Raw genomic sequence first — 68,591 nt, 5'->3', positions numbered from 1 at the left:
GGGGGACAAAACATATACAGTGAGGGGAAAAGGGGGTAGGTGGGGGATTCAGATTTTACGGGGGCCAGTTTCGAATTGCAGCGGTCCGTTGCAAAGGTGCCCTTTGAGAGCGGTTTTGAAGGAGTCAAGGGATTCACATGTCTTAATGACAGTTGGTAGGGTGTTCCACATTTTTGTGTCAGGAGCGAAATTAATTTAGTCCCTTGTTTCTGGATTGCATGGTTTGTTGAACTCCCTCTGGTGTTGTGGGTGTGGACTTCGTTAACATTAAGGAAGTATTTAGACAGGGTATCTTGGTAGTGTAGCGAATCTTGTGGACCAGACCCATTGCAAGATGCTCTACTCTGTCGTCAACCCTAAGCCATTCCAGCCTGTCAAAGTGGGCAGGGGTGAGGTGGGTTCGGGGGGTGAGGCCCAGTAGGAGCCTTGTTTAAAGGGCGTTTGAGGTGCTGTGGTACCAAGAGGTGCATGCATAGTCTAAAAAACCTTCTACGAGGGCTCCTGTTAGGGTCTTCAAGGTGTTTTTGTTGACCAGTAAGGGAGAGAGGAGATCCAGGAATCTTGTTCTTTGGTTGACTTTTTTGATTATGTTGGTGGCCATTTTATCACCTGAAAGATTTGCCTCCAGGATGGAACCTATTTAACCTGTTTCTTTTAATGTCACCATACCTGCTTCCTGTGAATCACATATGGATTCAACACAATGAAGAAGAAGAAGAAGATATACAAGAGCATAGCTGCCTGGATGGTTAACTCTTCAGTAGAGAAGATGCTAAATGCTCTCCTCTTTTAATGTGGTGACTGGTCATTCAGTTGAATGACTCATTTTTAAGCAAGTGTGAACTCTGGGAACAAGATGACAGCAAGGCAGTGTCACACGTCATATTCTGAAGTTTACACACACAGAGTATGCCTTTGCACAAGCCAAATTATGTGACTGTACGATAGTGATTCATAGTAGAGTAGGCTAGATAGGGTAGTAAAAGGAACAGACAGATGGGGAACTGCATCCTGATAAGGGGAAAAACCCATGTGGCAACACTTAATTTGTATATACAGCTTAAGAGTCATTAAGTAGTTATAAACCTATATATGTGCAGATACTGGGATGTGGGTCAGGTCTTGTAATGCTTACATCATATTTTGGTTTGCTTCACGGGGATGAGTGGACTAATGGTGAGTTCATTATCAGTCAATCTGAACGAGCAGAGAGGTGGGGCTGCATGGCCTGGGTTTCAGAGCAATAGTCCAATCAATAAGATGCCAGGTGGGAGTGGCTCACACCGTGGGTAGAGTGGCTGGTAGAGCAGCTGAATGGAACCTCATCCCAGTTCGATCCTGGACTCACCCAGAGTTGGTGTTGAACTCCTGAACCCCTAATTGCTCCTGATATACAAGTTGGTGCCTTTCAAAATGCATCATTTTATGAGTTCCGATTCACGAATGTGTGTGTGTGTGTGTGTGTGTGTGTGTGTGTGTGTGTGTGTGTGTGTGTGTGTGTGTGTGTGTGTGTGTGTGTGTGTGTATGTGTGTGTGTAAATATTTTTCACATTTCCACATCAATGGTGGAGGAAACCATGAAAGGCATCAACCTGCTCATCGGGAGCATTTAGGGGTTAAATGTCTTGCTCAAGGACACACAGTCAGGAGGAGCCGGAATAGCCGAACTGCCAAAATGGCCATACCTTCAAATTGGATGCTGAATTCTGTCTATCTTGTGATCACACTTGTAGTTTTCTCATCACACCAATGTGATGCTCATCTGCAGTTCCTATAGGCCTATACTCTGTTTTTAAATTAGCAGTCTACATTGGCAGTCTACAACCAATCTCTGCTGTGTTGAAGCAGAAGATGTGTGTGTGTGTGTGTGTGTGTGTGTGTGTGTGTGTGTGTGTGTGTGTGTGTGTGTGTGTGTGTGTGTGTGTGTGTGTGTGTGTGTGTGTGTGTGTGTGTGTGTGTGTGTGTGTGTGCCGGCATAGTTGTTTGTCATACTAATGCTTGAGGCACACTAATATCGCTAAGACAGCCACTCTCTCACCAGCCACATTTCCAACCACGTTTCCTGATGTCTCCTAATGTAGTGCAGTTGTCTGCTGTAGTTCAGGAAGTCGTTTGGCAGACAAATCAAAGCTGGTCACAGGGCACTGGTGGAAGAAAAAGCACACACATACATGCACGCACGCACGCACGCACACACACACACACACACACACACACACACACACACACACACACACACACACACACACACACATATGGGCTGTATTTTGCGTGTCTTAAGTACCAGGTCTTATTACCTAACTTGAGTAAACTAAAGACCTGGAGGCGTGGTCAATGCTCTTTGGCCACTCAGAATAGCCAAATGGCATTGATCACGCCTCCAGGTCTTTAGTTTACTCAAGTTAGGGAATTAGACCTGATACTTAAGACACGCAAAATACAGCACAGTGTCAAAACAAGCAGATTATGGGAGGTAATAGCTGACAGAGGTTTTATCACCCATGGTGCTGCAGACTCACTTGTCATGTCATGTGGAGACGCCTACAATACAAGAGCTGTTCCCTTCCTAGGGGACAAATACAGAACGCTTGAGTCTTAACAGACTGCGTGCAGGCGTGCGTGCGTGCGTGCGTGCATTCACGCATGCATACACGCACGCAGACACGCACACACACATTTGAAACTGTGTATGTCCAAAACCGTTCCAAGCTATTTTCATAACCTTTATGCGACTCCCTTGTACAGTATGTTGAAGTAGGACATTAATTTACAGAAAAAGGACGATATGTTCCTGCAGTTTTCTCCACAACAACCACGGCCATCCGTGTGTATCCATGGAGACCAAAGGTTGTACTCCATTGGTGGACCGGACAGCTCCCCTGGGAGCAGGTGAGGTGGATGGTTATCTGCTGATCCGCTAGGATCAACACACCGATCGGTTGGAGTACACCAAGACAGTGTAATTCATCAACACGTGGGCACTGGGGAAGCTACCATTGTGTGTGTGTGTGTGTGTGTGTGTGTGTGTGTGTGTGTGTGTGTGTGTGTGTGTGTGTGTGTGTGTGTGTGTGTGTGTGTGTGTGTGTGTGTGTGTGTGTGTGTGTGTGTGTGTGTATGTGCGTGCGTGCCTGCCTGCCTGCCTGCGTGTGTGCGTGCGTGCGTGTGACACAAACACAATCCCCCTATCAAAGTGATTGCTGTCTTTGATGCACTAACGAGTGTGGTGGGAAAAATTCATAACACTAGGGTATTGATCAATTTAATGAAGCCTACTAGTAGATGGGAATTGTAACCCACTGAGTACCACCTGTTCTCCTCTGACAAACTGTGACTCATGCACGCCTTCTCACCAAATCTAGTTACAAATAGGTTAAACTAGACTGCACCTAAAACAAGACCCATATAAGGATTTGTTGAATGACCATCTGTTACCGTTGTGGACATTGCCTGTCAATATAAGTGTGTGGGGAGGGGATTGATGAGGGGAACTGGGAGGCAGTGATGCTGTCATTCTGTTGTACTGATAAACTGATAATAAAAGAGTCTGAATCCTGAACATGGAGTCCTGCAATTTCCTGATTTGTCTGCCCTTCATCTCTCGGCATTAAATAATGCTACAACACGAGCACAGAACGTGTTTGACACCACCTGTAACGGCCAACCATCACTTTCCTTTGTGTAACACACATGATTTAGTGGATTACAGTATAACCATAACATAGAGACAAGCTACAGTTGCCTTATATGTGTGCTTTTGCCTAAGAACTAAATCTAAAGTTACTATGTTTAGTGACTGTGTCTAAAACCTAACCACTGAGTGGTGCAGAGATTTGTTAAGCTATCTAAAAATCACTAGATATCAGAGACAGAGTGACATGTGGTTCCACCAATCAGCAGTCAGTTTAGGCCTGGCTGATATGCTGTTCCAGCCACACAGCAACCTGTTGAAGCAGTGATTACCTTCTACCTGCAGTGCTGCACTAATCAAGCCCAATTGAACTGAGTCAGTTCAGCTGTTGAGGTTAGATACAGAAAAAAAGCCAGTGCACAGCACATGAGAAGAGCAGAGCACAGAACAGAGAGAGGAAAAGTGTGATAGGCTACTAGAAGAGTTTTATGAGCTACTTTGGTTTTTGATGAGTGGTATTGTTTATTTCTAGAAACCATTGTGGATTCACTGGGGCAGCCATTGCATTGTTTGTGCCCAGCCTGTTTCACACAGAATCGGTGAGACAGTTCATTTAATTTCAATGAAGGGATATTGTTGTTATTTTTGCACTTTGCAAGTGAACACTTTGAGAGTGTAATTAATACTACTAAGAAGAAGTTTGTTTGTTTACTAAAATGGATGTAATCCATTTTTTCATGATGCACTTCCTACAAGTGTACTGATGTTCATGTGAAGATGTGTGTTGTTTAAAATACGTAATGTGAAAAAGTATGTACAAAGGTTAAAAATGCACATAGTGTTGCATACAGTATTTCATTAGTTTTCATTTAAAAAAGTTCATGTAATGCATATTTCATGGTTAAAAACTAATCAACTAATCGACAGTTGATACTTTGATACTGATTAGATTTCTCTGACCCTGTCTGTTTTGTTGGATTGGATCGTTTTCCAGTTGACCTTTCCAATAGATGGCGAGCTTCCCACCAGGATCTAGAGATTGAGCGACAGCGAGTATTCCAACATAAGGTGGTGACCACTGGACAGACTACTGCACTCTACGGTGTGGTAGGCCTAATCTGCAGACTCCCCCACTCTCAGCTGCAGTAATCCCAATTCCCCCTCTCTCCCTCCGCGCACACGCATGCACATACATTCCCCTGGAATTGGAACTCTGATACTTACAGTTTTGGAAACCATATGGAACTTTGACACATACACTGATGAATACCTGGATGGTTTATCCTTGGAACTCTGAACCATAACACATATACTGATTTTGCATACTTACCTTACCTTGTTCATAATTGGGAGAACAGCTGACTGAGTGGTCAATTCCTTACGTATTGAATGGGTGGATAATTGTAAATTGTATTGTCCTATTTTGATTGTTTGAACTGGAAAGAAACAAAACTTGAGTTGAAGGTTTAAAGGAGATAACTGAGGATTCAAGTTAGAAGGGTGAGACTGTGAGAATTAAAAGTGGCCAAGCAATTGCTATTTAAGAGTTGGTACCAATTTATTTGTTTTCCATATTGTATGTTTGTTCATTTCAATATAACTGCCGGAAATCATTTAACATTTAACCTCGTGTCTGAGTCTCATTTAAGCACTCCCAATAGCTCCAGCAGTCGAACGTACACAATAACTAGTCCAGATTTTGCTATAGTGCCTTATAGGTGCTACAAGTTACTCACAGAAGTGTCACTCGCCACCGTTTGGCACAAGTTGGTATTACATTTGTCTCAGTTTTGGCACTGTCACAGGCATGGTGGGAGTGATCCTATACGCAGTACACATAAAACGGGTACAGATAGATAGATGTACAGTCTTTGAGTGTTATTTATTGAAACAGAAGTGACTGAGCAGTTGAAATTATAAACATACCAGTTTTATTGAATTTCTGTCTTTCTCGGAGTGCTGAGTGCTGGTAGGAACGGTGTGCTCCCATGACTCTGTGTCCCATCTCTATCACAGCACCTGTGTGCCCTCTAAATACACACCCAGTGCTGTCAAATCTAAAGTGTTCAAAAACAATATTGCCAACAACAAATAATACACCACTATCATAATGGCTCCTACACACCGGCCCCTAAGTGTAGCGACACAATTACCAAAATAGGAGCCAGTATTAAATTCACATTTTTACATTGTTAATTTGTTCCATTTTCTTTCCATATTTCTTTTTTGTGACAATTTCCAAAAATCAAATCAAAAAGGTAGTGTTCATTCAAAGTCTCTGTGTGGTGCATTTAATGTTCTTTAGTGTCTTTCAGCTTTTTAGTTTTTCTATGACCAGGAGTTCCAGTGCATAGCCCATGTGTGCATCTTGTCATGTGTGTGCTGAAGTACAGCGGCATCTCTGAATGCTTTCCATAGTACCTACAGGCGTTGGCCGGAATCCTGGGTTCCTCGGATGGAGGTGGTTCAGTGTGGGTCCTGGACTTAATTACACTTGGTTGAGGGAACATAGGGCTGAGGGAACATAGGGCTGAGAGAACATAGGGCTGAGGGAACATGGGTACGGTCCCGGCTGGAATGGCTCAGGTTGGAAGAGTACATCAACTTGCAATGGTCTTTACATGCATACAAAAAAGAAAATGGTGCAGCATAGCTAAAAGCCTGTTTCCCAGATTCACTTATCACAGCAGGAAACTGATATGACGTAATTGTGTGATCTCAGATTGTAGAATGATTCATGTGCAGAAGTAAGTTGGAAGCTGCCCCAGGATGGCTTTGGATACAATCACCAATGTGTCTTCTTACGGTCTGTGATGACCGAGGATGCTGAGTAAGGCTGCATTACACAGCATCCTGTGAAATCACCAACCTGGGGAGCATTTTGGAGTCATTAAATGACTCCAAAACATTCCCCATGATGCAAGTTCATAATTTCAGGGAACCTAAACAAATGTAGAATGAAGATTGACGCATGGCTTATTAAGACACGCAATGCAATTTAAACCTTAAGCAATTATTTGACCAGGACATGATTCAGGACATGATTTGACCAGCAAGCAATATGTGCATGCGTGCGCTCACACACACACACACACACACACACACACACACACACACACACACACACTAAATTGTATTTGGAAGGTGTATCAAACCATAATATTAATATCAGTTTCATACTGTATGAATGAGAGTTTTAATTCTGTTGCTCTGATTGCCTGCCCTATACAGACCCACGCCCAACTCCTCCCCCCACTTTAATGACGATAGTGTTCAAATCAATGGAACTATAAAACAGATCTTAAAAGTCCAAGTAGTCTCTGTAGTGTGTTGACCCAGCTGTGTATCTAGTCTGCACCCTGTACGCCATCGATCGCTTAACACTTCACATGAACACAGCCACCTGTCAACTATAATCCACGTCAAGCTGCTTGTGGCCTTATGCAACTTCAGGTAGGAATGTAATGGTATTTCGGTTGGCTGCCGGGTGAGGTGACTGATGCAAACTGTGTGGACCACGTTTGGGTGGAGCAGACAGACGCTGCTTATTGGCATAGGAGATTAGCCTGGAAAACATGAATTGTGCAATAGTTAATGAGGGTGGATAGAGAGGGGGGCATGTATGTAGTCACAAGTGTAACAAATCAAAATAGAAAAAGAGGGCGGGGGCCAGACAGGGAGTGGGAAATTGATTGGGGAAAAAAAGAAAGCCGGACACTGGGATCATTAAAAGAAAACCGAGAGAGAGAGAGAGATATATATATATATATATATATATATATATATATAGAGAGAGAGAGAGAGGCAGACAGGCAGACAGACAGACAGACAGTGTATGTCACTATTATAGTGCAACTTGTGCAATGCCTACAGATTCATTTAGCCACACACAGAGATCAGATTAGAGCATAAAAAACATAATTCTTCCACTCCCCGAAGGATAACAACAAACTAACATCACACAAAAAAGGGGGGTGTGGGGTCTCGGGGAGACATAAGCTACAGTAGAGGTAACTGTGCCATTATTCACCACATTGTTCTCAGCACGCCCTGGAGACTGCTGTCCACAGAACATAGTCAAGGTCCACAGCAGGATCTCTGGGGCTGGGCTGCATTAGCCCTCTCATCCATCTCACTGTGTCCGCCCCAGCCTTCACAGACCTGCCTTTGACGCTATACCTCTGACCTATTCATCATCACCTGTCGCTCCTTCAGGGGCATGCACCGCCTGTAACCAGTTGAGAAGCAGTGGTGAGGGAGATAATCGGTGGTGGAAGAACTACTCAGATGTGTTGCTTAACCACTTAAACCCATAATTATGTGTCATTAACCTAACGGGTCTAGGTTTAAACCCATATGTGTCATTAACCTAACCGGGGTCTAGGTTTAAACCCATATGTCATTAACCTAACCGGGGTCTAGGTTTAAACCCATATGTGTCATTAAAGGTATATTCAGTGATTTCACTTAATTCAAATATCACTTATTTTTTTGTTTTGTTGTAATAATCCTCCCTACTATAGAGTGTGCTGACCATATAGGAGTTACTCCCTGTCCCCAGTTAACCCCTGGGGGTCAAAAAACCTTAGGTTTCGTTTTTGACTCTCTATTCTGATTGGACGAAAGGCTGGGTCCCACAGCCAAAAACGAAACCTAAGGTTTTTTGAGTGAAATCACTGAATATACCTTTAACCTAACCGGGCTCTAGGCTATTTGGTCCATTCCTTTTTGCTATGCACAGCTTTTTTTGTGTTGGTGTGTTTGTAGCATGGAATGTGATGATTTGATTGGCTGATGTATGTGTATGATGATAAGAATGCCCCTCACTTCAGATTTGTTGAAAACAACAATCTACATCCTCACAATTAATGTAGATCGTTTGCGGCACGTTTTGTATGGTTCAAATGGTTCTTGTAGTTATGATTAGAAGTGTAAAACTACTAAACTACTAAACTACTAAACTAGTGGTGTTCCTAATATATGTTAACGACATGACTTCAGCTTGTGACTGCAACTTGTTCCTGTTCGCAGATGACTCAGCACTGCTGTTCTCGGACAGGAACAAACTTCAGGTTGAAAAGACCCTCAGCTCTGAACTCGGTAGAATCTGCACCTGGCTCGCTGATAACAAACTATCCTTACACCTGGGAAAAACTGAATCCATCCTCTTCGGATCAAATAGTAATCTCAGCAAGGCAGATGGCTCTTGGTTAGAGTGGGTGACAATATTATCACACGAAAAGATCAAATTACCTACCTAGGTTCCATCCTGGAGGCCAATCTTTCCGTTGATAAAATGGCCACCAACGTAATCAAAAAAGTCAATCAAAGAACAAGATTCCTTTACAGGATCTCCTCACTGGTCAGCAAAAACACCTTGAAGACCTTAACAGGAGCCCTCGTACAAGGTTTCTTTGACTATGCATCCACCTCTTGGTACCACAGCACCTCAAAGGCCCTTAAAACAAGGCTCCAGACCTCCCAAAACAAACTGGTCAGGCTCCTACTTGGCCTCACCCCCCGAACCCACCTCACCCCTGCCCACTTTGACAGGCTGGGATGGCTTAGGGTCGACGACAGAGTACAGCATCTTGCAATGGGTCTGGTCCACAAGATTCGATACACCACCAAGATACCCATGTACCTGTCTAAATACTTCCTTAATGTAAATGAAGTCCACACCCACAACACCAGAGGGAGTGCAACAAACCATGTACAACCCAGATTCGGCACAAACTAGGGACTAAATTATTTTCGCTCCTATGCCACCAAAATGTGGAACGCCCTACCAACAGTCATTAAGACATGTGAATCCCTTGACTCCTTCAAAACCGCTCTCAAAGGGCACCTACGGATGGCTGCAATTCGAAACTGGCCTCTGTAAAATCTGAATCCCCCCCCCCCCGCCCCATTTCCCCTCACTGTATATGTATCTTTTCCCTTTTTGCTTCCTATATGATGAATTCCTGTTCTGTTCTTTAGCTACATAGAAGTGTCTATTTGTATGTCTCTAAATGTTTTGATGAATTGAACAATGTGGACCCTGTTGTAAACAAGTGTAATGCTTAATTGGGTCGTCCACTCACAGTTAACAGTCTTTGTATTGAGTTTGTGCTTAAAATGTACTGTAAATTCTACAAACTGTTAATAAATATTTCAATCAATCAATCAATCAATATCATTCAAAATATACTTTGTGTGTGTGTGTGTGTGTGTGTGTGTGTGTGTGTGTGTGTGCGTGTGCGTGTGCGTGCGCGTGTGCGTGTGCGAGAGAGAGAGAAGAGAAGCAGCAGTACAGTGGTTGATGACTCACCGAGAGTATTTATAGATATAAAGGGGGCCAATAAAGGAGGGGCTGTTCTGATGAGAGGGCGATACAAAGTCGTCATAAACTGGCACACACAGCTACATAATACTGAGTTCAACACGCAGAGGTAAGGGTGCACATGGCACCTTCTCCTCCACATAGCCGCACCTGCGTGTGTGTACACACACACACACACACACACACACACACACACACAGTGCCAAGGTGATTGTCATCATTCACAATGCTGTTGGCCGTAGTGATTGATGTCATGTTCATTCCCTGTTGGCCGTAGCTGATACCACCACCGCTGTTAGTAAGTCAAAGTCTTTCTGACCCATATCTCCTTTCATAACATTTGAGAGCACAAACTATGTTTTGGACAAAGCTGTGTTATAAAGGTAGCCTGGCAAAGCACTCTACTTTTGCGATTCACTCTGCAATTGATTTGATTTGCTGAGGGTTTACTGTAGCTCTGGATCAATTCAGAGATTTTGGACGAAGGGGAATCTGCTGTGGCCTTCTGACATTATATGAAGGTTGGGTGCCCCTTTTTGAGCAATGCAGCATTGCCTTTTTATTTGATTTTTGGAAAATAGAAGATTTGGGGTTTGATTACTTTTGTGTGATACTTGACTCATTGGAGAAAAGCAAAGGCTCGCAACTCACTTTTGTAATGCTCCAAGTATTTATTCACAATCACAGCAGGCAGGACATACAACGTTTTGACCGGTATTGGTCTTTTTCAAGTATGACTCATTGGAGACATTGAAATGAATGTTTGCAGGACACACGAGCAGCTCCATGCCATGCTGCAGGAACCCGCAAAACTCTCAGAGCTCGCCAACCCACCCCTGCAGTTGCCACGCAATCTGGAACAACCCTGCCGCAAACCGTTCAACCCTGACCTTGCAGATGACCTCGCCGTCCTCACCAACTTCTGCAACCGTCACAAAAACTGCTCCACGCAAACCTGCGTGAAGAAGCGGCATGGCCAATGGAGGTGCAAGGCCAGGGCGCCCTGGCAACAGGTGGCGAGGTCCTCCTTCAGCGACGCGGGAGGGGCCCCTGGTGATGTCGTCTACGTCCCAGAGCGAAATTATCCGCTGATGAATAACTACCCGATTAAGACAGATGCCTTCCTGTGCTGGCGTGCCAACATCGACACCAAGCCGGTCACAAGCCGTCATGCCATGGTCCAGTACCTACTGCACCAAGCATGAGCCCCCTTCTGGGACACTCAAGGAGGTTACGGAGAAGTTGCAGAATCATGACAAGGCTAGGTCCGGTGATGCATTTGCAAGGACAAACATTTTAAAAAAAAAGTTTTCACTCTGTAAGCAAATCACCATGCAGTAGGAGACTGATTATCCAGATTGATTCACTGTGGTTCACAAAACTTAGCATGTAAACTAATTATGGTTCTCATGGTAATTCTATTCCTCTGTGTATATCCAGTAGCTTCTCCTCAGTGGTGGGAACAGAACAACATGCATTTACTCAACCTTTACTGCAGAATTTCCATTTATACTTAATGCTTCTATACTCGACTCCGTCTCAGAGGCAAATGTGTACTTTTGATTCCACTACAATTATTTTACATCTTTAGTAGTTACTTTGTAGATTTAGATGCATTATTACAAAACATACATTGACCGATTAATCCATATTTTATACTTTATACTTAATTGGATCTACAAGCTCAGCATGCGTGGTGAGCTTGTAGATCAGCTGTATTCTCAAAAAGCTGACCAATTGTGACAAATGTTACTACTTTTGCTTTGGTATATGAGTCTTTTTTTGATGCCAATACTTTTGTACTTTTATACGTTTTATTCAAGTAAAACATTGTGAATACAGGCCTTTTATTTGTAACACAGAATTTGTATTCTATATTGTGGTATTGGTACTTTTAAGTAAAGTAGGCTATAAGTACTTGTTCCACACTGCGTCTCCTCTTCCCTGACTTGTAGCACAGTGGTCTCTGCCCCCGGCAACACACATACAAATTAACTGCAGTGTTCACTTCAGCTTGGGTCTCCATAGTAACACTCATTAGGTGAAAGGGTGAAACAGGCTGCTTATTTGAAGGAAGGAATAGTCATCCGCTATCTCCACAGAACAGACGTCTAACTCCCGGACAATTGCATGTGCAAGTGCATAAATATTCAATCCTCCATGCTGTCTTTTGTCCGTTGACAGGTGTACATACTGTACTGGAGGCAAAGACCAGAGGTTCCTGTTACATGTCTGTATCAGAACAGAGCCTCTTGTTTGTCCTTCTTGTCTGCTTTATTTCCGATGTTGATGTATCTATGAATGAACACATAATCGCAGTAACATATGTTTCGTTGACACTGGTTATTAAAAAAGCTTTTGGTAGTAGACCTACTGCGTGTGCATTTCAACGAACCAGTGCTCTACATATCACAATTAAAATATCACATACGGCTGCAACTGATGATTCATCTGTCAATTATTCTTTTGATCATTAGATTAATCTGCATGTTTTATTTATAGGATTATTTTTTATATAAAAATAATGGTGAAAGTACAACGTCGTACTGCAGCTTATCACAATTATGTAGGCCTATATGAATCTTGCAATTCTTCATCTTGAAAATAATTGTGTTTATCCAGAAGTCACATAATAAAAACCTATTGTTACATTATACTACATTATGGAACAAATATAGGCATTAACATTTTGGTGAAGTTGTAAATAGCAAACATTAGAAATGTTATGATAAACCAATTATTGAATTACTCAAATGTGATTGGATTCATTTTGTGATGATGGATTAATTAGCTATATGAATGAGATCACAAGATATGACCAAATGACATGCTGGTTGCATTTTAGAAGATATGCCGATGGACATAATATGAACATGCAGCCCAACAACAGATGTAGGAAATACAGAGAAAAACAGAAACTGCGAGAAAGAAAATGAGAGAGAGAGAAGAAAGAGATGTGCATGTTTGAGGCAGGATTCAGAGACCACTATCTCACTTGGAGGAGCTTAAAAACAAACATCCTGCCTCAGACATATCCACCCACTCTGCTTCTGTCTCTTTCTGTCTCTGTCTCTGCTTGTCTCTCCTCTGTCTCCTAACTCTCTCTCTCTCTCTCTCTCTGAGATCATGATGGACTGTCCATGTTTTCTTCAGTTGCTGTTCCTTGCAGGACCTGCAGTTGTTTGTAACGCTGATCTGTCTCTCTCCCTCACACACGCACGCACACACACACACACACACACGTCACACCCATACGTGCGCACATATAAGACTGAGTTTTGAGACTTGGGTGATGTGCAGTTATGCTGTGTGTGTGTGTGTGTGTGTGTGTGTGTGTGTGTGTGTGTGTGTGTGTGTGTGTGTGTGTGTGTGTGTGTGTGTGTGTGTGTGTGTGTGTGTGTGTGTGTGTGTGTGTGTGTGTGTGTGCGCACGCGCGTGTGTGCGTTTGTGGTATTTAAATCTAGGAACGTGTACTATAGCAGTATGTGAGAGTTAACAAAGCTTTGTTTTTCCACATTTGTTTCTAGATGTGATGTATCATTTGTATATGAGAGAGAGCGTGCGAGAGAGAGAGAGGATATTATGGACTAATTATATGAACATTAAACAGCCCTGAAACTGTCCCTTGCTGTTTGTTTATTTACAGTCAATAAAGTGCAACAGCTGCATGGGGGGAAGGTTAGCTCTGATCCATAGGCCTAGCTCTATGGACCAGAGCTAGGGGAGGTGGGCTGTCGCCTATACATGCCCAAAATAGGGCTCTGTTAATTCAGGTGCAGACCAGGAGAGGACCCTTAGGGCTTCTTTTAGCAGTGGTTAGTAGGCCTATAATAGCCATGTATAGCCTATGTCTTGTTTAACTGAAACAAACTGCAAGGCTATACTACTTGGCCTCACTCCCAGAACCCACCTCACCGCTGCCCATTTTGACAGGCTGGAATGGCTTAGGGTTGATGACTACTATACCCCCTTTTACCATTATAGTATTTTTTGTCTCTCTGTTTACTTCCTTTATGATGATTTTCCAGTTTTTCTTATAAGTGTATATTTGTACTTCTCTAAATGTTCTGATGAATTGAAAATGGTGGACCCTGTTGTAAACAAGTGTAATGCTTTATCATGCAGGTGTCGTCCACATTAACAGTTTTTGTATTGAGTTGTGCTTGTTTGAAATGTAGTAAATCAATCAATGATTTCAAGTAGGCCTATATGTCCATGATTTTAAATAGGCGTGCACCCTCTAAAACTAGCACGATGATAATATAGTATAGAGAATATAATATTATGTCCGTTCTCTTCTCTCCATCCTCTTCAGTAACAACTAGGCTTGCGTTATTACAACACTGCCATCTAGCGGTTAAATTAAACATCACATCAAAAAAGAAAGAAATCACACCCGTGTGAAGTGAGGGGCGCTCTTGTCGTCGTACATCATCAAATAAAAAAATGAATATAGGCCTACTTCTTCTTGAATTAATTTGTCAACTTATGTTTTACTATTATCTTTTAACCATGATAAACGTTTTTTTTTAAACTCATCTTTCCACCATGATCATGCAAGATTGTCTAGGCCTATATATTATATATAAGCCCCGAGCTGAATTAAAGCAGTTGCACAGCACTGTGAAAGGCCGATTTGCTCGTCCACATATGACGTAAATTCTCCTTTCATTGTCAATGGCAAATGTGTTAAGGAGAGTTAAGGACAAAAAGATGTATGGCGCCCCTCAAAAGAGTAAAGACTTGTACAAAATGTATTCTCTTTTATTCTCCACACAGCAGACATTTTGTTTTAAATTAAGCCTCACAAAGTGAAAATAACAAATGAATATGTAGGCTACACGCTACAGTGTGTTACTTTCATCAAGTATAACTATGAATGCTCTTAGGCCTATTTAACAGTGCCAGTGTGTAGATCATAGTTACAACAAATACGATTTAGTTATACAGACAAAACAAAACAAGCCTTACAGATCTTTCAAGTGTGTCCCAGGTACATTTTACTCATGATCGAGCTAGTAAAATCATCACTGTTAAGTAGAATACAGGGCCCCAAATTGACCCTATTGACCCCTCTGTAACTCTGAGAGTGCAGGAAGTTTAATTTTGTTCCACTGTGGAACCAAATGTACCGTACGGGGATCATTTGGTTCCATTTATATCACTAGTTAAATTTAATAACGCAGGATTCTATTGCACAGAAGCGCTCAAGAGCAGTAGTAAAGTTCTATTTCATTGAGTCCGGTTGTAAAGTCCTCTATACCTTTCATACTCTTTGGTGAGTGCATGAGTCTGGCACCTCAATGTAAAATTGTCTATATTTTTTCTTTCTTTATTTTTTTACATGCTTAACATTAAGCATGTTAAGGTATAATATTTCAACAATTGCTACACATTTCTACAAAACCAGCCAGAGCCAGTCATTCTAAACAATAATTTGAATGGACCATTTTCCAAAGCATCAGACTACTAGCCAATTTTACATTGAGGTGCGCAGACTTCTCAAGGAAAGGGCCAACTCTTCCTGTATCCAAGCTAAGTACGAGCTCTATTTTTGGTCAAGTGGTGGCGATGGGTACCGTCTCCGGCCGAGTCGTCGCTGTTCTCCGGACTTGATGATGATCCCTTGTCGCGAGGGGGGGTGGCGGTGTCTTCGGAGCCAGGCTCCATCGTCCCACTGTCCGACTCCTCCTCGATAGCGAAGCGCACGTCCGGGCTGGAGCACAGCGAGCTGACACTGCTGGGGCTGCTCTGTTCCGCGCAGAGCGCGCAGGCCAGAGGGGACAGCGGAGACAGCGGGACCCTGACATCATAAAGTCCATGAGGCAGGGACACCTGCACGGCTCGCAGTACCGCCGGGATGACGGGCATGAACCCAGTGATGCTGTGCTTCTTCGGGAACAAGCCCCACTCTCGCCCTTCCTCCTCGTGCACCAGGGCCGTGAACACGTTCGACCTCCTCTTCTCTCGCCGCTTGGAGCGAACGTAGCCCAGCATGATGCCGAACAGAAAGACTCCATAGAAGGACAAGACTATTAGAATGTACAGGTACGCGTTGCCAGTGCTCGTCCTGTCCGTACTACTCTGCGCCACGTTTGACGTCTCGAGAAACTGAACCTCCGGTGCCGTGGAGTTGTGTGGTGGTTGTTCCATTCCCTGCAGCCTACGATGGCGGCGTCAGAAGTTGTCTGCAGACGTGGGAGAAAATACAGGCTATGCATGAGGATGCGCACTTTACGCACGGGATTACGCACACAGTTCAACAAATTTAGAAACGCAAGAAGCTTATGTGTGTAAGCAAATAAAGAATATTTTATACCAACATGAATTAATAAGAAACAATAACCAGACACATATATTGCCTTTGCATTGAATGAAAATGCCAACTCACCAATAAAAGTATAGCTCGGGTGCATATGAGCCTGTGTTGTCTCTGTTATGTGCGCCTCTGCAGTTTGGCAAGCTGGAGGATGGACGTGAGCATTTATGTTGGGACCCCGGGATGTCATTAAGTCACGTGAGAGGCGCCCAGTGGCCCAGCCAAAAGTTTGGCTCAGAGCTGAGGAGCTGCCTTGTGAACTTATACAGAGAGCAGAGTAGCATGCAGACTCACACATGAAAACATTCAATAGCTATACTGTTGTATCTCCTATTTGTTGAAGCTGTGCTTGTCTAGTATTACTGTACTGTTGTAGTGAAAATCTAAACTATATATATTATATAAATCTTAATGGTTTAATAGACAATTAACTCTCAGACTGATCTGAGCATCTCTGAAAAACAAAGGAGATTGTAATCTCTGCTATTCGTATGATTCTCAACACATATAATAGTAGCCTATATGCAGCTCAGGGTTTGTATATGAGATTTTATTTTTATCAGATTTCTTGTTTTGGGAGGGATGACTTCATGTTCAAGCTAAATAAATAAATAATGTTAATTGAGTTGCAGTGAACTTTTTTAGGGTGGTCCCATCCCATCTCCATCCCAACAGACTTACTCCAGCTCCTCCCATTTACACCAGGCATCACCAGGTCATCATGACTGTGAATCTGAGTCTAAACAATCCTAATTATTGGTGAATGTTGAATTGGATTAGACGGCAGCCAGGCGGTCATCACTGCTGATTGAATGTTACTCAAGGCTGAGTTAATTCGTTCACTCAACAGTTTGTTGGGAAGATTAACATCTTTCTCAGTGATGCTCTAGTCTATATAGTGAAGTTCTCAAACTTTTTAATTTCATAGACGCCTTAACTCTCACAGTTATAGACCTGTAAGGGTCCATTTGGAATCCTCTCAGGGAACCCTGAGGGTCCACTCACAGTTAACAGTTTTTGTTGTGCTTGAAATGTACCGTAATTCTGCAAACTGTTAATAAATACTTCAATCAATCAATCAATCAATCCCCGGACCCCACTTTGGCCCCCTTTCCACCAAAAGAACATTGGTTCTAGAACTGGTTCTGTTCTTTATTTTTTATGATGGTTTATATTACATCTGCATCTTCCAACCTGACTGACACGCCCACTTTGGTTCCCACTTCAAGGCAAGAAAAAATAATGTTTTGGTCCAGTTCCGAACCAACTTTTAGGGATCTGAAGAACCAGTGAATTTGGGTCAAAATTAGGTGGGGAAAGAATAACGGAAAATTACATAGGATATTCCCAACTACCTCCCCACTATGTGATCGATGTGGAATGGCAGAAGGTACCCTGACCCATCTCTTCTGGACATGCCCAAAACTGTATACATTTTGGTGTGATATATTTAAATGGTTTTCAGATTTTTCTGGATGTGTGTTTAAACCTGACCCAGAGACCACACTTTTTGGTTCTTCTCAAATACTGTCAAATCACAATGTTTCTGTACAAAATACAATGATGTATGGTATGGTATGGTAATTGCAAAAAAAGTGATTCTTACTTGTATACTACATATGGAGAAAATTCACTATGATATGATTGATGGATACATTTAAATAGGATCCATCTTTTATAATGAAAGCAAGGACTGTATAATTTAGAAAACATTGTAAATCTATAACTTCAATAACCCAGCCGGGAGACCAATTAAATACTGTGCTGTATTTACCTTAAAAATGAGTGAGTAGCCCTTTAAATGACAATCACTGTACCAAAAATAGAAACATACCTTAAAAAATGATTTGGAGGCAGGATGAAATAAGTTCGGAGAGAGCTTAAGGTTTAACAATTATTTTAGTAGGTATAAAGTAAATTTACATAGAGAATGTGCTACATGGTTCAGAATATATTTACATCAAAATAATTTAGAATAATCAATTGTTGATTCCAAAAAGAACCCGAAGCTGAACTCCTCTTCACAGTATTTGTTCCAGGCTAAATACTGCAGATCACGTCAGATTTGTTGATATAAGGTTCATTGGCTGGAGATGTTTCATGTCCGCCATGTCAGATGACAAGACCAGTGTTGGTGCTCCCATTAGTCCAACGCCAAACTAGACTGATAACACAGCAGCTGCATGTTGAATTAAAAACAGTTGAATTAAACACAACATTAGTTTGTAAACACAGATAAGACCCATTTTATCTATCAATGATGGACAATTCAAACAAGTTGTGTTGTTATATGGCAGCCATTCCTAGATCATCTTGCTCAAATGTCACACTGAATATATCAGTATTTAGTTGTATGTCCTCCACTCTTTACACAATCTAGCAGTGTAATTTATGGTAATGTGATGACTCATTCAGAATGAAATTATGCCGTTTTTCTTTTCTTTTTCTTTTTTTGTGGAGAAGACTGGATCATCACATAGATCTGCATATATGGATCCGACCAGAAACTCTACATCTGACCTCAAACCCTCAGATCTCCATATATGGATCATCTGACCTGACCTGTTCTGACATGATTCCATATGTTGATCCTTCCCCAGCACCCGTCCTTCCTGTTCTGACATTCCATGTGTTGATCTGACCTCATCAAACCCTGTACACTCAAGACACGCTCTATATATAATAATAATAATAAAACTTTATTTGTATAGCACCTTTCATGACATGAAATGCAGCTCAAAGTGCTTTACAGAACAATGGAGAATAAAAGAAAAGCAAGGCAACGACATTAAAAAAACAAGCAGTAATGCAATACAGTGAGGACATGAATAACAAAAAAAAAAAAAAGATCAATTAAAAGCAATGTTGTAGAAGTGGGTCTTGAGCTGAGCTTTAAAAATGTCTACAGAGGCTGCCTGACGAAGGTACAGTGGGAGCTTGTTCCATGCCGACGGCCCGTAGAAGCAAAAAGCTGCTTCCCCGTATTTTTTAGTTGCCATTTTTTTAGGCAAAGCGAGCAGGCCAGCAGTGGAAGACCTTAGGGGGCGGTTTGGGACATATTTAGGCAGGCAGTCATGTAGGTAGGAAGGTGCGAGACCATTGAGAGCTTTATAGACAAGTAAAATAATTTTAAAATCAATCCTAAAAACAACCGGAAGCCAGTGCAGTGATGCCAAAACTGGAGTAATATGTTCTCTCATCTTAGTTCTAGTTAAAACTCTGGCTGCTGCATTTTGGACAAGTTGTAATCTGTCAGTTGTTTTCTTAGGCAGTCCTGAAAAAAGTGCATTGCAGTAATCAAGCCGAGAAAAAACAAAGGCGTGGATTAGCGTTTTTGCATCGTCCAAGGACAAATAGGCTCTGATTCGTGCAATATTTCTAAGGTGAAAAAAGGCAATCTTGGTAACATGATTAATGTGTGAATTAAAATTCAATTCAGAATCAATAATAACCCCCAGGTTCTTTACTGTACTGCTACTTCCTACAGTCAGGTTGCCAAGTCTGCTTATTATTGATTCTTTCTGCTCACTAGAACCGATTATGAGAACTTCTGTCTTATTCTCATTTAGCTTGAGAAAGTTCTCACTCATCCAACATTTGATGCTAGACAGACAGGTCAACAGCGGGTCTAAAGCACAGGGATCATTAGGAGCCACAGAGAGATATAGTTGGGTATCATCAGCATAGAAATGAAAATTGACTCCGTGATTGGTAATGAGTTCCCCCAATGGCAGTATGTACAAGGAGAAAAGCAGAGCAGATATGGCCATTACGGAATCAATTCCATACCCCATACCCACAATACCCTCAGGGCGTCTTACTGGTATTATATTTTAAACACTGGCATACCTATTTTGGGCATGTAATTTTTCTGTGCTTTTTCAGTGCTTAACATTTTCTAGTCAGTAAAACAATTTAACCAAAAAGTATGGTAGAGTATCAGTATACACACTTACACAGTACAATATATATAATGAACACAACTGTGGTGGTTGGAGGTTGTCTCTCTGCTTTTAGATATGGTCCGGTAGGACCATTACTGGTTGACGGAAGGTATTGCATGAAACTCAAATGGAAATTACTGACATTCCCGAATGTGCTCTCTGTAGCAGCTCAACAGTAATGTCAGCGCCTGAATGGGGGACTCGGCTACGGATACCATGACAGTAACATACTTTGCGAGGTTACTCACGTACCTTAAGTGGTTATATGGGAACAAATGACCACAATGGAGTTTCATTCAAACGACACAGGAAAGCCCACGTAGACCAAACACAATCTTTATTCATTGATTTCATTTGATCCAAGGCAAATTACAAATAAATATTGTTGGATGCACTTGTGTATCAAGGCCGATCTCCTCACATAAAGAGGGAAAGGAGCTCCAGAACTGGGCTATGACAACAAAGCTTAAATAGATTCAAAATAGAGACTATACATTTAGCTTTCTCCAGCGATCACTGCTCCACATTACATTTAAGTATTTACAGTCAAGGAAAAGAATCACGACAAAATGAAATCAGGAATTGGACAGGCGTGTTATGTTTGTATAACAGTATAACACACAGTCAAGAAAACGTTATCATTAATCTTTGTGCAGTAATATTTGGAACATCTCAGAAGTGGTTAGAGTCTAGAGACCGAAGCCACTCAGAAACAGGAGAAAAGGCAACAGGTGTCACATTGTGGGAATGCTGATGCTGAGATTCTGAGTGCTGTTGAGCACATGTACTCCATCACACATGTGCAGATGTGCTCGGCTACTCAGCCAGGAGGGCGAACCGGGAAGATAAATGTTGGCCACGAACCAGAGGCCAATGTTCTAGAAATGTGCAGATATTTCCCTCAACACACCCAAGTGCGTTAAGCGAGTTTCTTTTTTGGTGCCTTTCTTTCTATCTGTAATCAAACACCCTATTTGGACAAGGTGTAGTATTTTTATATTGCACATTGTTCATAACAAAGCTTGGCGATGATTACATTAGACATTTGAGTGGTATGAGCAACGGGACAGGCTGTGCTTTTCTTTTAGTGCACAATCATGGTCTGTAGGAGTAAAAGCATGTATTATCACTGTGGTGAAATACAATGGACCACTTTTCTTCTTTTTTGTGTACACATTTAGACTGGGTGCAATTTTAAACCAATGACCTTTACCTTTACTAGACTTGTTATAGTACATGTTCACTAACGACATTTATAATTTGCCCTCTAATGACTGCCTGCTATAAATGTGCTGAGGGACGCACTGTCCCAGCTGGCAGCGGGAGGGAAACAAAATAAACCACTCAACAGGACTGAAAACAAGTGAACTGTGAATAGAAACATGAGGGCTAATGGCTTCCTGACCTGCGGGAAACACAACGAGTCGCTAGGAAATGAGAAATAAATGAAAAGTAATCTTAGGGAGAGGACAGTAATTTGAAACCGTAAAGTATTGAAGAACAATTAAGCAAATCATCCAGTAACAGATTTATGGAAATCATCGACATAACTAGCTTAGAGTCTTTTGTTGATTTAGCATCTGAATCCGAGCTGAAAAAACAATCCCACAGCCATGTTTACTCCACCCTGAGTTTCTCCTTGGAGTTCAACAGACAACCGCCCACCAAAACCTGCTGTTTCATAACTCATATATTATGTGACAACGACACAAGTCCTCCCCGGAAAGGACGGGGAAAAGGGAGGCAGCATGGAGGGCTCTCATAAATGCTTTGTCTCAACACAAAGCTCTTCGCACTGCTCCTCAAGGCAAAGTGATGTGTTGATTAGAATTTCAAGTAAAAGCGGTTTTTGAGGTGCTTGATTTATACTTTGTCACACACCAGTGTCGCTCACCAGAAATACTGTAATAATTTGCAAAATCACAAGAAGTCACATTGCATCATGACATGATGTGTTGTGGGCTTGTAGATCTGTTATTTTTGGTATGCAACACTGGCGTGGAACTAAATCAGGCTTAAGGTTAGTACATCATACACAGTAGAGGGAAACATTGTAACATGGCCTCTATTTTCTGGCATCTGTATCTCATTTGCCCTTTCCATCTTTATTTATGGTCTCTGGAGAACAAAGAGTTACCAAAGATTCAAGTAATTGTGGCTTTTGTCTAGTTTTTGTTTGGGGGTTGGTAGGATGGCTTCCTGGGATATGGTACAAAAGTCACGGAGAAGACATGGGGACAAGCAAGTGATGGTCTGTGTTTGGACGTTGAATAATGCCGCCGAGGTCTTCATTATAGCTACTTGCCACCGTACATTCTCTCGATGTCGTCCTGGTAGTGCGTTTTCAGCTCCTTGCGCCTGAGTTTGAAGGCGTCGGTCACTAGGCCAGTCTCGGGGGTCCACGGCTCTGGACTGAGACGGATCTTGCGTGGGAACTCAAACCGCTCCAGTTGGGCTGCAAGTGGGAGAAGGGAAACTATATTAAGGGCTATATTTTGCGCCACCCCTTAACCCTTATCCCTAAACTAATTAGCCATTTTTTACTATTTAAAAAAACCTTTTAAAATAGTTCAAATAGCTCACAATGTCTCGATGTAGATCGGCTAGTTGAACTATTTTAAAATGTTTTTCAAAATAGTATGGCGCCCTAGATCTATATTAGATACAGACAAAGACTAAAACTAGTCTTTGTCTGTGTGTTTTAGTTACTTTTATGAACACTATACAGTTTCAGTTGGTTATTGATTTTTTTTGTAGGGCCATTTTTACTTCAGTTAGCTAATGCTATCATTAGTTTGTTAGCCCCTCTCCTCACCTGTCACGGCAGCCTCGGTGATGACCTTGAGCGCCAGCTCCTCCATGGCGACGTTGCTGCACAGCTCCTCCCACGAGCCCCGGATACCATGCTGCGCCGCCAGCACCAGCAGCTGCTTCTGATTGGGCACCACAAAGCTAATCACGTACGTCTCGTCACTGCCAAGCAAAAAGCAAAGGAAGACAGCAAGAAATGTCACAATTAACAACTTGGTAACAAAACGCATTACATGTGTGCATACTTTATTTTATTCAGTCAGTCTGAAACCACACATCTATCAGGCAGGAAATCCTTAGCCTGGTTAATAAACCAGACCGAATCAGCCGTTGGCAAAAATAAATTGCCTGCCGGCGGATTACGGTCTGGAGAGGCTCAATTGTACGCCCATTTCCTACACCAGAGAAATGGGGCGGCCAATCGGGACACAGTATGAAATATGGACGGGCTTTGGTACAGTGACTTTCAATGCTTGAGACTTTTGACTGACAGTAGCTCTGACCAATTGCGTCAAAGAGAAAATGTTTCAACCCGCCCCCCCTGGAAATGAAATCCAAGCTGAGCCTCCCCAGACTAATATCCCGCGGTCCGTGCGATATTAGTCTGGTTTATTAACCAGGCTAGGAAATCCTGCCATGCACAGAGATTACAGGTAGTTAAATTAAATTAAATAATTCAAAGTAGCAATATGTATCTTTTATATCCTACCCGGTATCTGAGGTATCTCTGCCCGATATGTTGCTTTTCGACTTTGTAAATATAATACGTGTGTACAGTGTGTGTGTGTGTGTGTGTGTGTGTGTGTGTGTGTGTGTGTGTGTGTGTGTGTACCTGTTGGCGTAGGCACAGATGTTGTCTATCAGAGAACAGTTCTTGAGCATGGCCTCCACCTTCCCCAGGGAGACATACTCTCCTGCCTGGAGCTTCACCAGGTCCTTCTTACGGTCTGCACACAAACATTTCATCCACAGTTCAACTAATCGATTTGATCGATTATACAGAAAATATTTAAAATTTGAATAAAATCCTTGATGAATAACCTGTGTGGCACTGCCCTTGATGTGTTCAGTGAGATTAAATATTTGGGACATATCACCACCTTCCTGATGCCATCTATAGACAGTGTCCGAAGCTGTATGTCCAAGCGAACATGCGGTGTCGCAAATTTATATGTGCTCACCTTGTAATGACAGCATGAGGCTGCTGCTGAGAGCCCCAAAACGCTCCAGTACAAGGTGCTCACCTTGTAATGACAGCATGAGGCTGCTGCTGAGAGCCCCAAGATGCTCCAGTACAAGCCATAATGTGTGTTAGTGTTGGGGTACCCACTAGCCCCATATGTGCCCTCTCCCTACGCTCATTCTGTAGCTCCGAGATGAGGTCACACCCTGGGCCCCTCCCACCGCGGTTCAGAAACGGCGCATGTTTCCACAAGGAACGCTTCTTACCCTTTTCTGCACAATGAATCCAAAAAGTGAAGGGCTAAAAAAGTTTTACACTAATTCAAACTTAGCAGCGGCCAAGAAAATCCAAGTTTAAACGGTTACACGAGCGTTACAGTGGTTGTTTAGCATGTTTTTCAAGGAAGTTGAAGTCAGGAAGTCAATTTCCAACTGACTTCAGTTCACTCGACATGCACGCTCACACGCACAACTTCCTTGATAAACATGGAAGCGGCTGACTAAACAACCGCTGTAACGCTCGTGTAACCGTTTAAACTTGGATTTTCTTGGCCACTGCTACATTTTAATTAGTGTAAAACGTTTTTAGCCCTTCACTTTTTGGATTCATTGTGCAGAAAAGGGTAAGAAGCGTTCCTTGTGGAAACATGCGCCGTTTCTGAATCGCGGTGGGAGGGGCCCAGGGTGTGACCTCATCTCGGAGCTACAGAATGAGCGTAGTGCTGAGGGAACATACTGGGGCTAGTGGGTACCCACCTGCTCTGCTGTGCTACTGCTACATAATGTATATGTATAGATTCATGTATAGGACATCTGAGTCAGTAAATTACATCATGGCGGTCATAACCAACCCTACAGTATGTAGTTCTGTCAGGTTCTCCTCTAGAGTAGACTGTGGAACCATATTGGTCTGTTTTTATGTATTTATTGTGTTTTTATTGTGATATGTGATATGGTGTGTGTTCAATCACTGCATTCAATTTAGCAAAATATGGTAGTTGGCTACCATATTTGGATCTGTAGCCACTGGCACTGCCTAGTTTGTCCATCTGTACCTGCATAGATTGATTGGTCATGCCTGCCTGAGGCCTGTCATCATGTGCTTGTTTCTAGAATGTGGCAGATTTGTTTGTAACACACCAGAAACTTGCGTCTTTGTTTATGATTAAATATAAATGAGAAGCCTCTCTGAGAGTATCCTAAATGTTAGCCTCACAATGCCAAACGTCTATTGCAAAGTTTTTGTAAAGAAAGGAAGTCAGCAGTGCCTAGAGGAGCTAGCCTACTGTAGGCCTACAACAGTTTTATCCTGAGGACTTTACTGGGCAACTCCACAACAGCGTCCGCCCTTGATTATGGATTACTACGTGTTTGAAGACATCAAAGGTGAGAATTTAATTGTAATTGTTGCTAAATGGATTTTCATTGATTGTGCCCATGTTGTCTGCTGCTATGCTATGGGGTGCTATCTTGCTAATTTGTAATTTGGAAGTGAGTTGAAAGAAACTAGCTGTTGTTACTCTCTGCAGTCTTCAATACTCAACACTACTACTTCAATACTATAGTAGGCTGTCTGGGAGAGTGTGCTTGTTGTTGTTTATATGGTTGTTGAGGAGTGCTACTGTGCTCCTATGTCCAGCTTTGAGGGTTTGTGTCAACACGAACATTGTGTTAACACAAACATTGAATGCCATTGACAATGGATGGCCTGTGTGTGTGTGTGTGTGTGTGTGTGTGTGTGTGTGTGTGTGTGTGTTCAAAAGGAAGACGTGGCTGCAAAATGCGGCTGCAGTAAGACAGCTGGTTTGCCTTGGGGCACGAAGAAAGGCAATGAAGATAAACATCCATTATGCATGGCAAACCGCATGTGTGCATATTTATGCATGTGTGTGTCTGTCTTCAAAGGGGGAGAGACGCTGAGCGGATGGTCCATTTTCAGTCTGACCAGTCTGATGTAGATTAAGGTTAAGGTTTCTGGCTGTAAACACGACAATATGACATTCAATTAAATGTTTTCACCTCGATGATCGCACACGCCACGTACGCACTTTGATTCCATTTGGATGCGCTCTGAGTCTGTGTGATCTCCGCTCTCACTGAACTGACATGGCTGCGCTGTTGCTCTGCAGTAATCTGAACTGACATGGCTGCGCTGTTGCTCTGCAGTAATCTGAACTGACATGGCTGCGCTGTTGCTCTGCAGTAATCTGAATTGACATGGCTGCGCTGTTGCTCTGCAGTAATCTGAACTGACATGGCTGCGCTGTTGCTCTGCAGTAATCTGAACTGACATGGCTGCGCTGTTGCTCTGCAGTAATCTGAACTGACATGGCTGCGCTGTTGCTCGGCAGTAATCTGAATTGACATGGCTGCGCTGTTGCTCTGCAGTATTGTGAACTGACATGGCTGCGCTGTTGCTCTGCAGTATTCTGAACTGACATGGCTGCGCTGTTGCTCTGCAGTATTCTGAACTGACATGGCTGCGCTGTTGCTCTGCAGTATTCTGAACTGACATGGCTGCGCTGTTGCTCTGCAGTAATCTGATTCCAGGCCAGTGAAATAGCACTTAATGCTTTCTCTACCGATCAGTGCTGAGCACGGGTTTTCTCAAGTCCACTCAGGTCTGAGGTCTGAGATGCTGTAGTAGAACCGGAACCGACCCAGGTCTGAGTGATTACTGTAAAACACAGATCATCTGGACGCTGTTGGGTCTCGGGGTCCTGTCGGGGGACCTGTGAAGAGCTCTCCATCCATCCATCCATCCATCCATGCCTTCCATGCCTCCATACTCACCAATAATCTGTAGACATCCATCTTTGTGGAACTCTCCTATGTCTCCGGTGCAGAACCACCGCTGGCCACTCTCGTCTACAATGAAGTCCTCCTGGTTCTTCAGATCCTTCTTATAGTAACCCATGGTTACGTTGGGCCCACCAACCAGAATCTCCCCTCTCGGGTGGGGCTTGTCTGTGCTACGGTAACCACCTGGAATAGATTACAGTGGAATCAATAAAAAACGAATGGCCATGGTTGTGTGCTACAATAGACTGAGGATATAGAGCACTGCTATGTGGACTTCAACACAATAAGACCCATGAACTGTAAGATAAGACACAGAGGGATATGAGATGAATAGATGAAATTATGATGCAGTCCGCAGGAAGTAACACAGTGGACTTCAATTGCGGGTCTGAGGGACCCCCAGGGGTCCTTGAGGGGGTTCCAGAGGGCCCCCAGCAAAATGAGGAACAGTTAAACCACTTTTTTTTTTTTTTTTTTTTTTTTTTTAAGATATTTTTTTGCGGCTTACGCCTTTTATTGATTTTTGAAGGGACAGACAGTAGGCTGACAGGAAACGGGAGAGAGATGGGGGGATGACATGCAGTAAAGGCCGTGTCGGGTCCGGGAGTCGAACCCGCGGCACACTGCGACTGGATTACCAGTCCGGTGCCCAGACCGTTACGCTACGGCCTGGGCCACAGTTAAACCACTTTGACCATATTTTATTTTATGCAAGATTGCAACAGGACGTGTTGCGAGTTTGTACTGTTAGGTCAGCTATGTTTGAAAAAAAAAGAATAAAAAATACAAAATATTTGGAACAAGTTTGACATTTTTTCAACTACTACTCTCTTCTCTCTCTTTTGTGCCAGGGTCCCTGGCACAAACAGTGTAGGAGAGTGGAGTGATGTCCTTACAAGGATATGAGCAGACTGTGTTTTCCCAGGAGTACATTAGATAATTGACACTGGGTGAAAAAATGGGTTGCAAAATCGTGGGATAAAAAAAGATAATATTTGGTGTCACTTAGACATAATTTATCCTTTATTATGTAAGCCTCATCAGGCAGGAGCCTATCTCCTGCCTCTATAGTTAGCTTAATGTACACGTACACTCCCTGGACATGACGCTAGTATGGGACTTACCCCCAACCCGATGCGTGATGCTGAGTGCCAAGCAGGGAGGCACTGGGTCCCATTTTTAATAGGGGATTCACACTGAGACGGACTGAATCCGTTTCATTGGAACCGTTTCCGAATACGGTTGCCTGGTCCCCGATGGCCATGATTCACATTGCCCGAGATTCAACAGCGCACCCGGGTACACTTGCATAACACACTTTAATCCTCCTGATGACGGTGTGCTTGATGGCTGGCGCGCACGGACACTGACCATCAACTGTGCGACATTGTCTCAAATAAATCCAGACACTGAATTGCATTGCCTCTTTGGCTTTTTGCCGTTATACTACTTCACTGTCAGCCTGCCTGCTATTCACTGTGTCAGTCAGTTCTGTGCTCCAGTGTATTAGTTTGCTATGGATTCTACTTTAGCATTATTATTATTTTGTTTTACTTTGGAAACTGTGCCAAGCAAAGCCCAAGAGCCACGTGTAGTCCGCAGAATAAGATCAGCGCGGTGCTGCGCGTATAAGCAGATTCAACAGGAGAAGGGCGGCGTTGAGAAATGCGCTGGTGTTACGCATCGTGCAGAGGCTGTGTTTTTTTTTGTTGACGCTTGGCTCGTCGACTGCATGCATTCACATTGGAACGATCCGTATCTGTATACACTTCAACGGTCCAGAGACCCTCCCCCCATGCGGTCCCGGGGACGGTTGGGCGATCCGCTCCCGGGAACGGTACGCATCATTCACACTACCACAACATCTGCCAAGTGGTCCCGAGTGCGCACCCGGGACCATAGTGTGAATCCCCTATAAGAGTCTTTGGTATAATCGACTGGGGATTGAAACCCGACCTCCCAGTCTCAGGGCAGACACTATAACACAAGGCCACTGAGCTGATGAAATTGATTATTGCAGATGTAACTCACCGTGTACAAATAGACGCTTTTGGTTCCATTTGTACACACTGTGGGGGTCCGTGGCCTAATGCATACCAAACTGGGTGTCTGCTGTAGAGTGGGTGAGCTGTGCAGTGCACGTGTATGATGTACAGTATTACTGTGTGTACAGTGATGAACTGTGTTTGTCACCTACCCTCCAACCAGTCTTTCAACTTGATCTCACTGCAAACCAGGGGCCCGCCAACTCTTCCTGTGCTGTAATCCCACACTGGAATAACACACACACACACACACACACACAATCACAAACTGTGCCGATTAGTGAGAAGCTATTATATACTATATATATACAAGTAAGACGCGCAAACGCGGGAAGCGAACGCAGCTGGCGTGTGTGTGTGTGTGTGGTTGTTTGTTTGTTTGTGTGTGTGTGTGTGTGTGTGTGTGTGTGCTACAGCTGCGCCCTCTGGTGGCGGGCGGGTGGTGTCAGAGCGGGACAGACAGACAGACAGACAGACAGACACACACACAGACATGATCTGCAGGGTCTCATAGTTAGTGCTCACTGCGTTCGCAACTATATCATATGTGCACACAACATCCATCACCAGCCAGGCAACCAGGCCGTGTCTCTTGCCATGGTATAACCCAATCCCCAAAGGGATGTCCACAGCCCCGTGTTTTTCCAGCTTCAGACTGCTTGGGAAAGAGCTCCCAAAATGTCCATCATTTCACAAATCAGCTGAGTGCGTCACGGGGTGAGTCTAAACACAATGAGTGGAGGGTGTCACATCATCACAGAGAAATGTCCCGGCATCTATTAGTGCAACCGTTCATGCTTTCACCTTCTTGTTGTCTTGCAATATGAAAAGGGAGTGGAAACAAAACAATGTGATGTCTATTATTGCTGTGGTCACATTCTTAACCCATTTAGGCCTGACCTCGAAAAAAAAAAAAAATCCTCCAGTTTTCTGAAATAAATATTTTCACGATTTTTCAAAAATAGCAGACCTACAAGCTCATAGCGCGCCACCTAGTGGCGTGTTACGAGCTTGTAGATCTGCTATTTTTCCAAAAGGGGTTCCCGCCCAAAAGTTCAACATAGCCTGGATATCGTTACCTCTCATATCCATATCTTATCCATATCTTGACTTTTTATGTTTCTTCATGAATTAATGTCCTACTTGATCCTACTACAACATCACACAATAGTATCAAAAGTAGCAGATCCACAACTTTTGAATTTGAATCCTGATTTTGAATTTGAATCCTGAAAAGTAACCGTTTTAGACATACCGTATGTGGTTTCCACCCAACAGAGACGATATATTTGAATGCATGTTTTGAGCAACACAGGCTCTTCCTCAGGCTTCTTTATTACTGTCCCATCATTACATTATTAGAGCATGAGTAGATGTGACTGTAATTATTTGTGTATTCCATTAAATGAATGTGTTGCTTAGATGTATTCTTACACCTATATTCTTTCTTATGACAATGCTACAGCTTTCCACTACAGCCTGGCGAGGTTAACCTCCCAAACCCTGCTTCCTACTTACCAGGCCTCTCCTCTTCTCTGGTCAATTCTGCACTGTCAATGGTTAAATGAGAATTAAACTAGAAAAAGTGCCCTTCTGGGCACAGGTCTCCACCAGGTTATCCACAGATCCGTGCAGTTAGAGTTAAAAACACTTTTCGGCCAGTTATAGCGCCACCTTGAGGTTGAGTTGAAATTGTTCATGTGGCATTTTGTCCTCGGCCTAGTGGGAATGTGGGTGCACAATTTCACGGAAATCACGCGATGTGTTCATGATTTGCAGCATTCTTTTGAAACTGAGCACTCCTGTGAACTTTGGAAGCCAATCTTAACCAATCAGGATGGAGTGTGAGAAATGTGAAAGACCGGTTTGGTTGAATGGCTCTAGAGAGACTGTGTACCAATTTGCGTGATGTTTGGACAAAATCTGTAGGTGTGCTGTGCAAAAACTTGTTTTGCACAAAGCGGCCTCCTGGTGGCGCTATAACAGGCCGTTCTGGAAGGTTTGGGGCAGAGGTTCATCGTTGGCATCCAGGGAGTGTGTGTGCAAAATTTGTCATCGACCGGGTTAACAGTGGCCGAGATGAGCTGCTCACGGACGGACGGACGGACGGACACACACACACACACACACACACGGACGGACACAGGGACGGACGGAGTGCAAAACATACTCTCTCCCCATGCCTTCGGCCTGGTGGAGACAATTAAAGGTTTAAAAGTGTTAAAATGAAGATGCTGATGTGTGAGTGTGCATGGCAAATAACCCTGGATGTCATTCTGACAAAGAAATGTTCATTGTCTCGCATCAGACATACAGTAAATGTGGGCCATACAGTGCCTGAAGAAGAAAGCGAGGGCAAGCACTCAGTTGAATAATTCCACGTAATGGTGTAACGGTTGCACGGTTCAGGAAGATATACACTGTGAGAATAAATACCAGCACTCACGTTGTATCCTTTTAGGATTCTTGTTTTATTTTTCGATTTCCCCCAGCAGACAACAACAGACAGATGGACGTTTCGGCCGTATGTGGCCTTCTTCAACTCTAAATCTAAATAGCAACGTTTCTGTGTCACTTATAAAGGGGACCTGGGTGCGTTGCACTAAACGGTCCGGGTGCGCCATGCCATGCCATACAGTGCCTCACTGCAGTCCGTATGCTCATGTTGTTTGTTGTGGTTTCTTCAGTATCATGAATATGATTAGCCATTAGTCAGTATTTGTTTTTCCGTAGCCCCCACCATCTTTCCATTGACCCCACCATCGATCAATCCGGGCTCTGTATCCTCCCCTCATGCTTTTATCTCTTTCTCCAATTTCCCACAACTCCTTTCTTCCTATGTCAAGCGACTCCCCCCTTGGCCTTCTCTATAACAGCAACAGCTTCTGTCTTGCTCCCCTATCTTATTATAGCTGCTAGTATTATTATTGGGTTCATGTTAAAAAAAAAAAATGTTGTTGTTGCTGATGGCTGTCATCCACTGTTGTCTCCCTCCCCTCTCCCTATCGCTGTATCTCCTTCTCACTCTGCCCCATTTTGAAGATGACTAACCCATAACTGAGACCATCATACTGCAATACACTGTACTGCCAATATACTGCAATATACAGTAACTATATGCAACACAGTGCTTTATCAAATATACTGCAATATACCTTACTATACTGTAATATACTGTACTGTTATGTAACAATTTTACATAACAGTACTACCAATATACTGCAATATACCTTCCTACCAAATATACTGTACTACCAATATACAGCATAGCTCATCCATCCAACACTTTGGCAAGTTATGAACAAGTTATGAACCCAATCCATTTTCTAGCAGGACTTTTATAATAATAAAAATTAATTGCATTTTTATAGCGCTTTTCCAAGTACTCAAAGCGCTTTACAGTGGTTCATTCATTCATACATTGGGAGGTGAAGCGGCGAACAGTCGACGCCAGCATCCTCACTTCCCACATTCACACACCAATGGTGACGAGCTCACACCGACCGACTCATGATGTATAATAAAGTAGGGTCTGGGGACTCACAGGGGTCCTTGGCTCACAAGCTCACTTTTCTATTCTTGAATATTCTTTAAAAAATCTTGAAACATTTTCAGATGGGGCCAAAACTTATATCAATTTGGGGGCCCTTGGCAAGAAAAGGTTTGAGAACTAACTAGTATAATGCATGTGCTAATTGGCTCTTACATTCGCTGATGGTGCCAGCTCCACAGGTCTCTGTCAGTCCGTAGCCTTGCCCCACGGGGCAGCAGAGACACACGTTCATGAAGCGCTGCGTGGCGGCAGAGAGGGGCGCTCCGCCGGATAGCAGCACCCGCATACGACCGCCCAGCAGGGAGCGCACCTTCTTGAACACCAGCCTATGGGCACAGGGAGCCGAGAGGGGTTAGGTAGACTGACACCAGCCTATGGGCACAGGGAGCCACGAGGGGTTAGGTAGACTAGACTGACACCAGCCTATGGGCACAGGGAGCCGAGAGGGGTTAGGTAGACTTGACATTTTTACTTGATGATTAATTATCACTCAAATAATCGCGATTAGCGATTTAATTGTATTTCTGTTGCTGAACATTAGAACATTAGGAATCGAAATTACATTTCATTTTGGCTTTCAGGCAGGCATTGTAAACTAAACTTGCACATAGTGGATGAAAATATATGATATATATATTTCAAATAATTGGAATTAGCCGGTTAATAATTGTGACAGGCCTAGGTAGAGGAAAATAGGTGTAATTAATTAATTCAAGAGAGAGGAGAAGAGGTAGGATGGATGGATGGATAGGTGGGTGGATGGATAGGTGTGTGTGTGTGTGTGTGTGTGTGTGTGTGTGTGTGTGTGTGTGTGTGTGTGTGTTAGAAGAAAGTGTTGGAGAAGTGGCGAGTGGTGGGGAGGACAAACATTAGGGAGAAGATGCATAAAGACGAGGGGAACAGAAAATAATGCAGTGAAAGAACAGAATAAAGAGGGAGAGAGGGCATAGTACTGTTAATATGCATGTTTAGACACGTGTGAGAGGACATGCAATCAATTAATTTGTTTATGTATCCAGGAACCTGTCTGTATGTGTTTCCATGAGTGGGTGTGACTGCATTTATGCATGTATGACATGTGTGTACATCTGTTACATATACAAAATTAATCAGGCATAACACTATTTGTGTGTGTGTGTGCGTGTGTGCATGTGTGCATGTGTGCATGTGTGCATGTGTGCGTGCGTGCGTGCGTGCGTGTACGCGCACAGGTTTGTGTGTGTGTGTCATACTTGTCACATAGAGGCGTGCTGTGTCCCCTGGCCAGCTGCTCCAATTTATAATTGTAGGCAAGGATGAACAGGGTTCTCTGAACACAATTCATCTCCTCCACCTTGATCATCACATTCTTATAGATACGATCCATGATCTCCTAAAGACAGAGAGAAACAAGAGTGCTAGAGTTAGACCATGAAGGCAGAGTGAGAGTGGAAGAAAGAGTTTTAAGATTTTAAGATTTAAGATACGAGTACAGTTAATCTATAGATGAGTGTCCGTGTCGTGTGTTCCCCCATGTATCTCGAGAACCATCCGACCAATGTGATAAAGGACGGGAGGGAGTGATGTGCCGGATGTGTCGAATCAGCGGTAGTCATAAGGTCTATAAATCACAAATCTCTGTATCTGTCTGTCTGTGTCCATTTCATGCCCATATTATGGAAGTTACTGAAGTCATCAATATAACATCATACTGTAGTACTACTGATGTCACACGGGATGACCTGGGAGTCAATGGTCACTGAGGGGGCGCTTGTTTTACAGGCGACCGGATTAAGGTTGGTGAGGGGTCCATTTAAACGACCGGATTAAGGTTGTTGAGGGGTCCATTAAAACGACCGGATTAAGGTTGGCAAGGGGTCCGTTAAAACGACCGGATTAAGGTTGGTGAGGAGTCCGTTAAAACGACCGGATTAAGGTTGGCAAGGGGTCCGTTAAAACGACCGGATTAAGGTTGGCAAGGGGTCCGTTAAAACGACCGGATTAAGGTTGGTGAGGGGTGCACTGCTCTCCTCTGTGCTTGTGGTTATGGTTAGGGTTTGAGGTAGGTTGTTGTTCGGTAGTAGCCCATCGAAACCAAGGCTCTGCGCTAAGGGCGTCCCGATGTCATACATAGACTGGCCATCAAGTAACAGAGTCTACAACAGGTTGCCTGACAACAGGTGCAGATTTTTGAGGGGCTAACGCCCCTCAAAAATCATCGCTATGCTCAGCCAATCAAATCATCACTATGGTGTACACACAAACACACAAAACTGGGCATAGGAGCCCCTCAAAAAGAATGGAAGAGAGAGACAGTGACGAAACTGAAAGAACAAAGAAGAAAGCGAATGGGATAAAGAGTGAGGCAGAGAGAATGAGCACAGTGAGCACTCTGAGGAGTAATACACTGTAGATCTATTTGAGTGTGACAGTGCCAACATCTTTCAAAATGTTGGTCAGTAATGTTAGTCCTAATTCTCTCTAGCCAAAACAAACAGATGTGTATCCAACACTGCATAGCTGCTATCCTCCAGCTCCTAATAAGGGTCTTTGGACTGGACCCAGAGCAGACTCTGACACCTGGAGTGCCTGGTGCTACGCTGCTCTGGGCCCAGATAAGACCAGGAATGATCCCACTGTCTCCACCACACATACCATGGCCAGATTAAGGCTCCTATAGTCATATGCACTGTACACGTGCTTATGCTGTTGGTGCAACATGGTTCATAATGTATATGTAAACTCACTACTAAAGCCTGATTTATACTTATTATGTACCAGTGGAAACTGGAAATAGGCAAGCTCACAAGCTTGTAGTCTAAATCAGGCTTTACTCCCACTGCATCTCGTGACTTTGAATCCCTTTCAGGTGGTAATGTGGATATGTTTAAATCCAGCTTCTGGCACATGGTGCCAGTGAGCGTGTTCGTGATTAACATGACGTACATGCCACTGGTCTAATGACAGTTACTCAGGCTGGTGTTAGGCATATGAGGTTGAAGGTAAAGTAGGCCTGTTATATATACAGAAGGTACACATCATTGTTTTAATGTTATGTTGCAGTTGGCTATGGTAGTAGCTTTTATCAAGGTTGAACTGATGAAAAATATGAAATGATCTATCATCTACACTACAGTTCTACTATACACAGTATATTACATTTTGTTTGCTGAGGGTGTGCATGGTCCTAATATGGTAACTAGTAGTTTGCTATGATGGTGAGTTGTGGAGGCATGGGCTATGGTTTAACTGGGTTATACAAATAAACATGCCTTCCCTTGCCTAGGGCTAGGTCAGAGGTTCCCAAACTTTTCCAATGCAAAAGACCCCCAAAGTTTCACCCGTGTCAGTTGAAAAAGGCCCATCCTCCCAGAGGGCGACTTGCAAGAATTGACTAACGGACCGCTAAAACAGCGGAACAGTGCTTGGTTACTGTGGTAAGTTTACATTACATGATATTTCTTGATATTTTGCCTGGTGGTAACCTGTTTGTCCAGGGCAGGTGCTGTGCGCACATTTAAATCATGACGAGAAAAGAAAAGTCATTTTCTCTCTCTGTGTTCCTCCCTGTGTAGTCTACTCAAACAACCAGAAACAGTCGTGGCTAGTTTTGAAGAGGAAAATGAATACATACAGTACAGGGAAAACACTGTGGTGCTTGTCAAGTAGGGCCTCACGTTAGCTCTTGAAATGGGTCCCCAGATGTTTAAGGCCTTGAATTTGCACGTAAATGAATATTTTTCTAAAGGGATATTTTACCTCCGTTCAAGAACAATACAATCTTGTCCATGTGACCATAGTTAAAAATAGAACTGCACTCTGTCGAGTGCATACTTGCTTGTTGCACACTAGTAGGCCATAAATGGCCAACTAGTGCGCAAGCAGAACGCGCAAGTACTTTCGACCGCTACAAACTGTCAACCAATTACATATACATATACTATGTATATGTAATTTGTAAGTTGATTAGCGGTATACTGTGGTTACTTTGCGTCAAAAACCGTCCCAGCCAACCCGCCACTTTTGATGCGTATGCACCGTCCAAGCAAATTGTGCCTGATACGGCGCCATATTGCATACATGTATACACAGGAGCATTACCTTTAAGCCTCCCAACACTAAAACATATCGTCATTACGTCACCATCGAAAACCAATTACACTCTGGCATTGGGTCCTTTAATCCACATATTTCTTACGTCATCATTGAGAGCTAGTTATACATATACTATATATATATGTATATATGTATATGTAAGTTGTAAGTTGATTAACGGCATACTGTGGTTACTTTGCGCCAAAAACCGTCCCAGCCAACCCGCCACTTTTGATGCGTATGCACCGTCCCAGCAAATTGTGCCTGATAAGGCAGTGGTGCCAGATTACATACATGTATACACAAGAGCATTACCTTTAATCCTCCCAACACTAAAACATATTGTCATTACGTCACCATCGAAAACCAATTACACTCTGGCATTGGGTCCTTTAATCCACATATTTCTTACGTCATCATTGAGAGCTAGTTATACATATACACACCATGTAATCTGGTCCCAGCAAATCAGGCACAATTTGCTGGGACGGTGCATACGCATCAAAAGCGGCGGGTTGGCTGGGACGGTGCGTACGAGCCGGGCGAAACTATTACTTGCACGCTCTGCTTGCGCAAGTAAATATATATCCCTAATGCAAAAACTATCATAGAAGCACCTTCCCAATCAACAGCAGATCAGGAACGCACTTGTTAAATTTGGTATGCAGGCTGTAAAAAGCTTTTTACCAGTCCCTCTAAAGGCATAGTATTTTACCAGTCCCTCTAAAGGCATAGTAAGGCAGGTATTTAGAAACTCTGGACTACCTTTGCAGTTTTTGAGGCGCTAGCCCCTGCTATACACAGGTTTAATGTGTGTCTTTAGTCTAGTCTTTAATATTTTGTTTGTTTTGTAAACGCCATTGACAATGAAGGGAAAATGTACGTCATAATGTGGCATTTACGTCATATTGTCTCTTTATTGTTAATGGCGTATAATGTTTGTGTTTGCACCGTTTGTTTTACATCACCATTACATCACCTAATCAACTTAGACTTTAATATATTAGCGCCCCTCACTTCACACGGGTGTGATATTTTATATGCCATTCGAAAAGGTTAAAAACTGATTGTTTCGCCGGGCATCACAATTCTGGATGACAATGCTATGTGACTGGATCCTGAAGCCGTTATGGACGAATGTCCCAAAAGGACAGAGCCTAAGGCTGCCTTTGGCAGCAATGATGCACCCATACACAAACAAAGTCAATCATAACAAATAACTGAGTGAAGCAGCCATCTCATGGCAGGGGAGCACCTCCTGTGCACGGCAGGCATGGAAACTGATGACTGTCAACCAGAAAGGCAAGACAGAGTTGACAGACAAATGGAGACAACACACGGAAGCAGTATTGTTTGCAGCAAGGAATATATATAATATATATATATATATATATATATATATATCGTGGTTGTGAGATTAGATGTTTCCTAAGCAAAACAGTTGTAACTGAGAACTTTAATCCATGGGGTCTGTTGTGATCTAGGGACACGGTGCTCCCATGTTTTTGCCTAGGCTGTGAGTGATGCGTGTGATCTAGAGACAAGGTGCTCCCATGTTGTTGCCTAGGCTGTGAGTGATGCGTGTGATCTAGGGGTCTGTTGTGATCTAGGGACACGGTGCTCCCATGTTGTTGCCTAGGCTGTGACTGATGGTCTGTTGTGATCTAGGGACACGGTGCTCCCATGTTGTTGCCTAGGCTGTGACTGATGGTCTGTTGTGATCTAGGGACACGGTGCTCCCATGTTGTTGCCTAGGCTGTGAGTGATGCGTGTGACTGGACGATGTGTCCACTCGCTAATGTCCAAGTTAATCTGAGGGGACAACAATCGGAAACCCACTAAAACCAAGAACACTTCATTATCCAGCCCTGCAGAGTGGTTTAGAAAAGAAGAACTCCGGGCCACATTTAAATGGAGGAAAGGACACAAACGATAAATAATAAAAAACAGCTGTTGTGCATGTGTGTGTGTGTGTGTGTGTGTCATGGGGAACACCACACGGGGCTTTCTCACGTTCAGTTTACAGCTGTGAACAGTTCCAGACACAGGGGCCCAGGGGTGGGGGAGGGGAAGGGGGGGTCCCCTCATGGGGAGAGAGAGAGAGACTCAGAGTTAAAGAGAGTATGGAGGACGCTGGTCATGGAAAGCAGAAATAGAGTCAAACCAACAGTATACACGCACGCACGCACGCATGCACGCATGCACACACACAGTACACACACAGTACACACACACACACACAGTACACACACACACACACACACACACACACACACACACACACACACACACACACACACACAGTAAACACACACACACACACACACACACACACACTACTGTATAATTGCACAAGTGCATAATATGTAATGGATACATTTGTACAGTTTTATTGTCTTATATTATCTCTTTTCCACACTCTTGAGGAAAGTTGCTACCAGCTGTACAGTATATGCTCATACTAGGGATGGGTCCGATTAATCGATTAATCGATTATCGTTGATAGGACCCGAAATCGATTATGAAAATTAATAATCGATAATCGTTTTTTTTTTTTTTTTTTTTCTGTTTTTTTTTAAATGAAAATCGGTTGGAAAGGCTATAGGCCTACAAAAGTGTGCCTGGGATGTGTCTGTGTAGCTGCATGACTGAGAGGAGTGTGAGTGGAGATTGATTCCAATCAAGATACAGGTTTGGAGGATTTATCAGGTGTTGGGAATTTACCTAATCAGGCCTAGGCTGGGGTTGCTATGGTGATCAATTGGATCAACAGTGGTCCAGGGACCACCAGTGGTCCTCATTTAAAAGATGGAGATAGTAACCAAATGGACCCTTATTAACTCTCAAGAGTTACAATTATTGTTAATCAACTACATCAGGGGTTCCCAAACATTTTTGACTTAGGTACCCCTTGGGGGGAAGAGTTTTTTTATTTGTAGGGTTCATTAAAAAAAAAAAAAAAATGTTTTATTTTATTTTTTATTTATTTTTTATTTAAAAAAAATCCCCCCCCCCCAAAAAACGATTAATCGATTAATCGTTAATATTGAATTATACAAATCGATTTTCATTTTGGACACATTTACACATCCCTAGCTCATACAAATATGGGTTAATCAGAGTAAAGATGAGCCTTTTCTCGTCGCATTATCACACGGTTTCTGGTACAAAGCAATTTCTTGCAAACTGGAGCATCATCAAACTGGAGCATTGTGCATTGCTATTGCAAGGGCTCAAGTCTCACAACAGTAAACACATAAATTTATGGAATACCCATCTTGTCAAGAAAGACGTAATGTCTCCCGACTCTACAACCTGACAACGCAGCATGATGCAACACGTGACACCATATGTAGATGCGCTATTTTTGTTTTGAAATTTCCGCCTATGATGACATGCCCAGAATAGGACAATCGGGTTAAAGTGGTTAAAATTGATTGACTGACCTGACCACTGCTATTAAAAGGATATTGATTTTTTTCAGCACAACACAGCTGTATTGAGATCTGAGCGAAGCCCGCCGCTTCTATGGCATCAGATAAAGGCTGACATAGATTACTGTAATCTAAAACCAGTAATCCCACCTCACACCTAACCTTCCGGTTGAACCGCTGCGTCACAGTGAGACCCTAAAAGCCTCAGCGACAGAGACCAGAGCGGGCTGGTGACAGCACCCTGACTAGATGAATCCACATTGTGGCCGAGTAGAGACAGACCGTGGTCTGCTGCACACTGTCAGTACCACTCTGTCAGTACCACTCTGGTAGTGGTCTGCTGGACCAGGAACAAAGGCAGAAGCAAACTACTGAACCTCTGCCAGACGAGACCAAAGGCAATCCATGAGACAGAGAGATGTTGAGTGATAGACTCAGAGTGGGTGTGGCGAAGAAAAGACGGAAAATACACAGACTTAACAAACTAATTTATATGGTGGTGTTGTGTCGTGTCGTGTTGTGTTGGGTTATGTCGTGTTGTGTTGTGTTATGTCGTGTTGTGTTGACGTACTGGGACAGCGGCCATCAGAGTGGGCTGCAGAACACTGGTGTCTCCTTTACTGCCTTTCTTTATCTTTGTCGACTATAGGGGAGAAAATGGAGAAAGCAATCACAAATTATGTTAATGACATGTCTTTCAACAATTAGCAGATGTTTAATGTTAACGTGTCATTCTCACTCCCAACTCCAAGTCCTCATACAGTATATTCAAGTTCGGTCAACTACCTTATGACACGAGCGAGGTGTTCCATATTTAGAAGGATGGAACCCAGACACAAACATGTTGATGAGGGGGATCAGTATTTACTATTCTCTGCCCATCAGTAAGTATGGAGTACAGTATGCAACTCGGACAGCACTGAGTCCACAGAAGCAAACACCACTTGGTGCGGTAGCAGCTAGGCTGGCACCTTGCTCGGGTGCTCCTCACAGGGTTCAAGTCTGCTTCTGAGTTCTGACAGCTTGACTGTCGTGTTTTAAGTTTCATTTGTTTTCATTGTATTTTAACAGTTTGACTGTTTTACACGCTTAACCCGCATTTTAATCAACCCCCCTTCACTGCCGAGATTGTTGTATTACCTTTAGAGCATACGCTGAATTATTTGGGCTTTTAATCCGCGAAAATCCAGCGACAAAAGCTCCCTCGGTTTGTTGTGATCCGAGCGTATCATCCACCATCTTGGTGCACCCGGAAGACGCACACAAGACTCGTCTCAATGAGGCGTTGCACCCCATGCATTTCCATTGGCCTCAATTTCCCAGAAGCCCTAGCAGCCCACAGCATGTGACGATTTCCGGTTTAGTCATCAAAGCGAATGCATCTAGTCTCTATCTCCGCGACGAAGACGGATTTTCTTTTTATTTATTACAATACAGCGGATTAAACACATAAAACAAAAGGCGGGTATGTCGTATATCGCAGCGACAGTAACCTGGATTAAACCATTCCCAGCACGGAAACTGTTAAAGATGTTTTCAATACTGAATCTACACAGGGTCCACATTATGGTGACACTAATGCTGCGTTCACACAGGCAGATACAAAGACACCATTCATTTTCAAAGGAAACCACCGACGTGAAAAAGCTACAAATAAGTTGAACTGGCTTCAACTTCAGATACAAAGATGCACAGTGACAATAATTATGCTGTGATTCTTTGTATCTCTGCATGTTAACATCTGCCTGTGTGAACGCAGCAGTGAGGTGTACCCAGTGCGTTGAAACATGATAAAAAAGGGGGTCCTGGTCAGTGTACCTGGTCAGCTAGTGTCAGTGGTGAAGAGTAGCCAATCCTACAGCCATGCGCCACACACACCAGCTCAGCACTCAGCTCCAACACATGGGCCAGGGGCAGGTAGCCAATATACGTGTCATCCTCACTGTATACACAAAGAGCTTCTTAATATACACAATGCCATTATACAATATACACAGAACTAATCATACTTTATACATAACCGTGCTGAAATAATAAAGTATTGTGGTGTATGACCTATTGTGTAATAAAAAATAAACAGCATTATAATAATATATATTTCTACAGAAGCAGGGATACTACATTAGTACATTGTAGTATTCCGTATAGGCCTGCTTTATTGAGAGGAAAAGCTTGTTTACACTATAAAATATAACATATTTTATTTACTGCATTGTAAGTTATTTGTCAGAACGATTTTAGAACACATTTAAGATAGGCAAGCATCCAAAATGGAGGTTGGGGCAATGTTTTGTGAGGAACCACATGTCAATGAATGTTCATGAAATTCAGTTCTTACTTAGGGACGTTTATTTACACAGCGTGACAACAAAATACACAAAGCAAAGCCATCATTTTCATAAACAGCCTTATGGAGGTCACAACGGATCTTAACCCTGCTGACCCTCCATCTCTCTCACATCCTCCCCATTTTCCTCTGTCCCCAACTTCCTCTGCTCTGTGTTTCCTCTCCTCTCCTCTCCTCTCCTCTCCTCTCCTCTCCTCTCCTCTCCTCTCCTCTCCTCTCCTCTCCGCTCCTCTCCTCTCCTCTCCTCTCCTCTCCTCGGGGAGATGGGTGCCCTTTCTACTAATTCAGCATAAACAGTTTGCTCGTGATGCTGCTATAGCGAGCCGGCCGGCGTCCAATGGCGCTTGCGCAAGCTCAGTTGACCAGTGACAGCAGAGATAAGCCGGGTGTGTGTGTGTGTGTGGGGGGGTGCTTACAGAGTAAAAGCGGCCATATCTTCCCGACACCCCGAGCTTCTATTTTGAAAGAAATCCTGGCACTGATTGTGGTAAAGTCGAGTTTAACATTACAATCTCGAGAAGAAATCCCCTGAAAAAATATCTTCACACCAACACTCAACACTCATCAACACTCAAAAATGCTGGCCTTGACAATTGTTTTACTTAAAAACTTTAATAAATTAATACTTTTTCCAAAGTTATTTTGTAGAGAGCACTCATTCACAGAACTGGACATAAAGCATGGCCAAACATGATGCATTTATTCCGGTTCCCTGAACCGATTAAAAGTATGTGGTCAAAGATCAAAGGTCGGGGTCACTGTGACATTCCTTCACTTACATAATATGAGACTGGACAGACATAGATGTCAACTGCAACTGTTTGGCAGAGGCATACAATCACAATATGGCATTTCTACTTCAATTTTTTATCCTTGACCATCTCCTGTTTCCATTTTTATAGGCTATTTGAAAAGTTGAAAAGCTAAATCCTATTTTAAAATCTTTAAACTCAGGTGTTGGTTACTGTATATGCCATGCTCTTTTCTGAAGCACCTGAAAGATAACTGGCACGTATAACAGAATATGATATCAGGTTTGGGTGTGCCCATAGACATAAAAAGGTAGACGCCTCCTTCGGCTCTGGGGCGTGCGTGTGTCTCTCGTGCGTGTGAGAGAGAGACGAGGCAACATGGAGGCAAGCTTTCCCGAGATTCCTTGTGAAGCATACAGAAGGGGAGGTTCGGTAGGCCAATCTACGGAGCCCCTACGAGGACCTATAGTGGGGTTTTTCACCTTGCGGTTCCCATCCAGCCACTCTACCCCTGAGCCACCGCCGCCCCAGGTGTGCACCGGGTGTGAACATATTGTTTCAGGGTGGGTATTTTTTTTTTCAGGTGAGAAAATACAAAAAAAAAACGGGTGTGAAGATATTTTTTCAGGGGATTTTTTCAAGGTTTTTCAATCTCGAGATTGTAATGTTAAACTCGACTTTACCACAATCAGTACCGGGATTTCTTTCAAAATAGAAGCTCGGGGTGCCGGGAGACATTGCTTACCTCGCTAAAACTACGATAAAAGTCGCTCGCTTCATATTTTGAACGAGAGGCATGTTGAAGTCAGAAATGAAGAGCTTAGTATATCCATCTGGTCAAAACCACGGAGAGCTCCTTAGATACACCGACACCGACTTTTGTCATCAGGGGCGTCAATATAGCTGGGGGGTGGAGCCGGGGGAAAGCTCAGAGTTCTCCCAACCGGAATAAACAGTGTGTTGGGTTTTCAAACGCAGATGCTTTAAATACTACTAATTTAAAAGTAGGCGTCATGGCTTGCCAGATCACATCGACAAGGAATGCTACTTTAGAAAATGCAACAAGCTAGAGGCCGATTGGAATGTTTTCCTTCACTGCATGGACATGTTCCAACACAACACAATGGACTGATATATTCGCATGGTAAGAGACATTAGATATGATCACTGAAACGTATCATAATATATACATTTTAAAAAGCCATTAATTCATCTGATGTGTATAGAACATGTTTAAGTGAATTCCAAGTAGGCTACCGACACCATTCGTTTGGCACGGAGCCACAATGATGGCTCCGTGCCATGTTCCAACTGTCTCTAAACTACTTAGAATTCACTACAGTGTGTTCTATAAACATTATTGATGACTTAATGGCTGTTGGTTTTTGATAGTACCAGATAGTACCAGGGGTCCCACAGGGATCTGTACTTGGTCCCCTCCTTTTCTCACTGTACACTAAATCCCTTGGCACTATCATCTCTGCTCACAATATATCCTATCACTGCTACGCCGATGACACACAACTGTTCCTATCCTTCCCCCCCTCTGCCACTCAGGTGGAAGAGCGCATCACTGCATGCCTGGCTGACATATCACAGTGGATGTCCTCCAACCACCTCAAGCTGAACCCAGACAAGACTGAGCTTCTCTTCTTCCCAGCTAAGTCCTGCCCTATGCGGGAGCTAACTATTTCCGTAGACAACGCCCTGGTAACGTCTGTCCCAACAGCCAGGAATCTTGGTGTTGTCCTGGACAGTCAGCTCTCGTTCAAAGCTCACATCACAGCTGTCACTCGATCATGTAGGTTCACACTCTATAACATACGACGAATTAGACCGTTCCTCACCCAGGAATCAGCCCAGCTCCTAATCCAGACAACAGTCTTGTCAAAACTCGACTATTGTAACTCCCTCCTTACTGGCCTACCAGCATGTGCACTTAAGCCTCTCCAGCTGATCCAAAATGCAGCAGCTCGCTTGGTCTTCAACCAGCCAAAATTCTCACATGTCTCCCCCCTGCTCCGCTCCCTCCACTGGCTCCCGGTCGCTGCCCGCACAGAATACAAAACTCTGATGCTGGCATTCAAAGCAACCAAAGGTATGGCTCCCCCATATCTTACAAGTATGATTGAACCCTACAAACCCTCCCGCGCACTCAGATCAGCCAACGCAGGGAAACTGGAAGTACCCTCACTAAAAACGCCGGGACAACGCTCCACACGTCCCAAACTCTTCTCCCTTCTGGCTCCAAAACTGTGGAATGCACTTCCCATTGCAGTCAGAACTGCAGCATCACTCCCAATCTTCCGCCGTAGCCTGAAAACCCACCTTTTCAGACTCCATCATGGCCCATAGCACTTACCCTAACCCCTTAGATAGCATTTCTGTTGGCTTAGATAGCATTTGACACAGACTTATAGCATGTTATGTAGACAGCACTATAATTGTATTGTATATAGTCATAGCACGCCATAGTACATATGTATAGCATAGTAGTGAATATGTATAGTTTATTATGTATAGTGTATGTATAGTTTCATCATATAGATATTCCACTGTTACCTTCTTAGCTTACGCATGTTTCATGATAAATGCTTTTATGTGATGTATTCCCATGCTTTTGTTCTTGCTTAAATGTAAGTCGCTCTGGATTAAGAGCGTCTGCTAAATGCCTAAATTGTAAATTGTAAATTGTACCAGATGTCCTTCTGTTGGATTTTTCTTGGCTGTCAATATTTCTATCATCCAACAAATCGCTCTGAAAGTGATTCAAAGGATCGTACGCTATTATAACTCTATGGGGAAGACCATTTTTGTTTACCCCGGGCTAAAACCGGATGTGACGTTTGTGGGTGTTCCTGTCTACGATCGTATCAATGTATTACGCACGCCAAGCCTTTCTTTGTGAACGGTAAACAGGGAAGTGAATGACAACGCGCATGCGCGAAAGAGCAGAAGGAGAGGCCAACTAAAAAAAAAAGAGAAAAAGATTCAGAATATTTTTCACTCATTTGATATAATTGAAAATGTCCTAGCAACCTGTCGGTTGGATTAGTTATGACGTTCCCACACGTTGTTAATGTTAAACTTTGAGTTTAACATTACAATCTCGAGATTGAAAAACCTTGAAAAAAAATCCCCTGAAAATAATCTTCACACACATTTTTTGTATTTTTTCACCTGAAAAAAAATCTACCCACCATGAAAAAATATCTTCACACCCATTTTTTTTTCACAATGAAAAAAGTCTACCCACTATAGGTCGTCCCCGTAGGGTCTCCATACCAATCAGATGCGCGACTTCCTCTTTCCCAGTAGCAGTTGCTTTAGCAATGTAAACGTTTGTTTCCTTGTGCCAACAAAGCTCCCTTGGATTGAATTGATGAGTCCCAGAAAAGATGTACTGTGATTGGCCAGTAGTCACTTGAGTGACAGCGACGCAGCGTGCCTTCAGCACTTCCGAGCTTGCCGGAAGACACATCGCTCCAATGAACTGAAGCGGCCAATGAGGCATCTATGTTTTCTATCTATAGGTGTACCTACCAGAGGTTTGGTTTGATCCTCTCTGCCATGCCGGTGATGCCAGCGATGATGTTGCTATGAGAGATCATGACGCCCTTGGGGACGCCTGTAGAGCCACTGGTGTACATGATGACAGCGATGTCTGAGGGCAAGGGCTGCTTGCGACCACGCGACACTGTACAGGGACGAAAGAAACACACACATATTTTCAAGTTAACTGACATTAGGGCTGCACAATTTTACATATTTATATTGTAATTTCTCTGCATATTTACAAAGTGAACAAAAACATTCAAACAACCACACATTTAACAATCCCAATTTCTGCAGATGGGCAAAATGGACGAATATCGCTCTGACAGGCTCAGGGAAACTAGTTAAACAGTTTATACATGGATGGAAATTTATTCGGCCATTTTATTAAACAAGCTACCGTTGAGTAAACCTCCTCAAGTGTCTTGGCACTATCATCGGAGAGAATGTGTTACATGAGAGCAGACTAGGGCCCGCTATACCGCTAATAATACCATCTCTACACCTTCATTCATCTCTTTATCACTCCCATGTTCTGGTTTCTCTCATCATTCTCTCATCATTGTCCTGCCTCTCCTTTCTCACCTCTGCCCATCCCATTCTCCCTCTTCTTGATTTATAAATATCTTGCGTGCCAACCGTACCCCTTGAGTCTAAACCTTTTAGGCATTTCTTTACTATTATGAAAAACCTTTTTAAAATAGTTCAAATAGCCAATCTATAAACACATTATGAGCTTGTACAGTAGATCGGCTATTTGAACTATTTTAAAATGGGTAAAATATGGCATAAGGGGTAAGGTGGCACACAATATCCACACTTTTCCTGGGCTGTGTGTGCTCCAGTTCCTGTCGATTTGATCCAATGAAAGCCAATGAAACTGGTCAGATGACCAATGATATCCAATTAAATCAACAGGAACTGGAGCACACACAGCCCAGGAAAAGTGTGGATAGGGCTTTCCTCTTTCTCAACCCTTATTCTTTCTGCATCTCTATATGAACAAGTTTCTATAATCACTCCCTCATCAGGCTAAATTCACCGTAGCCAATGCACTTATCCACTTCAAGTCTGACTGAAAGACCAGTGTTGCATGTCACCACGTCTGTCCTTATTATCCTGCGGAAATACTATAGATAGTTGTAAGTGGATTAGTGCGTTAAACACACAGGCATATTCATGGGGTCAAAAACATTCAAACCCCTTCTGGCACAGGCCCCAAAACACCACCACAGACACGTGCATCTTGCCACTTTTTTCCACTGCTTGTTCTTCCTCTTCTGCGTGCATTTCTATGCATCCTCCATTTGAATAAACAAACACAATCCAAGCTATAGCTTAGAGCAGGCGACAAGCTAAGTTCAGCTGTGGTGTACGCTTCATGTGGTAAAAGAAAGCTGAGCTCTCTGGGTTTCCTCTGCTCTGCGCCTTGTGGAAACAAACAGACGTTGATGCTCTGCAGGCCCGGAACAACCAAACAGAGCCCAGAGAGAGAGAGAGAGAGAGAGAGAGAGAGAGAGAGAGAGAGAGAGAGAGAGAGAGAGAGAGAGAGAGAGAGAGAGAGAGAGAGAGAGAGAGAGAACTGAGAATCAAAGAAGACAAAGAGGAGAAAGGGAGAGGAATGGGACATGGGGATCTTTATTTGACGTTAATTCGGTTGCATTTGTGTGTGTGTGTGTGTGCATGTGTGTGCGTGTGCGTGCGTGTGTCACAGAGAACTGATGTCATGTGAAGTTAACAGCACTGTGTGTAAACATGACCCCATCACGTCCCAGTGGTCCAACATACCCTCCCACCCACCCTCCAGTTCTCTAAACCTCCTCTACAATGGATACAGTACCAGCTCTGCTCTTTATGAAACAGCCGGAAAATAAAAGAGGGGAGTTACTTGTTGATGAGGGGATGACAGAGGCCAAAGGAAATAAAGGAGAGAGATGGAGAGAGATAGGTTTTCCTTGTCTATCCCGTCTGAGCGAGCAAACATTAGCCCCGCCCCTGGTCCGCCCCGGCGACCTTAATCTGACACAGATGTGTGCACTTCCTCATTCACATGACCTAATGAGCCCATCTAGCGACCCGCCCCCTCTCCCTGCCCCACGCACCACATTTATTGGGGGTGGGAGAGTTTGTTAGTGCTAAACTCTGAGAGTTTTTCATGTACTGGTTGAATGTGGTGGAGAATGAGGAATAAACTTATTATGCCCTATTTAAAACATTTCAGAATCATTTTTGGATATACCCACCGCCTATATCCCCTCCGAACCGCCAAAGTGTATTAACAAAATGTTGACATTAATTTGAACATTAACACAGACAGATGCTTACCATTCTCTGGCCTGGTCCCCAGCTGTTGCACGGCAGCCATGTTGTGGACACTGATGCCTCGTGGGTAGCCAGGCCACAACGTGGGTGAGTCATCCAATACGATGATATGCTGCAGCCTGGGAACTTCTTTTAAGATGGCCTAACATCACAAGCACACATGCATTAAGCACATGCTTTAAAGTCAGGGTTGGCTCACATACTGTATGTATAATACATACAGGCATACAACTCTCCCACCGGATCAGACACCGCTAGGAGAAAGCACACTCAACTCATTATTCTCTAGATACCAGACTGCTGCTGCTGTGCTTGCTTAAATAAAACAAGTTCATAAGAAACTAAAGAGAGTGTGGATATTCCTTTCTCTGTATTATCAAATGCAATCATGATGACAATGACGATGATGTGCAGTGAGCAGAAAAGGCTTGCATGTGTATTTGCGCATGCGTGCGTGAGTGCGTGCGTGTGTGTCTTCTCACCTTGAGTCTGGTCTCTAGTAGCTCTCTGCTGGTGAATATGTGTGTGACCTGAGTCTCGTTCAGACCATGGGCGATGGCTGGACCCCCCAGAGTGGAGTAGAGGGTGACCACTGCAACACACAATTAGAAAACCTACTTGGTAAATGGTGCATTTAGATAGCGCCTTATCCAAGGCACTTTACAGAGAGTGTGCATTACATTCACCCATTCACAGTCACACACACACATTCACACACCGATGCTGGAGGAAATAGTGCATCGGTAGCAATTGCAATTAGGGGTTCAGTCTTGCTCAAGGACACTTCGACACTAACTCTGGGGGAGCCCGGGATGGATTTGCATGGATATACTTAAGCACTTAAACCTTAGAGTTAGTAAACTGGACCCGATTTATGAGCTAATGTTCCCACCAGAATATGGATGCTAGGGTTCAAGTGGTTAATTGTGTTATTTCATAGGAGACATTGTAGTAACAGTCCTTGCTCTAAGTTGCTCATTATCTAATAATTTCAGGCCTGCAGTGCAAACATTGTTAAGTGCCTGTAATGTCTGCAGAGCTTCTGTCGATGCAAAACTCACTAAAACAGAAGCTAACTGAAGGTAAAAGATTTTTTATACTTTTTCTACCATATCTGATGTCCTCCTTTTTCAGCTTCTTTATAATAGTGTAACGACCCTGCAAAAGACCCGGCCGTAACAGGGTTCTAAACGTTACAATATCCATCATCAATCTGGGTACCCACCAGGAAAACAATGGAAAAACAGTTGGTGTCAACAACTGTGCTCCTTATATGTATTGGTTCAGGTGGGCGAAGTCTCTAGACTCTCTACCTTGAGCCTAAGATGAGAGGTCTATCTACTACGTCTGCGATAGCTGATCTGCTCTGCACCTAAGGTAGCCAGTTCGTGGTTTATGTAGGCATGCAATATGACATCATTCAATCCAATACAATTTATTTTTATAGCACATTTCATAAAACACAAGGTTTCCAAAGTGCTACACAAATACATAAAAACAATCAGGAAAGTTGCATGGTAATGACATACATGGTAACATAAAGTTTTGAAAAAAAGAATGCAAGTTAGATACAAAAGGTCATGTTGTGACGTCACGCTGCTGTCTGTTGTGGTGGCAACTGTGTGTGTGTGTGTGTGAGTGTGTGCAATGTGCGTGCAATGTGCGTGCATGCATGCCTGCATGTGTGCGGGTGCCCACATGCAAGAGTGAAAGCGTTCCTGAAAAGGGTGCGGCTCTCATGTGTCTTCGTCATTTCTATCGATACTGGAAAGGTTTTAACTAAACTAACTAAAGGTTTTAACGGATTTTGTGGAATGTTCACTTAACAATGACTACAAATTGTTACACATAGAAGTATCCAAGGGCTCAGACTTCTTTGTGAGACAAATTAAAGCCAGGAAATCTGTCTAAATTAATACAATATGTATACAGTATATAAATAAATACTGTATAAATGCAATTTAAGCAGTTTCAGCTGGTGGCCCTATGGGGGATCAGCTGCTAGACTGTGTTCATTTGTACATTTTGTTATTGGACCTTTGTTATTCTGTTGAACCGCTCATTTCGGTTTCATTTTTCCACACTTTGCTTCACTACACCTGTGTTGTAGTGATGAGGAACCCGGCCTGTGCCTGCAAGCGAGCGTGCGTGTCTGCTGCATGGGTGTGTGTGTGTGTGTGTGTGTGTGTGTGTGTGTGTGTGTGTGTGTGTGTATTCCCCACACTGCAGAGTCATACTATAGCCAGCCCAGCACGGCGTGTGCGAGAGCTGTGATGTACCGTACGTGCTCTCTGTCAACACGGCTCCGTGGCCCTTCTCTGGCTTTGGCCCAGAAGGCCAGTTTGGAGGCCTCTAGTGGCGTCGAACTGGCCTTCTGGCCAATGGAACGCAGACTCTCGCTGCTTGATGAACCCTCCTTGGAAGAGATAAACATTTGAGGAATGTGTAATTGTGAAATGTCGAGTAAGTGTACTTGTGTGTGTGTGTGTGTGTGTGTGTGTGTGTGTGTGTGTGTGTGTGTGTGTGTGTGTGTGTGTGCGCGCGAGTCTGCGCGTGTGTGTGTCCATCAGTAGTAAGACTGTGAAAAGGTCAGCAGCAGTAGCTAGCTGCGGTCAGGTCACCCCTAAGGAGGTTGAAGTGAGGGAGAAAGAGAGAACATGTAATTGGTCCGACCTCCCGTTAGTCAGACCATTACTAACACTATCCCGAACCCTGACCTATGACCTCACAGGAAGCCACGGGTGAGTCTTAACTCGCGACGCAGGTATGACTAACGGGATGTCTGACTTATGGGCAGTCCCCAAAAGAGCATGGGATGATTTGAACACCTGCTGGCTTGAATGTGGTGGACATTTTGGGCAAAATTCTATTTTTGCCATGGACATACAACAAATGAGCCTTAAATGACCAGGTCTGTAAGTCTGAGAGTGCACAAATGGATGGATGGATGGATGGTTGGATGGATGGAGAGTCTGAAAGTTCCTGGTTCGATTCCCGGCTCCTCCTGTTTCCACATCAATGTGTCCCAGAGTACTGAACCCCTAACTGCTCACCTGCTTTGAATGTGATCAACTAGTAGGTTACTTATCAAGACGATCTTATCGACCTACTGCATGTAGTCTGGGAGCCTACTGGCTGCAGTTAGGAAACACGGAAGTGACTGCGCTGCTCCATGCTTGCGGTTATGTTTAGGGTTAGGGTATGAGGTGTGTTGCCGTTCTCAGTGGACTCTCAGCATGTGCAGTATAGGTTGATACGATAGTCTTGATAAGTAACCTACTTACTGGTTGATTTTCACTCAAGTGTGTGAGAGAGAGAGAGAGAGAGAGAGAGAGAGGGAGAAGGGGAGAGGGAGAAGGGGAGAGGGAGCCAGATGGAGAGGCCGGCGGGTCACAGAGAGTTCCATCCAACCCCATGTTGACACAGACACAGAGGACAGGATTTGGTGACATCACATCTTTGCGTCACGATGGTTCCAAACACTTCCTGCATGCGTGTTTGTGCATGTGTCTGTGCGTGTCTGTGTGTGCATGTGTGTGTGACCCGTGTGCATGCAGACGAATGGCATGTCACCTCCAGTCGTGAGATCCAAACACTCCATGAATCTCCATTGTGTTTCATGCACGCAAGCACACAACAATACAGTACATACAACATACATACACATGCAGTGACTCATGCAAAGAATTATTCAAATGATGCATCACCTATTATTGCAATATGAATATGAATCAATAATATTATGTACATATTATGTACAGGCTTGAATTGTACAGAAGTGGTCTGATGGGTGGGCAATGTGCATTTTCAGAGTTATTTTCTGTATTTTCATGCTCATTTTTCAAGATTTTAAAGAAAAAATACCATGACATTGTTTTACATTATTATTATTACACTATTGTGATATTATCATTGAAGTCTTAATGTTGCAGTATCCTCGTTGCCCTGCAGTGGGTCGGGCCTACAGGTTAAGACACCCTCTCCTGTAACGCGCAAAGCAGCTGCGTTACTCCTGCATCTACAGTATAGCCTACCGTTTATTCGTCAGGCCTCAACACTAGTAGAGAGGCATGGTGGATTATGCAATATAATGAATTGCATTTTTATAGCGCTTTTCCAAGTGCTCAAAGCGCTTTACAATGGTTCATTCATTCATACAACATTGCACATGTCTGCACTTTTGGCATAAGACGCCGATGTACACAAAGATGCACGTACTGCATACTGCGCACATGAACGCACGCACGCACGCACGCACGCACGCACGCACACGCACACGCACGCACACACACACACACACACACACACACACACACACACACACACACACACACACACACACAGTACACAGAGTTTGAGTTGACTGGGAGCCCTCGGCTGACTCGTTGATGTTTCCATCAACATCAGATGCTCACGTAGATCCTCTCACCCCTGGCCCTGACACCATCATCCTCCCTATGATCCCTCCATCCCCACGTCTCTGTCTGCATTATGCTCTCACTGTCACGCTTGTTTCTCTCTCACATAATGTATGGAAGTGGTGGGATATGTACTCACATTCCTTCTTTACTCGAGTAAAAGTATCAATGCTGCAATAAAGAAATAGTCTGTTATACAAGTAAAAGTCCGGAATTCAAAATGTACTTGAATAAAAGTACAAAAGTAGTGGCATCAAAATGTACTTAAAGTAACAAAAGTAAAAGTAGGCATACTCATTATGCAGAATGTCCCATTTCAAGTTTTCAAATGTATACACATTTTTTGAAAATAGCAGATCAACAAGCTCACAATGCGTCGCATCGCGACACATTGTGAGCTTGTAGATCTGCTATTTTCAAATGGCTGAAATGTATACAGAGCTGAAGTGGTTAATGCAGGTTTTGGACTAATCAGCACAACATTTCTGTAAGGCCCCCTTTCCACCAAAAGAACATTGGTTCTAGAACTGGTTCTGTTCTTTCTTTTTTATGATGGTTTATATCACATCTGCATCTTCCAACCTGACTGACACCCCACTTTGGTTCCCACTTCTGAACCAATTAATTTTGTTCAAGATTAGGTGGGGAAAAAAGAACGGAACCGGTTCAACGCCAGTGGAAAAGGGTCTTCAGTAGGTCACTCAGTAGGTCACTCAGTAGGTCACTGAGGGTCCTCAGTAGGTCACTTGCTTGTTTTTTATTTGCAGGGTTAATGTGAGCAGATGTGGTAACAGTGCTAGTGTGATTCTGAGTGGGACAGTCTTGATTTGCTGTCCATATGGTACTTATTTCAAGTTCGACTCAGGAGACTCAGGACTCGTCTAATTCCTGCTCTGTCTCTCTCCACCATCTAGTTATTGCATAATTTATTCATTTTGTATTTATTTTTTACCTAGACCCTACTTTGAGAACCACTTACTTAAATAGCATGAGGGGTTTTTGCATCACATCCTGTGTCATGGCTGAGGGAAGGAGGGGTGCCAGGGGGATGGAGAAATTTATACATTTGAAAACTGCACAATGAGTGATTTAACTTTTGCTACTTTAAGTAGAGTTTCATGCCAATACTTTTGTACTTTTACTCAAGTACATTTTAAATTCTGGACTTTTACATTACAGTATCGATACAGTATTGATACTTTTACTACTAAGTATAAAATGTGAGTACTGCTACTTACATGGGAAGTTGTGCATGAAGCATGCCTGGGCGGCTATGATCCACTCTGCCCGCGTCTCACAGAAGATGGCGATGTTGTTGTTCGGCCGTTGGCCCAGCGCTGCCAGGCCGCTGCCTAGGCGGGAGGCCGCCGCGTGGGTCTCCTCATAAGAGATCCAAAGGTACTTCCCCAGGATCACCTGCAAGGGGAGACAGAGAGCTTGGTGGTGGTGTTTTGTAGCGAGAAACGGAACTGCAATTCCGTACATACATAAATACATACATGCCTAGAAAACCCCCAAAATATTTTTTGCCCGTGACGGAGGCGTGGCTTTCACTAGTACGGAAGTGCTATTTCACCATGGCTGGGTCGGGCTGGGTGAGTTCAGGTTTGACATGATTCACTATTCTGTCCATATCGGGTTAGAACTCGGACAACTCGCCCGCTCTAGTCTACACAGCAACTCTGTGCCCTTTATGGCCGCTCGGTGGTGTCTCCCATGGCTCACATTCGGTAGAGTAGAGACGGCACCCCTCCGTCATTGTCTATGGGGAGGATTTCAGTGTCATATGTACAGATTTTGGGGTTTTCTAGGCGTGTATGTAAGGATTTGCAATTCCGTGTTATTTCACAGTTTTTGGGTGAGACTGGGTAGCAACCATAGACTGTAAAAAATATGGACAAAGCGTTCCCCGGGTCTAACATGAACGTAAAATGAAGCCTGAAATCACTTGCATGTAAATCGCCATCTTTCTAGATCCGTTTTGGACCAGCTGGCCATTGGCTGGCTCCGTTTGGGTCCAGCTGGCCATTGGCTGCCCAGACAACGAGGCGGGACTTCCCCCCTTCTTCTCCGTTGGTTTTTATTTTGACTCGAGTGGGAGGAGAAGACTCTTGAGTGGGAGGGGAATCCCGATCATAGACGGTAACGGTAGCCACGCCCCTCAGAACATACGCAACTTTATGGTCATTATTTTAATTAATGGGACCATAATTTTCCAAAAAGAATATTATGACATTAGAAATGAGACTTTAAACTAGTGACTGGAAGAAGAAAGTATTCATGACCATGTTTATTAAGGTAATACAGTCTAGGTGAAGTTGGGCCAAAATACATGGGCCTCTATGGAGCTATGGGGCTTTTTGGGTCCAGTCCAGCGCCACAACAGGCCATTATATGAACTACCGATTTCAAATGAGGCTTCACGAAATATCTGGCTGACTGCCCCCCTGGTAGCAACCGAGAGGAGTGCCAATGAAAGACAGGCTCTTTAAATACTCAAGAAATGTGAGTTTACTCCACAGTGACATGTTTACTGGCTTTGTTAAAAATAAAAGAACATTCCAACTGTGCTTGACCAGAACATACTGTATTCCTTTTTTTCTTTTTTGTTTTGCCCCAAAATGACAATGCTCTTAAATCAGCTTGTGTTCTGGACATGTTGTGTTGGAGCTGACAAACCCTGGTCTAAAGGGTATGACAGCAGGGTCTGAAATGAACAGCCTGCCATTCCTGTCTCTTTGCAGCTCTTTTGTAAACACGGAACAGAAAATGCATTTTCAGGTCAGGATATCAATGTTATGCAATAATACGTTTTTCTTCACTATAGGGGAATTTTTGACAGCTGCTGAAAGTTGGCATACCATCAACAACCAATATAAGGCAAGATGTTCTGAATTTCATTATGCTTTAAGTAGCATGATGTGACGTGTCAAGGTTTCATGATTCTGAATCAATTCCAAGCATCACTTTTGCACGAAAAAAGGGCCTTACAAAAGGGGAGCGATAAAACGCGCTTATAGTTCATTTTCAATGAGACCTGTGTTTTTGCTCGGAGAAGTCGCGGCGCGACAACGCAAGTGTATTTACGTGAGCGCGGTCCCGTGAATTTGTTGAGCATGTGCTTGTTTCGTGCACACGCCCGCATCTCACCAGACCTGGATTCGGTTCTTTAGCTTTTTTGTCGCGCCCCTCTTGAGCAGACCTGTAGCAGACCTGTCGTTGATCCAGGCAACAATGTGTGCGTTCCCGTTTGCAAGGCCCTAAACACTCCTTGGGCAAAAAACGGCCATAGCCGTCATCACAAATGTGATGAGGTCAGCTAAAACTGACTACTTAATGTTGATGCTGAACATAATGCACTGTCAACATGTACAGTATCATAAATAACCCAATATACAGTGCAACCAAGTGCACACACACACACACACACACACACACACACACACACACACACACACATACACACACACACATTGGTGAGGTGACACTGCCCCCAACTGGCTTATCATTGCTAGTGGAATATGATTGCATACGAGGCCTGGGGCTGGGGCCATCCCCCCCCCCCCCCCCCACACACACACGAGAACAATAATTTTTCAAATAGTTATTCTAGTGTAAACCGTTTGGAGACTGGAGGTCCACAGGCTTACAGCAGAGCAACAGCGAGGTCAAAGGGGATTAGAGCGATTGAGCAAGTGGGATTAAAGGGGCAATTTGGACATTATTAAAAGTGTTGCAATTTAGACTTTCACATACTTGCATGCACGTGCAAAACAAACATAATTCCAGGAACGTGCACACACACACACACACACACACACACACACACACACACACACACACACACACACACTCCCTGTCTCTCTCTCGTGCTCTGGTCTAACAGAATCAGAATCAACTTTATTGTCACATCACAGTTTTAAGTAAAAAAAGTGTGTGAAATTAGTTTTTATGCATCGTGTCATATTTTCCAAGAAATACAAGAAAGGGAAGAAGAAATAACATAACACATGACACAAACTGTTGCCTAACACAGAAGACTTGAGCTTTATATATTAGTAGTAGATGTATGAAATGTGTATAAGGAGGAGGGTCTGTTTACCTTCTTGAACACTTTCCCGTTGCTCTGTCTCTCGTCCTCCTCGCTGATGACCTCCCGAGTGCCCAGGCAGTCTCTGTGAGGGAACTTAGTGGCTGCATACTCAAACACCTTGTCCAGGGTGTCCACGCCGGGGTGCAGCGATGTCGCCAGCCTCTTGGCGGCACCCAGCGCTCGGTAGGGCCCCTCGGGGCGGCCTGACACAGAGAGGGCCTTGGGCCTCTGCGCCCGCTCCGCCTCGGAACCGCCCGCATTCGCCTGGGGCTCGCAGAGCGAGCTGAGCAAGTAGGAAGGCAGGAAGGTGATGAAGGTATAGATCCACACCATCAGGTGAAAGAGGAGAAGCAGCATAGGGTTGAGGTCCTCTTTCATCTTCATGTTGGTCGGCTTTGTGTGTGTGTGTGTGTGTGTGTGTGTGTGTGTGTGTGTGTGTGTGTGTGTGTGTGTGTGTGTGTGTGTGTGTGTGTGTGTGTGTGTGTGTGTGTGTGTGTGTGTGTGTGTGTGTGTGTGTGTGTGTGTGTGTGTGTGTGTGTGTGTGTGTGTGTGTGTGTGTGTGTAGGGGAGTGATTGGAGAGTGTATGGAAGGTAGTTTGTTCCCTGAGATAGGGAGGAGGGAAGAGGATCGAGAAGAGAATCTTTGGAGGCTGTTGAGGGAAAGGTCCTTGTTGTGTGTTTCCTTGTCTTTCTCTGTCTCTCCCTCTCAGCAGGGCGTCACTCAGTCCCCTCTGTGCGTCTTCTCTTCTCTGTCACAGCAGTGTCCCACTTTTCTTTTGCTCTCTCCTTTTTGGACTTCTTGGTGCTCACACCCCTCTTGTTTAACACACGGCGTGCTTCAACTCCTGGAAAACATTTAAGAAGAAAACTGTTCAGAACAATCACTATTCACTAATGTCAAAGTAAGATTTCTTTTTTTCTTTTCTTTTTTTTTCTGCTTGTTGCAACAGATTATCCTGAGAACATACACTCGGGTTAGGGCTAGGACAACTCAATCAGAAAGTGAAAGAAAAGGTTTTGCGTCACAATCCTCTAGCTCTCAGCAGAAAGCAGAATAAATCTGTCACTGAGTGAACCACATTTCAACACCAGCTCTCTCTTTTTGTACACCAACACAGCATGAACACTCTCACTGTCACTCACTGTTCGCATGGATGGGGAGGGAGAGAGAGAGAGAGAGAGAGAGAGAGAGAGAGAGAGAGAGAGAGAGAGAGAGAGAGAGAGAGAGAGAGAGAGAGAGAGAGAGAGAGAGAGAGAGAGAGAGAGAGAGAGAGATACAATCCCATTAGGACAACCCAAAGTCTATACCTACAGTACCTCAGCCTAAACATCAGCAGCACAGTAAAGATTTTCTTCTTCTTTTTTACGTTCTGTTTATTAGATTTGTTTTTTTTACAAATGCAGAGACAAACTGAGAAAGGTAAACGGAGTAACAAAAACAAAAGATACAAAAAACCAACAACACACATGCACGCAAAATAAATCCAATACAATCGATCAGTTCATGGTCATGCAGGGCAGAATTAAGACGATACCCACTCATAATCAAAATAAAAAAGAGAGCATTTGTACAACCACCTAAAAGAATGTGACCAAAGAATGTGACCAAATTACAAAGCAGCAAAAGGAAAGCTACCTGACACATTGGAAAGAAGCAACCCAAAAAACAGACCAACTAGAATGCTATCTGGCCCTAAACAGAGAATACACTGTGACAGAACACCTGAGCACTGTGACCGACCCAAAACAAAGACAAATCTTGACCTTGTACAGACTCAGTGAGCACAGTCTTGCGATGGAGAAAGGCTGTCATAAGCAGACCTGTCTCCCTGAGAAGACAGACTGAATGAAGTGGAAACTGAGTTACATTTACTAACCGCCTGTTTGTAACAAGACATCAGACACACATACTTCCCACAGATTACAATTACCCAAGAAGAGTTTGAAAACAATGACAAAAAACGTCCATATCTGCTCGGCAAAGTACACAAGTGCAAACACAGCAGCAGGATTCGTAAGCTGCTGTGATAGGAGAAGGATATCAAATGGAACTCAACCACCTTAAAGACTAATCGTTGTTCGTAGTGACCTCGGTACATAGATATTGATTTATTGGATATTCTACTGTCTAGACTGTTGATATAGGTTATTAGTTTACCTATGATCCTAGATTACTATTCTAAACGTACATGTAGACACTTTAGAAAATATTGTAAAAATCACACCCGATAGATACAGAGGAGAGAGGGACAGAATGTGAGTGGACAGGGTACAAAGCCCATAGATACAGAGGAGAGAGGGACAGATAAGGTCTCTGACTGGGAGAGCAAACTGTATCTAAAGCAAGTGTTTGGATGAGCAGAGGATGTACCCATTAACCCCTGATGCAATGACAGTCACAGCACAGATTTGTAATGATGGATTGCCACAGTATCCTTCACTAGGTGAAAGGTGTGCATGCGTGTGTACACACACACACACACACACACACACACACACACACACACACCAGAGTCACTGGCACTATACTGTGATTCTACCACCTAAACTGGCAGGGGCCAGGAGCTGTCCGTGGTGCTGATCCCAGATTCTACATGTCCCATGGCATGTACCATGCTACCATGCTTGGTATGCTTTCTGAGGCACATGTCCTACTGACATGCTTGCTAACTGAGAAACATGTCTGACTATCATGCTTTCTGAGGGCGCTTTCCACCAAACAGACTACTGCAGAAGTGCAGATTACTACAGACTACAGAGTTGAATGAATTCGGGAGATCAGTGGGTTGGAACGTGTGAAAAAAAAAGTAGCTGAATGCACCTGAGAGCTGACACCGACAGATGGCTACTATGGTGCTAAAAATAGCCTTGATGCCTTTTTCAACAACAAGCTCGCTGCTAGCTCGGTCGGCTTTCAACGCTTCCCTACAACTTACGACCAGACAGTGTACTCACCGCCCATTCAACAGCAGGTCTTTGGCAACAGACGCTTTCCATCACTTACTGCCGCCGACATCGGTGCAGTGGAGAGCTACCTTAATTTGGACCATGCTTTCTATTTGAGACATGTCTTACTACCATGCTTTCTCAGACAGTGACGCTACTGTAAATGTTAGCACAAACTATGTAACTGTCTGTTGCAATTTGGGCACATGAGTGCAAATATCCTACTGCCATGCTTTCTGTGGCCAAGTGACGTTTAATGTTAGTATAAGCCAGCAATCTATAGTATGGTTCTCTCTGTTGCAATCTGGGCATCTGTGCTAAAGTTGAGTGTGTTGAAGTTCAGTGATACTTCATGTCCTGGTTCATGTCAGGCCTCAAGGCGAAACACTTCACACTCCAATGCAATGTTCCATTCACTATTATAGCCTGATGACATTAACACATCTGTATCTCTACTTATCTGTCTGCCAGTATCTGTTTGGGTCTTTCAATTTGCATTGCAATTTGCATTTATTTTGCCTTTTGGCTATTAAAGAAGTCTCAACATGTATGTATTTTATTAATGTTTTTTAGCCCTGTACTCGGGTACAACACTGTGAGTGCTGTTGGATTTGTGTAACCGGGTGGGAATGTGTAGCGGTTTGGAAGGATGGGGATGGGTCTATGAAGGACGAATGTGGTGTTATGTACTGTCAAGAAATAAAAAGAATATATATCAATACAAATACCGTACGTGCATTAGGTCATAAACATGAACAAACACGGTGCCGGGTGTAACTTGCTGTAGTATGAACGGACTGGTTCCGCGAGGCCAGACCTACTACAGTACATAAAAAAGTGAATTTGTACATACTGTAGGAAATGTGCCAGAAGACACACACTTCGTACTCAAACTTCACTACAATACAGTATATTAACTTGCTAATGATATAGTTCAAGATTGGACTAGAATGGATTTCTTGTTTCTCTCTCAACTGGAGCACATTTGAGTGCCTATAGTGGATGGTCGTAGAAAGGTGCTGTTCTACAATGTGCCATCCAAAGCTACTGGTTCATGTCTAAAGAGCTTGCTGCATGAATCCTATGCTGATAGAAATCAACTTCAATGACCGTAATGGTCAAACCGGTAATCTCAAATGATGTTTTAGGGGGCATGGTGGCACAGTCGGTTAGTGCTGTCGCCTCAAAGCTAGAAGGTCCTGGGTTCGATTCCCGCTGGGGAGGGGGAAGGAACTGGACGGAATAATGCATAGAAGGAAGCAATTGGTCGGAATAATGTGTTCCTTCCACACGCTATGGCCGGCCAGGGAAACTCTCCCCTGTCAGGTGAAAAGAAGCATACTGGACTCCTCATGCATAGAAGGAAGCATGAGGCCAGTCATAAAAAATAATTAAAAAAAAAAACGAAATTATGTTTCAGTCTCTGTAATATCATTGCATTGTTGGTACCGTATATGGATTAATGTCTTGTCGAGACAGACTGGGCTGTGGCACACTATGAGTCACGTTAAATAACACAAAGCAGATAAGGAGACACACAATGACAAAATGTAAGGGGTTTGTCTTATGAGAGATATAAATCTGCATAAATTCATTATACTATTCTTGTGGGTGTGACTAGGTGTGTCTAGGAGTGTCTAGGTGTGTTTGTGTGTGTGTGTGTGTGTGTGTGTGTGTGCATGTGCACGTGCCCGTGTGTGTGTGTGTGTGTGTGTGTGTGTGTGTTTGTGTGTCATGCATGCAAACACATGCATGCACGCACGCACAGACACACCTACGCATACTAGGGCATTAACCAAACGTGATTTTTGATAGTCGACTCGACTACCATCAAAATCGATTTATAGTCGATTAGTCGGCGGTAAAATATGATATTTATTCCATCCAATCAAGCATTAAAACATCGCGTTCTGAAACAGCCAGCGAGTGAAGCAAAACAGAGCCGGTGAATGCACTCAATGCAGGCCGTGTGGAATAGTACTAAGAGAGTGGCGACACCTATGGGCTATAGTTCCAAACATTGGAACTGTATCCCATTGAGATAGAATGAGCACTTCCGCATTCCATTGTTACAGTGGGAGTCAACGCGAGTGTCGCCACTCTTACTAGATTACGCTGAATGCCGCTCTGGTTGGCCGAAATTAGCTCAGCTGTTTCAAGTCAAAGTTGCAAGTCCACAATGACTCACGGATGGACGCGTTGTGAGCTTGTAGATCTGCTATGTTTGATGCGCAAGACTGTTCTACGGCATGTTACGTTGTTCACAATGTTTTGGAGTGGAGACTGAAGCGGGGAGGAGGCGAAGGAATGAACCTTGCGATGTTTTTCATACAACCATAAATGTTCAACAACAAGTTACAACAACAGTTCCTTTGGTTTTTAGAAGGAGCTACAAGCTAGGGGGAGGTTTGCTAGCTAGCAGGCTGCCAGGCTATGAATCAGATGATCAACTACTTAACTCTATCGCGAGTCTTTTGCGACTATTAGAACTATGCTCGTGCGGCATAGCTGTTTGTTTTTAATAATGCCACACGCGGCACGCCTGGACTTTTGTTGGATAAGCATGAAGAAACATGAAATCACGGCAAGAGCTACTGTAGTTTGACTGTCACCAAACTGGATAATATTGGGCAGAGCGAGGAGGAACTCCTGCTATACTTTACTGTACCGGATGACGACGACACGTCTCCAATCTAACTTGTTGAACAAACTACAGTAATAAACTCACCAATAGTAAAAGTATTTACACACTGCAGTTGTCCCCATTGATCTTATGAGCCTATGAGGCATATCGCATATGCTTTTCCCAAAGAAAATCTGTCTTGAATGCTGCTAGTGCAACCGCCGCCCACCGCACCTACACGAGTGAGGGTGACGGCAAAACCCACGTACAGTAGGCTTGTATATGATATGAAAACAATCAGCCAAGAATGGATTAGTACTGAAGTTGGCGAACTACCAACAAAACAACCGAGCTCACAGCTGCATGACTGCATGTCTGCTGTAGAAAAGCAAAAAAAAAAAAAAAAAAAAATCATAAAAAATATTAAAAATTAATATTAGCGAATAATCGGATGTCAATTAACAGTGTCGACTAGTGTTTTGCTAGTCGACTAGTCGACTATTCGATTATTATGTTAATGCCCTAACGCATACGGGTGCGCACACACACACACACACGCACACACACACCCACACACACACACAGTGAAAACAACCACAAATTTAATCTAATCTCTACGTAATTGGCTAATTAACCACTTTAAACATGGCCCCTATTTTGACATTATAGGCGAACATAAAAAATATATCATAATTCACAACGTGTTGCAGCGCAATGTGTTTCCAATTTCCCAAATTTTTGAACACTTTTTGAAAACTTTAGAATTTTTGAAAATAGGGCTTAAGTGGTTAAATCCAATTAAGTCCATTGTGCTGGTAATGTCAACCTGTCAGACAAAGTGACACCAAGATATCCAGCAATCTGGCTAACATGGCCTCGTCTTCTCTCACTCTTTCACTCTAATCTAATTACCTATTTTTGACTTTGTCCCTCAATTTCCCCTCCATCACTATTATAAATAGTATAAACATGTTCTCTCTCTCTCTCTCTCGCTCTCTCTCTCTCTTTCTCTCTCTCTCAGCAATAGGTTTGTTTTGCTGCAATAATACACTAAACTAGAAAAAGTGCCCTTCCGGGCACAGGTCTCCACCAGGTTATCCACAGATCCGTGCAGTTAGAGGTAAAAACACTTTTTGGCCAGTTATAGCGCCACCTTGAGGCTGAGTTGAAATTGTTCATGTGGCATTTCGTCCTCGGCCTAGTGGGAATGTGGGTGCACAATTTCACGGAAATCACGCGATGTGTTCATGATTTGCAGCATTTTGTTTGAAACTGAGCACTCCTGTGAACTTTGGAAGCCAATCTTAACCAATCAGGATGGAGTCTGATAAATCTGAAAGACCCGTTTCGTTGAATGGCTCTAGAGAGACTGTGTAGCAATTTGCGTGATGTTTGGACAAAATCTGTAGGTGTACTGTGCAAAAACGTGTTTTGCACAAAGCGGCCTCCTGGTGGCGCTATAACAGGCCGTTCTGGAAAGTTTGGGGCAGAGGTTCATGGTTGGCATCCAGGGAGTGTGTGTGCAAAATATGGCATTGAAAAACTTGTTTTGCACAAAGCGGCCTCCTGGTGGCGCTATAACAGGCCGTTCTGGAAAGTTTGGGGCAGAGATTCATCGTTGGCATCCAGGGAGTGTGTGTGCAAAATATGGCATCGACCGGGTTAACGGTGGCCGAGATTAGCTGTTCACGGACACACACACGGACGGACGGACGGACGGACGGACGGAGTGCAAAACATACTCTCTCCCCATGCCTTCGGCCTGGTGGAGACAATGAGTATCGAGAATCCCATCATTACTGAATTGATCTCCAGCCTGGGAGAATAATGGCCAGCAGTCAGGGCTGAAAAGGTATGCAGTAGTTAGTCAATGGTGAGCTTTATGCAACAGGCAGTAGCTTTGCAAACACACTCCACACACTGGATTAATGGAGTAATACCGTATACACCATGGTGGGGTGAGCTGGTGTTTGCCTGTGTGTGTGTGTGTGTGTGTGTGTGTGTGTGTGTGGGTGTGACTGTGTGTGTGTGTGTGTGTGTGTGTGTGTGTGTGGGTGTGAGTGTGTTTGCGCGTGCGTATGTGTGGGTGTGTGTGTTTGCGCGTGCGCGCGCGCGCGTGCGTGCGTGAGTGAGTGCGTATGTGTGGGTGTGTGGGTGTGTGTGTGTGTTAGGCCGGGAACTATTGCTTCCTTAAGGGGTTGTGAATGGGGCCTTTTGTGTGGCAAGATGCATTCTCAGCCCACTCAGCTGAGCAGGCATGCATGCAAGCGGGCTAGTCGTGGTGAAAGTTCAACATAGCTATTGTGACGGCATGCCACACTAAAGCATGCAACACCGTCCCACTGCCAGGGGCATGGGCCAGCAGTTGCCTCAGGAGGGGATGTGTCTGCATGTGTGTAGGCTATATGTGAGTCTGTCTGTCTGTCTGTCTGTCTTTGGTGGGATTGGGACTCCACTTCTCCCGACAATGTCTGTGAACAATTTGTGTGTGTGTGTGTGTGTGTGTGTGTGCGCGTGCACGTGCGTGGCTCACAGGCATGCACACACTAACCTACACGTATTTGCTCGTTCCAAACAATGGTGTAATCACAGCTTGCAAAAGCTCTGAGTAGTCTTAAGCATGATTTCACTGAAAGTGAGCGCACAGTTGGAGAGATTATGTAGATTTATGCAGACCAGACGTCAGATTCTTTTCTGTTCTGTTCTGGCTTGTGCACAATGACACACGACAGACATGCCATTCACCAGAAATGTTCCAATGTTATGCTCACTGTACACTAGGGTAGGGCTACTACAATACTCACTGGAAGTGTCTTGAACGCGTCATGGGCATCATTTGAATGCTGACAGTTCTTGGTCAGCAAGTGGATTATGCGAGAAAAGAGTTTTCTCTAATATGTAGCTACACTTTACCCTCACGCAACAAGCTACTTTGAAGCAGTTTATTCCTTTTTTAATTCAAAACGCATATTTTCCCGCCTGGCATATTATGAGACTAGACACACAGCGAGTCTGTGTGTTCTCAAATCGGACCATCCTTGTGAGACAATAGCATCTCTGTGTATGTTACAGGCGCTAGCAAATAGAACAACCGTAATTTGATAAGCGTTACCATGGGCCAAGCATCTCACGGCAGCGGTGCCCTGGAAATTGAGTAAACATGGTTACGGTAAACGGCCTCAGAGGTGCTATGAAAGATGAAGTGACAGTCTGTTAGTGACAGCAGGTGAGTAAAACACAACAGAGTTAAGGATGCTGAACGAAAAGGAGAAAAAAAGGAGAAAGAAAAAGATGCAAAGCGGTTTAGGAGGTCATCAATCTAGACTGCAATATGTTGCTCACAGACAGAAGCATGTTAGGGTCATATGACACTTATACATTATTAATTCAACAGGTCGTCTGTGAAAATAGAATACGCACACATCCAATTATTATTTTCTGTATGGAATATGGAGTAGACAAGCATCGAGATAATAATTCATCATATTGAGTTACTCAGTGTTAATGTATCCATTTGCAACACTGAGCATGTACAGATGCATCCAAATGGATCCAATTAATCAACATAGAACAAGAGAAGCAGGAGATAACAATTCTTCATATTGAGCGACAGTTACACACAAAACATGGTAAAATCCTCAGTGTTAATTTATCCATTTGTAACTCTGAGCATGTAGGCTACGTATAAATGTAACAAAATGGACAGGTTCATTTGGTTACATTTGTACAGGCTCCGAGTTAAATTAATTAACACTGTGATGATTTATTTTACTCTCACATTAACTAGCTAGCGAGCATCCAGGGTCTATCAAGTGCTCCACCGAGGCTGCAGCTGTGTCTGTGCAGCATCCATCCAGCACATCTGGGCGCAGAAAATACATATAGCAGACCAGGATAAAGACCAGTTCCATTCGTAAAAATAAAAATCTTACCTCGGTTCTGTGTCGCTGGATGCGGGAGAATGGATGTCGTCTCCCGCCTAGTTTCGTTTTCTAACCGGAGAGAATTTAACGCCACCTTTAAAGGTGTTGCTTGCAATTGAATTCCCGCACCAGGTCCAGTCCGTTGTATTGGTCGCCCGGCGATCTAAGTCCGGAAGTGACAGACGCGTTGTCATGCTGGGGACAAACCACGCTCTGTGATTGGACTCGTGAGGTGGCGCGTGCTGGGGGCCGGGCTGTGGTTTCATCGGCATTTGTGACCTATTGGATTCAGTGACTCGGTATGTCTATGCTCGGTATGCGAGGATTAATTAGTATGATATCCCAGTCAAAGTGTCAACTGTCAACGTGCTTGCATACAAATTACAATACGTACTGGAATTATTGTTGCATTAATATTTGTATTCATACTTTGAGGAAATATAATATAGCCATAGTGAAAATGTTTAACCTCAACATCTGAGACCTGAACAAAATGTCGAATGTACAATAAAAATGTAACTAACTTTACACCAATAACCATGCATGCACCAAACTTGTGATGCCATCATGCCTCTGAACCTTCATCCTTTCACTATTAAACTAAAAGTGAAAACAATGTCTGTGTGTCAGTGTGTTGCAAAATAAAATAAATAAATAAAATAAAAGTGGAACTGTGGAAAGTCTGGAAACCTGACGAGCCTGCCACCTCGAAATTAATTGGCTCTCAAATGGTCATTCAATCATTGGTCTGTCTGGCGCTGCCAGGTTACAAAAAAAGCATGAATTTCCCGAACTCTGGGACACTCTTGAATTATTGTGCTCTGCAGTCACGGGATTCGACAGGTCACCGACGTCGGTGTAACGCCGAGATGGAAACGGAGGTTACTCGCGGTCACGGGGAGCTCATGCACGCCAGTGCCCACCCATCATTCTCAACTCAAGTTGTTTGATTTAGATAGATATATAAGAGATTAGCAAATACTACAGTCGACAAAAGTTCACTGGCAGAGAAAATAATCTGTCTGAGAAAGCAGTGGTATAACGCGAAAAAACCTGCACTACCAGGCTGACTGCTTTAAATTACACCTGCCTGCCAAGTGCCACGGCCTATAATCCCTGATGGCGTAACTACATGTCAAAACTGGAACTTCAAGTTCAACTTTATTTGAAACTTTGTGTGATCACTGTTTTGGCCAGGACTCCCTTGTAAAATAGATTTTTAATCTCAATGGGACTGGTAAATAAATACATAAATAATAATAATAAGTGGGTGACATTAATGTCCGTAGCCTATAAGCTCCCATCATTTGTCGTTTTCAGGAAAGGTGAGAGGAATAGAGATACATGTACTGTATAAGCTGGATCTGAAGGAAAGAACAGGGAAACAGGTCACATATTCTAAAATATTATACTAATATGAGAAATATATCTATAGCCTATAAACAAAAGTTACAAAACAGTCTGATATTCCAAATTGTGCTGACTAGATCTGTAC

The 68,591-nt window shown here is 43.5% G+C and overlaps 2 protein-coding genes across 3 annotated transcripts; both read right to left on the bottom strand.

Annotated features, from left to right (window-relative positions):
* Positions 1-14,569: 14,569 nt before the first annotated feature.
* kcne4 (potassium voltage-gated channel, Isk-related family, member 4) lies at positions 14,570-16,574 on the bottom strand. Its single transcript, XM_083773384.1, has 2 exons — positions 16,345-16,574; positions 14,570-16,141 (listed from the first exon to the last, which is right to left on the bottom strand). The coding sequence occupies exon 2, from the start codon at positions 16,104-16,106 to the stop codon at positions 15,489-15,491; it is 618 nt and encodes a 205-aa protein (XP_083629510.1). The 5' UTR covers positions 16,107-16,141; positions 16,345-16,574; the 3' UTR covers positions 14,570-15,488.
* A 3,962-nt stretch (positions 16,575-20,536) lies between these two features.
* On the bottom strand, positions 20,537-58,065 carry acsl3a (acyl-CoA synthetase long chain family member 3a). 2 transcript variants are annotated; one of them, XR_014569757.1, is made up of 15 exons: positions 57,614-58,065; positions 54,750-54,927; positions 49,576-49,685; positions 49,097-49,235; positions 46,760-46,913; positions 41,936-42,059; positions 40,689-40,760; positions 33,842-33,981; positions 32,763-32,935; positions 29,209-29,283; positions 27,003-27,194; positions 23,860-23,974; positions 23,032-23,189; positions 21,197-22,671; positions 20,537-21,159 (listed from the first exon to the last, which is right to left on the bottom strand). XR_014569757.1 is itself a non-coding variant. In XM_083773481.1 (14 exons), exons 1-14 carry the CDS (start codon positions 57,986-57,988, stop codon positions 22,514-22,516), a joined length of 2,163 nt encoding a protein of 720 aa, XP_083629607.1. In that variant the 5' UTR covers positions 57,989-58,065; the 3' UTR covers positions 20,537-22,513. The 2 variants fall into 2 exon arrangements, 1 of the variants encoding a protein (XP_083629607.1); XM_083773481.1 differs by having other exon boundaries at positions 20,537-22,671.
* Positions 58,066-68,591: the final 10,526 nt, after the last annotated feature.

The sequence above is a fragment of the Protomyctophum parallelum genome (genome assembly GCF_964188405.1).
Source record: "Protomyctophum parallelum genome assembly, chromosome: 9".
NCBI classification, from domain to species: domain Eukaryota; kingdom Metazoa; phylum Chordata; class Actinopteri; order Myctophiformes; family Myctophidae; genus Protomyctophum; species Protomyctophum parallelum.
This window is presented reverse-complemented; position numbering and strand designations above follow the sequence as displayed.

Bases quoted from the DNA above. Each gene is read 5' to 3' on its own strand.
- kcne4 (XM_083773384.1), bottom strand. From the start codon at position 16,106: ATGGAACAACCACCACACAACTCCACGGCACCGGAGGTTCAGTTTCTC.
- acsl3a (XM_083773481.1), bottom strand. From the start codon at position 57,988: ATGAAGATGAAAGAGGACCTCAACCCTATGCTGCTTCTCCTCTTTCAC. The intron at 42,060-46,759 runs GTAGGTACACCT...TTGTGTATACAG, and splicing joins AGGATCAAACCAAACCTCTG to TGAGGATGACACGTATATTG. The intron at 32,936-33,841 runs GTATGACACACA...CTGTGCCCATAG, and splicing joins AGCACGCCTCTATGTGACAA to GCTGGTGTTCAAGAAGGTGC.